The 60,948-nt window shown below is 46.3% G+C and overlaps 6 non-coding genes across 6 annotated transcripts; 1 reads left to right on the top strand and 5 right to left on the bottom strand.

Moving 5' to 3' along the window:
• Positions 1–8,105: 8,105 nt before the first annotated feature.
• On the bottom strand, positions 8,106–8,178 carry TRNAT-UGU (transfer RNA threonine (anticodon CGU)). Its single transcript has one exon. It is a non-coding gene; the product is annotated as a tRNA-Thr (tRNA).
• An 839-nt stretch (positions 8,179–9,017) lies between these two features.
• Positions 9,018–9,090, bottom strand: TRNAT-CGU (transfer RNA threonine (anticodon CGU)). The gene has a single exon. It is a non-coding gene; the product is annotated as a tRNA-Thr (tRNA).
• Positions 9,091–10,839: 1,749 nt separating this feature from the next.
• On the bottom strand, positions 10,840–10,912 carry TRNAT-CGU (transfer RNA threonine (anticodon CGU)). The gene has a single exon. It is a non-coding gene; the product is annotated as a tRNA-Thr (tRNA).
• A 2,661-nt stretch (positions 10,913–13,573) lies between these two features.
• Positions 13,574–13,646, bottom strand: TRNAT-CGU (transfer RNA threonine (anticodon CGU)). Its single transcript has one exon. It is a non-coding gene; the product is annotated as a tRNA-Thr (tRNA).
• Positions 13,647–14,028: 382 nt separating this feature from the next.
• TRNAT-CGU (transfer RNA threonine (anticodon CGU)) lies at positions 14,029–14,101 on the bottom strand. Its single transcript has one exon. It is a non-coding gene; the product is annotated as a tRNA-Thr (tRNA).
• A 938-nt stretch (positions 14,102–15,039) lies between these two features.
• TRNAT-CGU (transfer RNA threonine (anticodon CGU)) lies at positions 15,040–15,112 on the top strand. Its single transcript has one exon. It is a non-coding gene; the product is annotated as a tRNA-Thr (tRNA).
• The last annotated feature ends 45,836 nt before the right edge of the window (positions 15,113–60,948 follow it).

Genomic DNA, 60,948 nt, shown 5'->3' with positions numbered 1-60,948 from the left:
CTTCGCCGCAGACTACTAGACCTGACATACTGAGCAGCTCCATCGCCGACACGTTAACCGTTTCGCAACGTGCTCAGCTTCTACGACTTTTGAACAAGTTCCGTTCTTCCTTTGACTGCCAGCATATATAGTCCCCTCGGCCGCACGTCAGCTGTGTGTCACCGCACCGACACGGGTTCCAATGCACCACTGCGTCAAAGACCCTATCGCGTGCCCGCTACAGAGCTCCAGGTTATCGGTGACCATGTAGCTGATATGCTCAAGCGTGGCGTCATCCAGCCTTTGAATAGACCCTGGGCATCTTCAGTCGTTCTCGTTAAGAAGGACGGGTCAAGTCGCTTCTGTGTTGACTACCGTCGTCTTAACAAAATAACTCGAAAGGATGTTAACCCCTTACCGAGAATCGACGATGCCCTTGACTGCCTCCAACGTGCGGAGTCCTTCTCTTCTATTGACTTACGGAGCGGCTACTGGTAAGTCCCTATGGTGCCTGAAGATCAGCCTAAAATGGCCTTTGTCACTCCTGACGATCTTTACGAATTCTGCGTCATGCCTTTTGGTCTTTGCAACGCGCCCGCGACATTCGAGCAGATGATGGGCAATCTTTTGCGTGGCCTTAAGTGGAAAACATGCCTGTGCTATTTAGATGACGTGGTTATATTTTCGCCAGATTGTCCCGCGGATCTCCGCGGACTATATGAAGTACTACAGTGCCTAACGGACGCCGGCCTTCAGCTCAACCTGAAAAAAAAAATGCCGCTTAGGAGCAAGTCAGCTCACAATCCTCGGCCATGTTGTTTCTAAAGACGGTATTCTTCCTGACACCGCCAAGTTTCAGGCAATTGCAGAGTTCCCCAAACCTGCATCTCTGAAGGATCTGCGCAGCTCCCTTGGTCTCTGCTCGTATTTCCGCTGCTTTATTCGGAAATTTTCCTATGATCACCGCCACCTTGACTGAACTTTTACGGAATGACTCGAAAGTTACGCTTGGTCACCCGCCTGTGATGATGCCTTCAAAAAGTTGCGCCACATGTTAACCTCACCGCCAATCTTGCGTCACTTCGACTCGACTGCTCCGATTGAGGTACACATAGATGCCAGTGGTGTTGGACTCGGCGCCGTGCTCGCGCAGCGTATATCGGTATTCCAGGAGTACGTAGTCGCATACGCAAGCCGTACCCTCACCAAAGCGGAGAAGAATTATTCTGTGAAAGAGAAGTGTCTCGCAAATATTTGGGCTCTAGGTAAATTTACACCACACTTATATGATAACCCTTTCGACGTAGTCATCGACTACCATGCACTTTGATGGTTATGCACGTTGAAGGATCCTTCCGGCTGTTTAGCTCGCTGGGCTTTTGTCACAAAACGAGCGCTCAAAAAGGGCGCGCCGGCAAATTCTCGCGACGAAACGCCGGAGTGACGCCGCGTCTCGCATCGTCTCGCCCTTTCCCCCAGCCTTCGCTGCGCATCGCGCCAACGAAATGATTAGAACTTTCTGGAATCTCGCGCGGAAGGTATTTAATCGAGCAGCCGAGATGGGAGATCAGGAGAAGAAGGAAGTTAGCGCCAGAGTGCGTAGGGTATCCCGCCTTGTGGGCGAAGCCTTTTGTCTTCCGTGACAGAGGAGGAGAAGAGGATTTCCACCTGCGGGGTGAAGACTCGAGCTACAGGCAAGAGTGTGTGTCTACCGCTATCGAGCGAAGACGCGTGGCAACAGCTGCGTGTGGGAAGCCGACGTGTTTCCGGCGAAGAAGTTTGAAGCTTAGAGAGGCCAAGTGAAGACGCGAGGTTTCCTGGAAGAGAAACTTCGGGGGCAGCGGAACGACAACAACGCTGGGCTTTGAGTGAGTGATTCTCGGAAGAGTATCATTCAGACTTTTGTTCCAAGAACTTTGGACTAAATAGGTTTCCTAACTCTTCAGTCTTTAAGTGTCTTGGTTGTTCGATGCATACGACTACATTGTAGTGCGTATTGTTGTCTGTGTCCGTTGTTTCGAGGGTTGCTGTTTGTACTGTGTAGTACATTGCTTGATTGGTGACATATCGTATTCAACTATTGTCGAGTGTGCATACTTGTGTATCGTTTTGATCTGCCATAATTGAGAATATAATTTTGTTTGTTTATCAACTCTCGGCTCTGACTTGTTCTTTGGGCCACAGCCGGCGTCCGCTGTCGCGCCAAATAGGACCACTTCTAAATTGTCCACGCTTTCGTGGTGTGGTTCGGGGGGCCGATACTTCGGCCCTTGGAATTAGCCCGGCGATCGCCTCCCTAATTAATGGGACCTGTGACAATTAATCAGGTGTCCGCGACAGGACCTTTTGGTGCACAGTGTGTCCAAAGTAGTGAGAAAGAGCCTCGAGTTGTTGATACTGCTATCGGAACAATTTTGTGTGTTGTTCAGTGTTCTCGTTAACGAGTGCAGGGGAGTGTTCCGATAGACGGATTTTGGCAGATACTTTTTACACGTGGCAAGACTTTATTTGCGAGACACCATGGATCTCGAAAAGTTAGTTGCTCTTGGTGAGAAGATGGGTCTTTCTGGCGCCGAACTACGAAAGTGAGTAAGCCAGAAGGAGAAAGAGGTAGTGGAGAGAGAGAGGTTTGCAGCTGGAAGGGCCAAGGAAGAAAAGGAGCTGAGTTGGAGAGAGAGAAGCTGGCCGCTGAGAGGGCGAGAGAAGAAAGAGAGGCAAAGGAGCGACAGCTGAAAGAAGACAGAGAGGAAAGGGAACGGCAGCGGCAGCACGAGATGGAACTCAAGCGGCTCCGTTTGCAACAGCGAAGTGAAACTCCCGTCCAAGCGAGAGTTGAAAGCAGCGAACGGAAAGATCATAACTTCCGCTTGAACCCAAGCAAGCTGCTCGTAGCGTTTGATGAAAAGAAGGACGACCTTGACGCGTACCTTCACAGATTTGAGACGATTGCAAGGAGCCAGAATTGGCCGGAACATCAATGGGCAACTGCTTTGAGTACTTGCTTGAGTGGTGAAGCGCTCAGTGTGTATGGTAGGCTGACGCCGACCGATGCAGCCAACTATGCAAAGGTGAAAGCTGCTTTGCTGAAGCGATTTAAATTTACTGTGGAAGGTTTCCGGGACAGATTTCGGACAGGAAAGCCAGCTGACGGTGAGACGGCTACGCAGTATGCCGCCCGACTTTGCCATTATTTCGGCAGATGGATTGAACTTTCAGGGACAGTGCAGGAGTACGATGAGCTTAGAGAGCTCCTAATTAGAGAAGAATTTCTCACTAGTTGCCACCCAAGCCTGTTGCTGTACTTGAAAGAGAGGAGAGCTAAGTCATTTGAAGACATGCTTGAATTAGCTGATCAATTCTTGGAAGCGCAAGGTGGCACCAATTTGGCCAGAGTCAAGAAGGAGTGTCCCGAAGATTCGAAGAAATCGGCACCCGAACAAAAAAAGCGTGCACCGGAGAGTGTTCCGCGATGTTTTCTGTGTAACCGAGTGGGTCATCGCGCTAACAACTGTCGAACTAACTTTACGAGTCCCACGGTCGTAAAATGTTTCAAGTGTAGTCAGACTGGGCACAAAGCAGACGCTTGTCGTAACGGAGTGAGTCAAACTCACCAGGTATCCTGTGTGCTAGCAGCACCGAAATTCGATGGTGATGCCGTCACCGACGGATTCGTAGAGTTGAAAAATGGGGAGAAACTTCCTATTGTGAGTGCTGTAATGACAAAACAGCCAACCGGTGTTACGAAGGGAATGCCAACGCTGCCTGGAAAAGTTGCGGGCAAAAAGATTACGGTGTTAAGAGACACCGGTAGCTCCACGGTTATCGTGTGGAGAAATTTGGTGCGGGAAAGTGAGTTAACAGGCAAAACGAAACCGGTTTGCCTAATTGACAGTACGGTTCGGATGCTTCCCGAAGCAGAGATTGAGGTTCAAACCCCGTACTTCAGCGGGAAGGTTACCGCTCTATGCATGACGACCACCCTGTACGACCTCGTCATCGGAAACATCGACGGGGCGCGAGGGCCGAACGAACCAGAACGTTTGGGGGAAGACCCGAAGATGGAGCCCCCGCCGACACAGGGACCGCGAGAAACAGTGGAGAAAAAATCCCGTGAAGGATTTCACTCGAGCCCAAGGTGAAGCCTGGGCGCAAGAGACAGCGAATGAGAACATGATCGTATTGAATAAGTTTACGTGCTGGGCAGCTGGACTTACGTCGGCTCGACCTCAACTGACCGACAATGTAAAGATGACGGAGTCGGTCAGCCAGGCCCAATGCCGTGACATGAACAGACAGGACCCGTTGAACGTTATGACCCGTTAACGGTGTTGGAAGTGACAACGATGGCTGAGACGCCGCCTCAGATACCGTCGTTGGAAAGGGCTCGCCGAAAAAGAACGAGGAAAAACAAGAAGTCGAGCGAGCACCACAAGAAAGGGCGCAAGCGCTGCTCAAGGTACACAGGATAGGTGCTGAGGTGGAATCGGAATGGGTTGGGCAGGGCTGAGTGCCATATGTTGTGTTAATGTTCTTGTTATCCTGTGTCACAACTGTATGTCGAGCGAGTCAAAATGGTTGTTACGGTGATGTGATGTATAGTATTGTACAATTATTGTAAAGACAGAACTTTGTACACTTGTATTGTTTGGAATATGTGATGAAGTGTTGTAGTCATGTACCTGTGGCTATATTTTATGTGTTGTGAGATTGAATTGCAATGTACAATTGTATTGAGTGATATATTGTGAATGTGACGTGTCATGAGCGACGGACTATGTTACAGTCTCTGAGAGTGTGGGGACTGTTCGCGCTCGTTTGTGTGGTGTCGAATATTATGAGATAATATTCTTAAAGTGGGGGGCAGTGTCACAAAACGAGCGCTCAAAAAGGGCGCGCCGCCAAATTCTCGCGACGAAACGCCGAAGTGACGCCGCGAGGTCAACGATAAAAAAAGAAAACAAACATCCAAAGACTCCCCGGGCGCGCGTCTCTCTCCCTCGGAAGCGTAGGTTCGCCGACGAAACCACCTCACATCGGCGGCCGAGCAAGCCCTGGAAATGCCGGGTTGACTCGCGGATGTCCCCCGTATCGTCTCACCCTTTCCCCCAGCGTTCGCTGCGCATCACGCCGACGAAATGATGAGAACTTTGTGGTATCTCGCGCGGTAGGTATTTAATCGAGCAGCCGAGATGGGAGATCAGGAGAAGAAGGAAGTTAGCGCCAGAGTGCATAGGGTATCCCGCTGCGTCTGTAGGTGAAGGTTTTGTCCTTAGTGACAAAGCAGGAGAAGAAGAAAGTATGCGCCAGAGTGCGTAGGGTGTTCCGCCTTGTGGGCGAAGCCTTTTGTCTTCCGTTACAAAGGAGGAGAAGAAGAGGATTTCCACCTGAGGGGTGAAGACTCGAGCTACAGGCAAGAGTGTGTGTCTACCGCTATCGAGCGAAGACGCGTGGCAACAGCTGCGTGTGGGAAGCCGACGTGTTTCCGGCGAAGAAGTTTGAAGCTTAGAGAGGCCAAGTGAAGACGCGAGGTTTCCTGGAAGAGAAACTTCGGGGGCAGCGGAACGACAACAACGCTGGGCTTTGAGTGAGTGATTCTCGGAAGAGTATCATTCAGACTTTTGTTCCAAGAACTTTGGACTAAATAGGTTTCCTAACTCTTCAGTCTTTAAGTGTCTTGGTTGTTCGATGCATACGACTGCATTACAGTGCGTATTGTTGTCTGTGTCCGTTGTTTCGAGGGTTGCTGTTTGTACTGTGTAGTACATTGCTTGATTGGTGACATATTGTATTCAACTATTGTCGAGTGTGCATACTTGTGTATCATTTTGATCTGCCATAATTGAGAATATAATTTTGTTTGTTTATCAACTCTCGGCTCTGACTTGTTCTTTGGGCCACAGCCGGCGTCCGCTGTCGCGCCAAATAGGACCACTTCTAAATTGTCCACGCTTTCGTGGTGCGGTTCGGGGGGCCGATACTTCGACCCTTGAAATTAGCCCGGGGATCGCCTCCCTAATTAACGGGACCTGTGACAGCTTTGCGGTTGCAAGAGTTTGACATGCGTGTTGTCTACAGGTCTGGCCGACGTCACACTGATGACGATGCCCTATCGCGTTCACCTGTATCATCGGAGAGCTCTGCCTGCCTATCTTCCGTGGACGAAACGGTTGCGTTTCCAGCAAACTGCGACATGGCGTCTGAGCAACGTAGGGATGACTGGATCAGCGCTCTTCTGCTATTGCTTTCAGACCCGTCGACTTCTACATCTTCTCGAACATTGCGCCGTCAAGCGGTTCACTTTGAGATCCGCGATGGCTTCTTTTATCGCAGGAATTACAAGTCCGACGGCCGAAAATGGTTACTCGTCATACCTCGCCATCTTCGTGTTGCAATATGTTCAACTTTCCCCGCTGATCCTCAGTGCGCATATGCGGGCATCTTCAAAACATACGCTCGGCTTTCCTCCCGGTTTATTGAAGAGGCATGTGCACTTTTGTGCGCAAGTACATTTAGTCATGCCCGCAGTGCCAACGACAGAAAGCTCTGCCTCATCACACCTCTTGTCCGGTACAGCCAATCCCTTGCCCAGCTAGGCCTTTCGACCTCATTGGAATCGATCTGTACGGGCCTCCTCCATTCACGGCTTCCGGAAACCGTTGGATCGTTGTCGCTGTCTACTGCTTGACGCGATACGCAGCAACAGCCACTTTGCCCCCTGCCACCCACGCGGCGTATCATCTTTTCTCCCGCGGAACTTCATTCTCCGTCACAGTGCACCGCGTGAACTTCTCAGCGACAGAAGACGTGTGTTCCTCTCCGAAGTCGCCTACGCACTCCTTGCCGAGTGCCGTATCATTCACCGAACTGCCACCGCCTACCATCCCCAAACGAATGGCTTGACGGAAAGATTCAACCGTACCCTTGGCGACATGATATCTAAGTGTGTTACCTCAGATCACTCCGATTGGGACCTCATTCTGCCTTTTGTGACATACGCATACAATACTGCTCCACAGGTGACTACGGGCTTTTCGCCAATTTCTCTCTTATATGGCCGAGACCCTTCCATCATACTAGATACCGTTTGGCCCTACCACTCCGATTCCTCAGTGTCTACGGCAATCTCTGAAGCTGCCCGCCGCGCCGAGGAATGCCGTAAGCTCGCCCAGTCGTTCACAACCATCGACCAATGGAGACAAAAATCTCGGCGTGACGATAACCACCCGTACCCTAACTTTGTTCCGGACACCCTTGTGTGGCTTTGGGTTCCAGCTGTCCCTACAGGCCTTTTTTTCGAAACTTGTTTCAAAATACCGGGGACCCTACCGCGTTGTCTCGCAGACTTCACCTGTTAACACCCACTACGCCATCCGCGGACCAGCGCTTTCGGGGTCGTGAAACCGTTCATGTACAGTGGTTGAAACCATATTACGATCCGCTCGTACTCTGTTCTCCGTGAGTCGCCAGCATGGCTCCTTTTCCGATGGGGGACGAAAGTTAGGGAAGAGGAGTGCCCCTACTGCAGTGACATCGACACGTTGGTGCGAGGCGCGAGCTAGGACTGCCTGGTTGCTGCTACGACGACGCCCGTATACTCGGCCAGCTCTTGCTGCGTGCCGCTCTTGCTGCTCTTGCTGTGTCCCGACGCTGCTACCACCTTTCGCCTTGCATTTAATATATATATATATATATATATATATATATATATATATATATATATATATATATATATATATATATATATATATATATAAATATATATATATATTTCCTGCTCACGGCTGGATCCACTTTTCTTTCTTCTTATTTACATTCCATTGGTTCTAATAACTTCCCCTGTACATTCCTTGGCAATACTGTCTGTTAGATCTCATTAATATTGTGTTATCAACACGGAAAAACGAGCCCCTAGGTATACACTTCTTTCCCTTATATATATATATATATATATATATATATATATATATATAAGGGAAAGAAGTGTAGACCTAAGGGCTCGTTTTTCCGTGTTTTAACACAATATTAATGAGATATAACAGACAGTAATGCCAAGGAATGTACAGGGGAAGTTATTAAAATCAATGGAATGTAAATAGGAAGAAAGAAAAGTGGATGAAAAAATTACCAACTGTGAGCAGGAATCGAACCTACGACCTTCGAATTACACGTTCAATGTTCTAACCACTGAGCTATCACAGCGGCCCTCCCTCCGTCCACTTTTTTGAGTTTATCTGTGAATTTAGAAGTAGGAGCGACAGTCAGCGCCATCTATAAGCCAAACAACGAGTGTGAAAACACTCTTATGCGCATGTTTGGCATCACGTAGCACGTGAACTTATTATGAGCGGGCAGCTGATTAATTGTCCCTCTTATACAACCTAAACACACCAAGTCTGCCAGTACGAGACCCTCGTTCAATGAAATAAGGGAAAGAAGTGTATACCTAAGGGCTCGTTTTTCCGTGTTTTAACACAATATTAATGAGATATAACAGACAGTAATGCCAAGGAATGTACAGGGGAAATTATTAAAATCAATGAAATGTAAATAGGAAGAAAGAAATGTGGATGAAAAAAAATTACCAACTGTGAGCAAGAATCGAACCTACGACCTTCGAATTACGCGTTCGATGCTCTAACCACTGAGCTATCACAGCGGCCCTCCCTCCATCCCCTTTTTTGAGTTTATCTGTGAATTTAGAAGTAGGAGCGACAGTCAGCGCCATCTATAAGCCAAACAACGAGTGTGAAAACACTCTTATGCGCATGTTTGGCGTCACGTAGCACGTGAACTTATTATGAGCGGGCAGCTGATTAATTGTCCCTCTTATACAACCTAAACACACCAAGTCTGCCAGTACGAGACCCTCGTTCAATGAAATAAGGGAAAGAAATGTATACCTAAGGGCTCGTTTTTCCGTGTTTTAACACAATATTAATGAGATATAACAGACAGTAATGCCAAGGAATGTACAGGGCAAGTTATTAATATCAATGGAATGTAAATAGGAAGAAAGAAAAGTGGATGAAAAAATTACCAACTGTGAGCAGGAATCGAACCTACGACCTTCGAATTACGCGTTCGATGCTCTAACCACTGAGCTATCACAGCGGCCCTCCCTCCATCCACTTTTTTGAGTTTATCTGTGAATTTAGAAGTAGGAGCGACAGTCAGCGCCATCTATAAGCCAAACAACGAGTGTGAAAACACTCTTATGCGCATGTTTGGCGTCACGTAGCACGTGAACTTATTATGAGCGGGCAGCTGATTAATTGTCCCTCTTATACAACTTAAACACACCAAGTCTGCCAGTACGAGACCCTCGTTCAATGAAATAAGGGAAAGAAGTGTATACCTAAGGGCTCGTTTTTCCGTGTTTTAACACAATAATAATGAGATATAACAGACAGTAATGCCAAGGAATGTACAGGGGAAGTTATTAAAATCAATGGAATGTAAATAGGAAGAAAGAAAAGTGGATGAAAAAATTACCAACTGTGAGCAGGAATCGAACCTACGACCTTCGAATTACGCGTTCGATGCTCTAATTACTGAGCTATCACAGCGGCCCTCCCTCCATCCACTTTTGTGAGTTTATCTATGAATTTAGAAGTAGGAGCGACAGTCAGCGCCATCTATAAGCCAAACAACGAGTGTGAAAACACTCTTATGCGCATGTTTGGCGTCACGTAGCACGTGAACTTATTATGAGCGGGCAGCTGATTAATTGTCCCTCTTATACAACCTAAACACACCAAGTCTGCCAGTGCGAGACCCTCGTTCAATGAAATAAGGGAAAGAAGTGTATACCTAAGGGCTCGTTTTTCCGTGTTTTAACACAATATTAATGAGATATAACAGACAGTAATGCCAAGGAATGTACAGGGGAAGTTATTAAAATCAATGGAATGTAAATAGGAAGAAAGAAAAGTGGATGAAAAAATTACCAACTGTGAGCAGGAATCGAACCTACGACCTTCGAATTACGCGTTCGATGCTCTAATTACTGAGCTATCACAGCGGCCCTCCCTCCATCCACTTTTTTGAGTTTATCTATGAATTTAGAAGTAGGAGCGACAGTCAGCGCCATCTATAAGCCAAACAACGAGTGTGAAAACACTCTTATGCGCATGTTTGGCGTCACGTAGCACGTGAACTTATTATGAGCGGGCAGCTGATTAATTGTCCCTCTTATACAACCTAAACACACCAAGTCTGCCAGTACGAGACCCTCGTTCAATGAAATAAGGGAAAGAAGTGTATACCTAAGGGCTCGTTTTTCCGTGTTTTAACACAATATTAATGAGATATAACAGACAGTAATGCCAAGGAATGTACAGGGGAAATTATTAAAATCAATGGAATGTAAATAGGAAGAAAGAAAAGTGGATGAAAAAAAATTACCAACTGTGAGCAGGAATCGAACCTACGACCTTCAAATTACGCGTTCGATGCTCTAACCACTGAGCTATCACAGCGGCCCTCCCTCCATCCCCTTTTTTGAGTTTATCTGTGAATTTAGAAGTAGGAGCGACAGTCAGCGCCATCTATAAGCCAAACAACGAGTGTGAAAACACTCTTATGCGCATGTTTGGCGTCACGTAGCACGTGAACTTATTATGAGCGGGCAGCTGATTAATTGTCCCTCTTATACAACCTAAACACACCAAGTCTGCCAGTACGAGACCCTCGTTCAATGAAATAAGGGAAAGAAATGTATACCTAAGGGCTCGTTTTTCCGTGTTTTAACACAATATTAATGAGATATAACAGACAGTAATGCCAAGGAATGTACAGGGCAAGTTATTAATATCAATGGAATGTAAATAGGAAGAAAGAAAAGTGGATGAAAAAATTACCAACTGTGAGCAGGAATCGAACCTACGACCTTCGAATTACGCGTTCGATGCTCTAACCACTGAGCTATCACAGCGGCCCTCCCTCCATCCACTTTTTTGAGTTTATCTGTGAATTTAGAAGTAGGAGCGACAGTCAGCGCCATCTATAAGCCAAACAACGAGTGTGAAAACACTCTTATGCGCATGTTTGGCGTCACGTAGCACGTGAACTTATTATGAGCGGGCAGCTGATTAATTGTCCCTCTTATACAACTTAAACACACCAAGTCTGCCAGTACGAGACCCTCGTTCAATGAAATAAGGGAAAGAAGTGTATACCTAAGGGCTCGTTTTTCCGTGTTTTAACACAATAATAATGAGATATAACAGACAGTAATGCCAAGGAATGTACAGGGGAAGTTATTAAAATCAATGGAATGTAAATAGGAAGAAAGAAAAGTGGATGAAAAAATTACCAACTGTGAGCAGGAATCGAACCTACGACCTTCGAATTACGCGTTCGATGCTCTAATTACTGAGCTATCACAGCGGCCCTCCCTCCATCCACTTTTGTGAGTTTATCTATGAATTTAGAAGTAGGAGCGACAGTCAGCGCCATCTATAAGCCAAACAACGAGTGTGAAAACACTCTTATGCGCATGTTTGGCGTCACGTAGCACGTGAACTTATTATGAGCGGGCAGCTGATTAATTGTCCCTCTTATACAACCTAAACACACCAAGTCTGCCAGTACGAGACCCTCGTTCAATGAAATAAGGGAAAGAAGTGTATACCTAAGGGCTCGTTTTTCCGTGTTTTAACACAATATTAATGAGATATAACAGACAGTAATGCCAAGGAATGTACAGGGGAAGTTATTAAAATCAATGGAATGTAAATAGGAAGAAAGAAAAGTGGATGAAAAAATTACCAACTGTGAGCAGGAATCGAACCTACGACCTTCGAATTACGCGTTCGATGCTCTAATTACTGAGCTATCACAGCGGCCCTCCCTCCATCCACTTTTTTGAGTTTATCTATGAATTTAGAAGTAGGAGCGACAGTCAGCGCCATCTATAAGCCAAACAACGAGTGTGAAAACACTCTTATGCGCATGTTTGGCGTCACGTAGCACGTGAACTTATTATGAGCGGGCAGCTGATTAATTGTCCCTCTTATACAACCTAAACACACCAAGTCTGCCAGTACGAGACCCTCGTTCAATGAAATAAGGGAAAGAAGTGTATACCTAAGGGCTCGTTTTTCCGTGTTTTAACACAATATTAATGAGATATAACAGACAGTAATGCCAAGGAATGTACAGGGGAAATTATTAAAATCAATGGAATGTAAATAGGAAGAAAGAAAAGTGGATGAAAAAAAATTACCAACTGTGAGCAGGAATCGAACCTACGACCTTCAAATTACGCGTTCGATGCTCTAACCACTGAGCTATCACAGCGGCCCTCCCTCCATCCCCTTTTTTGAGTTTATCTGTGAATTTAGAAGTAGGAGCGACAGTCAGCGCCATCTATAAGCCAAACAACGAGTGTGAAAACACTCTTATGCGCATGTTTGGCGTCACGTAGCACGTGAACTTATTATGAGCGGGCAGCTGATTAATTGTCCCTCTTATACAACCTAAACACACCAAGTCTGCCAGTACGAGACCCTCGTTCAATGAAATAAGGGAAAGAAATGTATACCTAAGGGCTCGTTTTTCCGTGTTTTAACACAATATTAATGAGATATAACAGACAGTAATGCCAAGGAATGTACAGGGGAAATTATTAAAATCAATGGAATGTAAATAGGAAGAAAGAAAAGTGGATGAAAAAAAATTACCAACTGTGAGCAGGAATCGAACCTACGACCTTCAAATTACGCGTTCGATGCTCTAACCACTGAGCTATCACAGCGGCCCTCCCTCCATCCCCTTTTTTGAGTTTATCTGTGAATTTAGAAGTAGGAGCGACAGTCAGCGCCATCTATAAGCCAAACAACGAGTGTGAAAACACTCTTATGCGCATGTTTGGCGTCACGTAGCACGTGAACTTATTATGAGCGGGCAGCTGATTAATTGTCCCTCTTATACAACCTAAACACACCAAGTCTGCCAGTACGAGACCCTCGTTCAATGAAATAAGGGAAAGAAATGTATACCTAAGGGCTCGTTTTTCCGTGTTTTAACACAATATTAATGAGATATAACAGACAGTAATGCCAAGGAATGTACAGGGGAAGTTATTAAAATAAATGGAATGTAAATAGGAAGAAAGAAAAGTGGATGAAAAAATTACCAACTGTGAGCAGGAATCGAACCTACGACCTTCGAATTACGCGTTCGATGCTCTAACCATTGAGCTATCACAGCGGCCCTCCCTCCATCCACTTTTTTGAGTTTATCTGTGAATTTAGAAGTAGGAGCGACAGTCAGCGCCATCTATAAGCCAAACAACGAGTGTGAAAACACTCTTATGCGCATGTTTGGCGTCACGTAGCACGTGAACTTATTATGAGCGGGCAGCTGATTAATTGTCCCTCTTATACAACCTAAACACACCAAGTCTGCCAGTACGAGACCCTCGTTCAATGAAATAAGGGAAAGAAGTGTATACCTAAGGGCTCGTTTTTCCGTGTTTTAACACAATATTAATGAGATATAACAGACAGTAATGCCAAGGAATGTACAGGGGAAGTTATTAAAATCAATGGAATGTAAATAGGAAGAAAGAAAAGTGGATGAAAAAATTACCAACTGTGAGCAGGAATCGAACCTACGACCTTCGAATTACGCGTTCGATGCTCTAACCACTGAGCTATCACAGCGGCCCTCCCTCCATCCACTTTTTTGAGTTTATCTGTGAATTTAGAAGTAGGAGCGACAGTCAGCGCCATCTATAAGCCAAACAACGAGTGTGAAAACACTCTTATGCGCATGTTTGGCGTCACGTAGCACGTGAACTTATTATGAGCGGGCAGCTGATTAATTGTCCCTCTTATACAACCTAAACACACCAAGTCTGCCAGTACGAGACCCTCGTTCAATGAAATAAGGGAAAGAAGTGTATACCTAAGGGCTCGTTTTTCCGTGTTTTAACACAAAATTAATGAGATATAACAGACAGTAATGTCAAGGAATGTACAGGGGAAGTTATTAAAATCAATGGAATGTAAATAGGAAGAAAGAAAAGTGGATGAAAAAATTACCAACTGTGAGCAGGAATCGAACCTACGACCTTCGAATTACGCGTTCGATGCTCTAACCACTGAGCTATCACAGCGGCCATCCCTCCATCCACTTTTTTGAGTTTATCTGTGAATTTAGAAGTAGAGCATCGAACGCGTAATTCGAAGGTCGTAGTTTCGATTCCTGCTCACAGTTGGTAATTTTTTCATCCACTTTTCTTTCTTCTTATTTACATTCCATTGATTTTAATAACTTCCCCTGTACATTCCTTGGCATTACTGTCTGTTATATCTCATTAATATTGTGTTAAAACACGGAAAAACGAGCCCTTAGGTATACACTTCTTTCCCTTATTTCATTGAACGAGGGTCTCGTACTGGCAGACTTGGTGTGTTTAGGTTGTATAAGAGGGACAATTAATCAGCTGCCCGCTCATAATAAGTTCACGTGCTACGTGACGCCAAACATGCGCATAAGAGTGTTTTCACACTCGTTGTTTGGCTTATAGATGGCGCTGACTGTCGCTCCTACTTCTAAATTCACAGATAAACTCAAAAAAGTGGATGGAGGGAGGGCCGCTGTGATAACTCAGTGGTTAGAGCATCGAACGCGTAATTCGAAGGTCGTAGGTTCGATTCCTGCTCACAGTTGGTAATTTTTTCATCCACTTTTCTTTCTTCCTATTTACATTCCATTGATTTTAATAATTTCCCCTGTACATTCCTTGGCATTACTGTCTGTTATATCTCATTAATATTGTCTTAAAACACGGAAAAACGAGCCCTTAGGTATACACTTCTTTCCCTTATTTCATTGAACGAGGGTCTCGTACTGGCAGACTTGGTGTGTTTAGGTTGTATAAGAGGGACAATTAATCAGCTGCCCGCTTATAATAAGTTCACGTGCTACGTGACGCCAAACATGCGCATAAGAGTGTTTTCACACTCGTTGTTTGGCTTATAGATGGCGCTGACTGTCGCTCCTACTTCTAAATTCACAGATAAACTCAAAAAAGTGGATGGAGGGAGGGCTGCTGTGATAGCTCAGTGGTTAGAGCATCGAACGCGTAATTCGAAGGTCGTAGGTTCGATTCCTGCTCACAGTTGGTAATTTTTTCATCCACTTTTCTTTCTTATATATATATATATATATATATATAAGAAATATATATATATATATATATATATATATTATATATATATATATATATATTGTTCAGTACCTCCTTAGCTTTAATGCTTCGCCCTGGCCTTGTCACACAGCATCCGCGCTTCTAGTCACTGTCCCGATCCGTGTTGTACGGAAACACACACACACACACACAAATATATATATATATATATATATATATATATATATATATAGATATATATATTATGATGACTCCGTTGCAACAAGGTTTATTGGCCGTAAACTTGGGAGCGAACAAGCGCAACGAACCCGAAGATGAAGCGCACGTTCAAAGTTGGTACATCTCCTTCCCGACGACTAACATTCATGATAAATTAGTTCAACAAACTACTGTGGTATGTGTAGATGTTAACGGTCAGAGCATAATTAAAGAAAGGTGTGTGATATCAAGATGAGCGTCTTATACTAGCTGGATTCCGAAATTGGGCTGAGGGTGCCATGTTAAAGGGACACTAAAATCAAATAATTTACGTGAGAGTGAAAGCTCAATGTATGACAACGTCTAAAACGAAAATACTATAAAGAACATGCAGAGCCCTACTTACCGAGAAATTAAGGTAAGTGCATGTGAACACATGCGCTACTATAGGACATTCTCAAAATGGTCCCGATGATGTCAGAGGAACCGCCTACAATCATTCACTAGTAATCGAACTAGCTGCTCTAAATACAGAACCATCCGTGCATCAAGAGACGTAATAAAATGCTGCTTGTTCGTTTTTGTTTGATTCATAGAAAAAATAACCGGCAGCCGTTACTACAGAAAATGGTGCGAGTGGTTCGAAAATTCAATTTTCGCCTGGTTAAACTAGTGCCATCTAGCGGGGCCCAGTTGAACCAAAACACGTCTGCCCACTCGAAGCCAATGCAGGAAATTGATCAACGGCTGTTGTTTCTGCTGCGGCTCCCCCTGCTTTCGTTTTGTTCGGCCGCGCAGTAAAGCCGGGCAACGTTGTGCACGGCAACGGTGACGTCAGACGGTCCGGCGGGTAATTTTATGTGCGCTAGTCCAATGGGGACTACTAAAATGTGATGTTATTTCAAAATAAGCACTTTTTTGGCACAAAAGTAACACTACGAGGTTTCTGGACCGCTATTTCAACAATCAACGTCCACCTAATAGTTCACTTTAGTGTCTCTTTAATGGTATTGAACTTTGTGGTATTGTCACGGGGATGTGACACGGTCGAGTGGAGCAGGCTGGGTGTTCAGATTTAACTGTTTATTCCGCCGAACTTGTGGCCACAAGAAAGGAAAGCCCGATTACAGCAAGGTACTGGCACTGATTGCGGTGAACAGAGCGTCGGCCGTCGATCAACTGCTAAGCGGCGAAGCGCGTCAGTATTTACACAGTTGACATCGAATATTTTAGCGTTATCGCTAGTGGTGACGTAGGTTCCAAAGTTATCTGTAATATGTTCCCTAAGTAGCGTAATCTTAACAAAACGATCTACTGCAGTCCTGAAGCTTCTGGAATATTGTAGGCGTGGTTTGCGCTGAGAATTACTGACTAAAATGGAACAATAACAAAGCTTGAGGGGGGACTGTGACAGTATACATCTAGGAAAATGCTAACTGCGTTGTGTGATAGCTCAGTGGCTCACTGGCCGCTGTGATAGCTCAGTAGTTAGAGCATCGAACGCGTTATTCGAAGGTCGTAGGTTCAATTCCTGCTCACGGCTGGTTATTTTTTCACCCACTTTCCTTTCTTATTTACGTTACATTGGTTCTAATAACTTCTCCTATACATTCCTTGGCAGTATTGTCTGTTAGATCTCATTAATATTGTTACGGGGAAGATTTTTTCACCGAGAGCTGGTGTTGCTAACGGCTTAGAGAGCGCACAGTCAAGCAGGCCAACGGGAGAAACTTGAGAGTCCAACCCACAACAACCACGTTGTCGTCTTCTTCATTTGGGTGCCAATTCAGCTGTGTCGGGGCGACAGTTCCATACACGTATCATCACCCCGGCCCGTAAGGCACCATCTCGGTGCCTATTAAATGAGCGAGTCGGCGTTGTAGGGCTTGAGACGAGACACGTGGACTACTTCCGTTCTGGGTGCAGCAGCTGATGAGTTTGTGGTAGCGGCAATCTCGTAGGTCACAGGTGTGACCTGACGAATGACTCGGTGGGGCCCAGCGTATCGCGATAGTAGTTTCTCGCAGAGGCCAACACGTCGAGATGGGAGCCACAGTAGAACAAGAGATCCCGCAGAAAAAACGGCATCTCTATGTCGACGGTCATAAAGGGACTTCTGTGCTGTCTGCGACGACGATAACCAAGCGCGCGCTACCGCGCGTGCCGTAAGGGCCCGGGTGATCGCATCCTGAGCGTACGAAGTGGAGGATGGGTGGTCTGATGAAAGCAGTGTGTCGAAGGGCAGTAAGGGATGACGTCCGAAGAGTAGATAAAAAAGGGAGTAGCCCGCTGTTTCATGAAGCGGCGAGTTATAGGAGAAGGTTACAAACGGAAAGCTATGTCCCAATCAGTGTGATCGGTAGATACGTACATGGCAAGCATGTCTGTCAATGTGCGGTTTAGGCGCTCCGTAAGGCCGTTAGTCTGAGGGTGGTAAGATGTGGTGAAGTTGTGACGGGTAGCACAAGATCGGAGTAGATCATCAACCACACGAGATAGAAAGTAGCGACCACGGTCTGTGAGCAGGTAAGACGGAGCGCCATGCTGGAGAATAATGTCGTACAGCAGGAAGTCGGCAACGTCGGTTGCGCAGCTGGTTGGTAGCGCTCGAGTTATTGCATACCGAGTGGCATAGTCTGTGACCACTGCAATCCATTTATTTCCAGTTGCAGAAGTAGGAAAGGGACCTAGCAAGTCCAACCCCACTCGATAAAATGGCTCGGCTGGAACTTCAATAGGTTAAAGAAGACCGGCAGGGGGAGTCGTAGGCTTCTTTCAGCGCTTGCAGAGGTCGCATGATGCGACGTAACGGCGAACAGAGCGGTAGAGGCCCTTCCAGAATACTCGTCGTCGAATGCGGTCGTAAGTTCTGGAGACTCCTAGATGTCCAGAAGTTGGAGCATCGTGGAATTGTCGCAGAACATCCTTTCTCAGGTGATGCGGTACGACGAGTAAAAGTTCCGCGCCGTCGGGGTGTAAGTTGCGGCGGTACAAAACGTTGTCTTGAAGTACGTATCTGCTAAGAGAAGGGTCAGCATAACGCGATTGAAGGTGGTAAATGATGGTGAGCAGCGATGGATCTCGCCGCTGTTCGTCGGCCACGTTCAGAAAGTCAGTGATGGCTAAAACGCAGGCATTGGATTCCAAATCAGAGGAGCTAGGTGGATCAACGGGGTGCCGGGATAAGCAGTCAGCATCGCTGTGCAGCTTTCCAGATTTGTAAACTACCGAGAACGTGTACTCCTGTAATCAAAGTGCCCATCGGCCGAGTCTTCCTGTAGGGTCCTTGAGCGTTGACAACCAGCAAAGCGCATAATGGTCCGTGATGACTGCGAAAGGACGTCCGTATAAGTACGGACGGAATTTCGCAATAGCCCAAACGAGGGCTAAGCCTTCCCGCTCAGTGATGGAATAATTTTGTTCCGCTTGCGACAAAAGGCGGCTAGCGTAGGCTATCACATGGTTGGCGCCATTCTGTATCTGAGCGAGTACAGCACCAATGCCATGGCCGCTTGCATCGGTGCGAAGCTCTGTTCGAGCCGCTGGATCAAAATGAGCCAACACAGGTGGTGATGTGAGGGCGGTAATTAGCGACGCGAAGGAATGTTCTTGGTCTCTTCCCCAAGAAAGGGCCACATTATTTTTAAGGAGATCCGTGAGGGGCCTGGCAATATCCGCGAAGTTGTAGACAAAGCGGCGGAAGTATGAGCAGAGCCCAATAAAACTGCGAACTTCTTGTGTGGAACGCGGAACCAGGAATTCTTGGACTGCACGGACTTTGTCAGGGTCGGGTTGAACACCAGTGGCGTCAACAAGGTGGCCGAGTAGTTTAATCTGCCGGCGTCCAAATGAGTATTTCAACGAATTCAGTTGGAGGCTAGCGCAACGAAAAACGTCAAAAATTGCCGAGAGACGAGACAGGTGGCTTTCGAAGGAGGACGAGAAAATGATTACATTATCCAGATAGCAAAGGCAGGTCGACCATTTGAAACCGTGAAGAAGAGAGTCCATCATACGTTCAAAAGTAGCCGGGGCATTGCACAACCCAAAAGGCATGACCTTGAATTGGTAAAGGCCGTCGGGTGTGATGAATGCTGTCTTCTCGCGGTCGCGGTCGTCGACCGAAATTTGCCAGTATCCGCATCGAAGGTCGAGGGACGAGAAATAGTTAGCGCCGTGGAGGCAGTCGAGCGCATCATCGATTCGGGGTAATGGATAAACGTCCTTCTTGGTGATCCGATTCAGGTGGCGATAGTCGACGCAAAAGCGCCAGGCGTTGTCCTTCTTTTTAACTAAGACACAGGGGATGCCCAAGGACTCGATGAAGGCTACATGACGTCTTTACTCAGCATTTTCTCGACCTCCGTCTGTATAACTTGGCGCTCAGCATGTGACACGCGATAAGGGCGTTTGTGGAGTGGACTGGCGTCGCCGGTGTCGATGCGGTGGGTTACGGCACTTGTGCAGCCCAGGGGACGGTCGTCGACGTCAAAGATATCCAGGTAAGAAAATAGAAAACCCCGGAGTGCAGCAACTTGAGAAGGTAAGAGGTTGCTGGATATCATTTTGTCGAGGAACGTCTTATATTGCTACGTGATGACAGGTTTCGCCATGGTCTTAGTGTCAGGGGTAAAAGAACAAATTGAACATTCATCAAGGGTGGAAAGATTGGCTAAAGTGATGCCTTGGGGAAGAACTTGGGTCGACGTAGAGAAGTTCAGAACTGTAAGTAGCACCGTGTTGTTAGCAACAACCACTATAGTATGTGGTAGTGCGATGTTGTGCGTAAGGGTCAAATCAATGAGGGGATCCACCAGATAGTCTCCATCAGGAACGGACGGGAAGGGCGACAGAGGAATGAGCATAGCAGCCTGGGGTGGTAGCCGTAGAGACTCCACGGATCGTAGCCGAGTGCGACTTGGAGGAGTGAAATCGGTGCCCAAAGGCAATTCGAGTCGTAAGATACCGGTAGAACAATCGATGAGGGCGGAGTGGGCAGTTAAGAAGTAAATTCCAAGGATGACGTCGTGTGGGCAAGCATCGAGGACTGCGAAGAGAACGGAAGTGTGGTGGCCAGCAACAGCAACGCGGGCAGTGCACATACCCAGCACCTCCACCAAAAAAATGTTACGGGGAAGATTTATTCACCGAGAGGTGGTCTTGCTAACGGCTTAGAGAGCGCATAGTCAAGCAGGCCAACGGGAGAAGCTCGAGAGTCCGACCCACAACAACCACGTTGTCGTCTTCTTCATTTGGGTGCCAATTTAGCTGTGTCGGGGCGACAGTTCCATACACGTATCAATATTGTGTCAAGACACGGAAAAACGAGCCCTTAGGTATTATACACTTCTTTCCATTATATATATATATATATATATATATATATATATATATATATATATATATATATATATATATATATATATATATATATATATATATATGGCGAGTTTGTACATCAGTTAGAATGTGGGGCCGTTGCCCAGCTGACTCGGCACTTGTAGCAATGGATTGAGAGGTCGTCGGTTCCATGCCCGTTGAAGAAACTTTTTTTGTTGACATGTGATTGCTTATATTTTTTCGACGTCGTTTCCGTGATGGAAATACGTCGCTGAAGTCTTCGTGGAACCTAGTGTACTGCAATTTTGTGTTAACACGGGGCAGATCCCATGAACTGTGGGAATCGGTTTCATGCGAAGCATTCAGCAAGTACCCGTCAATGCCGCATTTCCTATGTTCTTTTAGATAGGTGTTACAAGGTTCGCTGACGTGTTTTTGTTGGCACGTTAACTATACTTGAATTTGAAGGACAATTTACGACCTGGAACAACGTCTGCATTAACGTCAGGGCACTGACGTAAGTTTTATGGAAACGAAGTGCGGGCTACAATGCGATGATGTGAAAATCATTCCTTAGGGCATTCCTCCGTTGGCGAGCAACGCTTCAACAATGTTTATGAGACTGTTATAAAAAAGTGGAGCCGACACTGAAGCCACAACTGATGTTAACCCGACATGACGTGGGTCAGTAAAGTAGGAGTACATATGCGATATTTATCACCTTGTTATAAATCTAGATAGAACTGTAACCATAATCGCTTTGCACCGACTAGATGTATGCGCAGTACCTTTTCCAAAGGAGATTCAATAAAGACCTTGCTTGATTCTGTGGTATGGAATACATGACCGCTACACGAAATGTTTGGGTTCAATTGCTGTTGGGATCCTGATTTTTATTCTTTGCGGACGTCGGATCAGCGCTGCCGATGCCGGATTTGCCAACGGATGTAGAATTCAAACTGCCGATGTCTGTTGTCGCAGTTCCTGGGTATCTTCATTGCCGCATAGCGCAGATGGTGGTATGGACATGACTGAAGGAAGAAGTTTCACGACCTACATGGCATGATTGTCACGTCATGTCACCACCAGACACTTATGTTCGTCATAACATACATTGCAATTGACTTAAATGTGTTCATGAGAAAAGTTGTGGGGTAATGCATAAGAAGCGTCGTATGTGATACTATTACCTGCATAGCGCGCATTGATCATTTATCAATGCGCGCTAAGAATGGCGACCTAAGAAGTTTCAGGCAGAGGCTCACGGTACAGTTTCAGGCGGGAAACATGGACGATGTCACGTGCACGCCGACACATGTCGTCATATCGGGAAAATGGCTCAGTTAGGAAATTAACCGGAGAGGTTTTCTCTGAAACGGTGTAAGGCCCCTCGTACCGGGGGACAAGTTTTGAGGAGAGTCCCGGAGTTCGACATGGGATGGCGAGCCACACAAGAGACCCTGGGGCATAGCTGGGATCTGGAAGGGCGGTTGCGAAAGCCTACGCACAACGTCTACATATGGGAGCGGCGCGGCTACAGGCCGCATCTCTTGCAAACAGGCGACCAGAGGAGCGACAGGCTGCGCTGCATACGTTAGGGGCACGGCCACAGGCTGCGCTGCATACGTTAGGGGCGCGGCCACAGGCTGCACGGCTGGTGGATAGGTGACAGGAGTGCCTATCGTCGGCGCGACATGCGGGCAGTGAACACGGCTAGATAGAGGTGGCTCGTGGCGCGCAAGGGGAACAGCTTGGACAACCTCTTTCTAAATAACAGTGCGAAGCGGGGCAGGTAGACTGGTCGTGGGATCGTGAGTAAAGGACACTAGGGAAAGTTGGCGGGCGACTTCTTCACGGATGAAGGCTCGGACTTGCTGAAGCAATGATGAATTGTCAGGCATGGTGTCGAAACTGAACAGTGACTCACCACCGCTCTGAGGCTGCCGAGTCAGAGTGCGTTGCTTCTTCAACTCATCGTAGCTATAACACAAGCTGACGACTTCGGAAACTGTGCTCGGTTTCCTAGCCAAGAGCATTTGAAATGCGCCATCGTCGAAGCCCTTCAGGATTTGCTTCACCTTGTCAGATTTGGGCATGGTGTCATTCGCACGTCGACAAAGGTCGACGACGTCCTCAATGTAGCTGGTAAAGTTTTCGCCAGTCTACTGAGAGTGGATGCGCAAGCTCTCTTCTACCCGCTGCTTGCGGATTGCCGGCCGACCGAACACTTCAGCACATGACGTCTTGAAGACGCTCCATGTGAAGATGTTGTGTTTGTGGTTGTTAAACCATGATTCGGCGACGACAGTTGGATAAAATATGACGTGGCCCAGCTTGTCAGCTTCACCCCACTTATTATTGGCGCTCACCAATTCGTAGTGCTCGAGCCAGTCTTCAACGTCGGTCTCATCCGCACCGCTGAAGACCTTCGGGTCCCGTAGCCTAGGATGGCTAGGGCAGTTGACGAACTGGGGAGAAGACGCCGATGGGTTGGCGTAGTCAGTCATAACGGGCGGTAGCGTGTGGCTTCACAGCTCCAGGGTGTAGCGATGGGGATGAACAGCACCCTCCACCAAATGTGACGAGGCTTGTTAGTCGTTAAAGACAGCGGCGAGACAGCGTGAAAAATCGTCCAGAGACCGGCACAGCAGCAAACCGAAGCACGAGCCGAGAGAGCCGGGCGTTAGCGATGCTGCTCGCTGCAGGCACATCATCTTGACAACACACACACACACACACACACACACACACACACACACACACACACACACACACACACACACACACACACACACACACACACACACACACACACACACACACACACACACACGCACACACACATGTATATATATATATATATATATATATATATATATATATATATATATATATATATATATATATATATATATATATATATATATAAACTTCACATAAGAACAAGAAGCCATCTGAAGCTACTTTTGAAATGCCACGTGACTAAAGAATCAAATTTCATGACATTAAGTTTCAATTTGATGAAAAGACTTGCTGGCATCATGAACCCAGAGCTAATAAGCTGTGCTTACAGTTACACTCCGTGCATACAGAATTTATAGAACGGGTAATCGGGAAGATGTACTTAAGTGAGGTACTGAAGAAGTCTTGCCAGTGGCTCATGAATGAAAGTTTCAGACAACAGGTTTCGAGGTTGAGCGATTCCAGTTACCCAAAGAGCCTCGTCGTGTCAGCCGCAGGAGGACTGCTCGGAAAAGCGCTAGAGAAAAGGTGGGTGGATGTGGATAGGGCAAGCTCAAGCAGGAGAAACTCTGCCGTCATCCCATACATACATAAGCCATCTCACTAGTTTAAGGAAGATCGCGGGAAAATGTGACACACATGTAAATTTTAAGCGCACAGTAAATTGGTGAGTCTATGCAGAAGCACAAGACTAGACTGGACAACAAAAACTGTATGCGAAAAGAAGCATAGAAACAAATCTGTTGAATGCAGCACGAGGGTTGTATACCGTATTCCACTTACTTGTAAAAAGTGCTATAGCGGACATATGGATAAATTATCAACTGCGTGAGCATAATAAGAAAGCAAACATTCTCCTGGTGGTTTTCTTTCCCTTCATTGTCATAGATGTAAATGCACACCCAGATTAAAAAAAAAACCGTTCACCATGAGTAGAAGTAGGTGCGATATGACGGGTTGATAATGGAGGCTGGCAGAATTTCACCGTTTGGTGGCGCTTGTGTAAGCAGTTCATCAGTGATTTTGACAAATACATGTATTCGCGATAACCGTTTTTTTTTGGTTACGCACTACAAAAAAGAAAATGCGTGCGATACAGCGTTGTGATGTGTTGATTTGTGCGCATTGATTACAATTTATCGTTGTGAGAGCTATGCACTTGTGACGTGTCGCGTTGAGGGCGTAGATATACTAGCGAGATCTGCATGTAATGAACTGTTGTTGAAAGTTAGCGTTGCGTCGTTTTGAATGTGCTTTCTTTTGTCCATGACCCTCGTCTGCACACCGTCATCCACTTTTTCTGTTCAGGGACCGTTCTTTCCGGCGCTTTTATAAATTCTTCCTTGTCTTCATTGTTTTCACAGCGCACCGGCGCTTCTTTTCAGTCTTTTTTTATTTTTCTGCCGACGATCCATGGTCATTAAAACCGTTATGTTATGGCTTACTGTAAGCCGATGTGGGATAAAATTGCCAGGTATTTATTCCATTCAAAGAAACAAAAAAAAAAAACAACGCGAGGTTTGCAGAGGCGCAGAACAGTCACAGCGAAAGTTAAAAGAGCGGCTTATCAGAGCATTTTCTAAACACTCATTGGGTGAATGCTGCAAGCAAACTTTCTGGGTGCCCACTACGATATTACTAATAATAATTTATCGGTAGTAGGCCGGCATTCACTCTACTATCCTTCGTCATTATTCTGAGAAGTGCGGTATCCGCGAAACACAGGCAAGGAATTTTGTGCCAATTATGCATGCAGTGGCTGAAGATGATGAGGAATTATGCCTGAAGTGGGTACGCGCCACAGTTAGTATGTGATCAAGAACGAGCTTTTGTAATGGGCTAGACCGTTGGAAGACCCCCTCGTTGCGATATTCACATTGTGCGACACCTGGTGGTCTTTTGCTGTTCTAAAACGCTTTATTACTAATATTAACGCGATTGCTTTCCCGATATCAAGTCTGCCTAAGGAAAGTTTGCTAACAAGCCCCGAGCACGAGTGTGGCTTGTAGTAAAAAAAAAAACCCGGCGTGCCTCAGTTGTAGAACACTGAGCTGGCATGCAATGCACCCGGGTTCGAGCCCCACTGTGTTCTTGGTACTAGGTTTTCTTCGTATTTCGCGCGATAGTGGTTACGGACACGGGCGGCGGCGGACAACTATGGCGCCCTGCGTGACCTGAGTTGTGATCTGGTAACAGCTTTCGCTGTCAAATGATGCTTGGGTTTCATTCTGCAGCTCGATACTAATCATCATCGACATTATAGACTTCCGGTGGAGGGCAAGCCAGGCGCGAGTTGCGCGTGCTGCTGGTGACCAGATCGTTCCACGGACCCAGTCGGAACGATCCTGTCAGAACCTGTGCTGCCGAAGCTTCATGTTCTTCACCATAGCCTGACTGGTGATGCCACCTTACGCTGCTCTCAAACGCGCCGAAAGGAAGAAGTCTAAAGCCAAGGCGAGGCGGTCTTTCGCTTCGACAAGCAGGGCTTTTAGAGAACAGCGATCCCGCAGGAAGGCGGACCTACCGGAGCAGTCCACCAGTCTTGAGGAGCAGCAAAAGAGTCAGCAACGTGTTTTGCGTGGCGGCAATTCTGATGACCGGACCAAAAGTGCAGCTTGTAAACTCTACTCAAGAGATTTGAAAGCAGAGGAAGCGGGGAGTGACATGCACACAGCTAAAGCATTCACTCGCAGCGTCGAGCCATTGAGTGGTAGTGAATGGGAAGACACCCCGAAAAAATCTGCCGTGGACTCGAGCAGTTTCAACTCTGAAGGTAGTCGTATCACTAGTGTGGAAGCCATGTCGGACGCTTTCTCCGACTGCAATGCGGCGAATATTTCGAGACTGCTGCAAAAATATCTGAAGAAGAACGGACCGTCGCTTGAAAAAGACCTTCTCAGCGCACTGAGACCATCGCAGGTTCAGTATGTGATCCATGCGTATGGGACCTTGACTGCCTTTATGGACTGCATGCCGGAATTCAGACGAGCCCAAGAAGGTCGGTGCACGCTTGTGTGCCACGAAGGACTAGACGGGGAAGAATGTGACTGCAGCGACTTGCCACATACCCAGGAGGAGCACGGCCACGGCCTCCATTCAAGTAAATCGAGCTATGACGGCCTCCAGCACGCGGACGACAGCGAACCGGAGTGCGAGCCTTGCAGCTCGACGAGCAGCAGCTGCTACGAGTCAGCCGTCGAAGAGCAACCCGAAGAAGCAAAACATCGAATCAAGGACGCCTCTTGTCAAACACCGCTATCTTGCTACTCGCGAGGTGTACAAGCTGTGCAAAACACATCACATGCTGACACACAGACAGATGAGTCACACGCTTGTCGGTGCGTGAAGGCGAAGTCGACACAGCAAAGTCGAGACGCAGAGGTCAAGAAGCTCAGAGAGCGGCTGAAAAATATCCGACAGAACCAGGGCCGCGAAATACAGCAGCTGCGTTTGAAGATCAAACAGCTTCTCGCAAAGCCTCAAGCAGCTACACCACAGCATGGGGCCAGCAACCGCACTGTGTCGAGGGAGCGGAAACCGGTCGAGAAGAACAGGCCCGATGACCATGTTAGCCCGCCACAGCCACGGCCACCACTGCGGCAGAAGAATCTACCAGCCCGTCCTACCCCGGAAAACAAGCTGATGACGCATCCGGTAGGACTAAAATCCCGGCCATCGAAACAGGCGGGCAGGCAGTGCTCGAGGTCGGAAACGCCGCTGCCTGCGCAAGAAGTTCACGAAGTGCCCGGCTGTAAGAAATCTGCTGAAGCATGCACAGACGTCGTATCGGTGAGGTCGAGCCAGGGGAATGCAGTGAAGAGCAGTACGGATATGCAAATATCTCGTATTGTCCGCATGGCAATGAAGCGACAGCCGGACCTCAGTGAGACCGAGATTCGAGAGGTTCTAAGTCATTTGCGCCTCACGAAAGGTGGATTTTCAGGCATGACCTTTAGCGCCATCGTGGATCTTGCGCTCGGGCAACTGACAGCTGGCAATTGAAAGCCGGTCAACTGAAAGACGGCAGAGTGAAGGCATGCGAAGGCGTACCACGGACAATGCGGCCCTCTACGAAAAACTAGCTCACCAAGTTGCATGCAGCTACATGAGGAAGTGCGATAGTGAAGCAATTTTCTTGCTTTCTTTTTATTTTGTGTCTATTTTTTTAACTTCATATAATAATGTGTGCTGTTAATCTTTACCACTTTCATTTTCTTAGGCAACGTCTCCTACATAAATTGTTTGTGCCTTCTACTCTTTGTGTAACATTGATTTGATGTATATATTACACCATTGCTGCTGGGTGGGGGGAGGGGGGGGGACTCGGCGTATATATGTACCGAAAATTCGGCGGGTTCCTCGCACATTGGAAATTGGTGTTATGAGAAGCATGCAAATGGAAGGTGACTGTGTGAAATGTTACGATGTGCCACTAAGCATATGTACAAACGCACGCACATACATAACGTTTAAAGGGGTATATGTTCTATATTACTAATTTCATTTGCGTAACTATGCCGACGGCAACATGGAAATTAGAAACATCTGAAACGGTAAACTAATATAAAGCGCTCTTGCTCGTGAGCGTGGTATATCACTGGACACCGCTATATTAATCAACTTCAACGGATGGTGCATAACTACAATCGACATTATTTCGACGCGAGGGTTATATCGTAGGAGTACAAATGTAAAGTTTATGAAATTGGGTAGCCAGAACTGCAACCACAAGTGATGTTTCGTTTACTTGAAAAGCAGTTCCAAGACCTAGCGTGGCTATGTAGTAAACACTTGATTGCCACGCATTACACTGGGGCTCGATTCCTGCTGGAACCCTGACATTGATTCTTCTTCTTCTCCTGTGCCGGCTCATACCCAATGCAGGGAATTGTCCGAGTGGTGCGGTATATTTTCAGTATATATACTGCACTCATAGCTCCGCCATGGTGGTCATAAGGTATAATCGGTTGCTGACACGCAGGTCGGGGGATCGAATACCGGCTGCGGCGGCTGCATTGTCAATGGAGGCGAAAGTTCTATAGGCCTGCGTGCTCAGATTTCGGTGCACGTTAAATAAATAAAGTTTTTTCATTCCAGTCGTTAAACAACCCCAGGTGGTCGAAATTTCCGGAGCCCTCCACTACGGCATCTCTCGTAATCGTATATGGTGGTTTTGAGATGTTAAAGCCCACATATCAATCAGCATACTGCTCAAATAACCTAGAAATAACTAATATAACAAAATTCAGTATGAGGTATTATTGAGATATTTAAAAGAGGAAGAATTTAACTAGATATTCTTCAAGACTGATTGATAAATTCTTAAATAGCGAAGAAAAAATGCCTGGCACTGTAGCCCTGAATAAAGGAGGCGAAAGAAATATACAACTGATTCTGATATTTCCAGACCAGATATCGAAGAGGGGATGCTATGAATTTTCTCCTCAATGACGAGAACCGGCAACAAGATAAAAAGTAAAGACTAATGGTCCCCTCCTCATTACAGAAGAGACACGGAGAGGAAATCACTCGACCTATGCTGGTAGAAATTGAGGCAGGTGAAGAGGCAGCGAAATTTGGCCATAGCCACTTCCATTACTCTCGACCTCGGAAAATCACTGCGCCAGAAAAATAAGAGATGCTTATATTCTTCGCATGGGCGGGTCAACGCTGTCGATGTCAGCTTTTTCTTTACGCTCACGCATTAAATTACCCACGTCTGTTCTCGACATTCCTGTCCAACACCTCTGGCGCATACCCGCATACCTGCGGCTTATACCCGCCAGCGGTTATGCGCCATATGCCATACACACATTACCATAATATTTTTGGGTGCGGAAGACAGTTTATAGATCTGCCCTTGAACTACTTGTAATTTAATCCGTACGCCATCACCAACAGCAAAGTTTGGCCCCTTGGCTCCGCGTTCTGACAAAGAAGCTTGTTGAAGCATTCGGTAACTTGCGCTTCATCGTAATAAACTATCATCATCATGAAAGGGCCCACCCCTTCCATCCTCTTTAATGGTGAACTGTTCGAGCTGTCAGTAACTACTGCCCAGTCGTGCAAAAACTCGTCAGCTATGGGGCAAACTCCACTACCGTGTCCAGCCAGTGCAAGTGCCAAACGAACGCGTGAAAAAAGATTGAATGAAACGAAAAGATAAAAAAAAAGCAGTGAGTAAGAAAGGGACATAAAGAAAAAGCTCGGAAAGAAAGACACCAGAAAAAAAAAACGCAGTGAAGTCAGCAATACATGAAAAGACAAAAAATACATAAAAAGATGAAGAAAACGATAAAAGGATACGAAAAGAGATAGAGAGGGCGAATCAGAAAGAAGAACGAAGAGATGTGAAGGAAAGTGAGAACTAGAGAAAGAAAAAGATATGGAGGGAGGAAGAGAGGGATGTTATATAGACAGAATCGAAAAACAGGTAGAAAGAACCAAAACCAAAACTGAAAGAGATGCAAGAAGCAGAGAGAAATAAAAATCAGAAATACAGGAAAGTAAAAAAAGGCTGTAAAGGTACGCTTTTTCTCCTCGCTTTGCACACATGGTGCGAAGTTGCCCCTTTTTTCTTTTCAGGCTTTTGTTTATCTAGCGGGCTCACAAAAGAACTGTTCCCGGTCTCAGTGTTAGCTAGAAGTGATTCCTTGATCGAGCCCATCGTTAACTCTTTTACAGGGACTACTGTGAGTGCAGTTGCAAGGTGCCTACTAAGTCGTAATCATCATCATTGTGCGAAATGGTGAGGTATACTCAATACGTTTGTAAGATAGAACGCACGCCTACGTTGTAGCTAATGTTGTAGCTAATGATCATGTAACATAGTGGCTGAGCCCTTGAAGATCAGTGGCAAGCTCTAAATAAATAAATAAATAAATAAATAAATAAATAAATAAATAAATAAATAAATAAATAAATAAATAAATAAATAAATAAACTATATGTCGAGATCTGGCATGTTTGTGGTCCATATAGTCCATTTTGTTTGATGAAGAATAATGATGGTGAAAAAAGGGACAAAGTATGATTAAACTTTTCTAAATGGGTGGAAAGCTTTAAATCACCTCCCGGTCGGGTACATGTGACGCATGGTTTGAAAAGTTCAGAGCACTGGCGTATATAGCTCTTTGGTATATAGTGTACCTGACTGTCACTCATATGATCCGGCACAACCCACGCGTTTCATTTAAATGTCAATTTTTTTATGTCTGACAGCTGCGCGGCGACGGTAAAAACTGTACCGAAATCGGCTGTTGTTTGGAGCTCACAACAGATTACGCTGTAAACATAATTAGTCTTCCTGATGACGTTTTATCCTACATGGACAAAAAAAAAAAAGCCCCAGAATGCGCTCAGATAAACAAGATAAATAAATTTACTGATTGGGAGTAAGCCTTAATAAGCAAGAAATGTGAATTTTTGTTCAGGACGCTAGAACATTCATTCAGAGGCCATACTGTAGTCGCCGTATTATATTTGGCTACAAAAAATCACTGCGAATACTAATATGTCTTCAGACACACAATTTTCAGTCATTACAAATCAAGGCCTTTTGAATGTGTACGGACAAACACGTCTTTACATGGCAAGCTCATTACCAAATTACCTCAACACTAAATGTTGACGAAATAGCGTTAAAGAGATTGTTTCCCAGGATTCCTGTTTTCAGCGTCAGCATCGCTGGTTGTGAGCTAATATCAGCGTCGTCCGTGACAGAAAGGCCGGAAAAGATGCAAATAAAATAAACAATAAACAACTTTGGTTCGTGTGACGATAGAGTCATGGAATACCGCGTGACAAGCAGGCATTCTGCAAAGAGCCACGCAATTTTTAGACCAATTCCGAAAACGCTGCACGAGTGTCATGCAGTGGAAGAAGCCTCCTTAATGCATGCAACATAGCGGGGCAGAAGCGTAAAAGCGCGCCAGGTAACACAACATGTGAATCGCGCGACGAGTATATGTTCTTATGGCCCACTCATTACAAAGCGCTCAGACATGCTTAATCATCATTATCAAACTGAACAGCTGCGAAGGTTCGCGTGGTGCCTTACGAACGCGTACACTGATTCGAAAAAGGAAGAGTTACAATGTAGCGAGTATATGTCGCATCAGTAATTGCTGTAAAAATTCCAGGATATCTTGAAACGCCCGGAGTTATATGCACAGTCGTTCGTTTCCTTGCAGCATGGTTATGCATGCATTGAAAAGCGAAGCCAGGCAAACGCTACTTCTCACCGTCATTAGCATTACAGGAGCTAAAGCTAAAACCTCTTTTGGTACCGTAGAATCCTTAAAATTTTTGCCCAACAGAATCAACCATTCCTATCACATTTCAAACTTTTTGTCACTTGCTCAGCCTTCCTCTGCCCGTAACTTCCACGAGCTCAATCTTGCTACCTATTTTGCACGCACAGATACATTCAAGTATAGTTTCTTTCCCCGAACAATAGAATAATGGAATTCCTTACCTGGTCACATTCGATCACTCCCCCTGAATGATTATGTTACTATTCTTGTTGAAATCGATGATGTAAAAAAACTTAATTCATTTATTGTTATAGAGCGTTTTATTGTTTTGTTGCTACTTCCTATGTATCTTTTGCCTTGCAATTTTATACGCACTGTTTATCCCCACTCCTGCAATAGCCCTTTTACAGGGCTGCAGTACATAAAATAAATAAGTGAAATAAATAGAGAAGGCAATGCACATGGGCCCGGTTACGCCATTGCGTTCTACTCCTGAAACGAAGGCATTGTTCAATTTTCTTTTTTACAATCCAGCACATGGACGAGACCTATATGGTACAAAGCTTCGCGTGAATGATATCGCGGAGAGTTTACTAGCCAAATCCAAGTACTCATCATGTGGTGCATGTGGCGCACCACAAGTGCTTGTGCAAGGGTCTTTTGAGTGCGAAGCATTCCTTCGCGAAGCCAACACACTTTCAGTGTTTCAAGTGAAATCAAATTAATCTTTATTTCCAACGTGTTTTTTTCCCTTGAAGTTGAGGGTCCCTTGGCCAAAAAGCGGTTATAAAACCACTTGAGAATGCCCGAAAGCATTGGTTGGTTGACTCACCGACCGACCGTCGTATAATGTTTTTAAAACAAGGATTCTGCCGTCCAACATTTCATGCGTTAAGAAGACTCGACCGGCAACACGACATTCTTATAGCGTTTTAGTGCAGCAGTTTCATGGAGGGGCGTGGCTGCGTAGTACAACACTTGCTTGTCATGCCGAAGGCCCGAGTTTGATCTTTACCCGGGAGGAAAATTTTGTTATTTATTCATTTGAACATATTTCGAACACCGGTTGTGTGCTAACAATCAACAACGCCGACACCATTGTCGACTCCGGAATTGGTGCGAAACGAGTTCTTGAACGCTATACCGCATTAAAATAAGCGCGTTAGTTCGTGAAGTTCGTGCACCCTCCGAGAAAATGGCAGGATCATACAAAATGATGAAAGAGAACACCAGATAACACTTACTGAAGAAAAAGGGGGTTCCCATCAGGTGAGGCCTTCCTTCCAAAGGCACTACTCGACGGGCCTGACCTAGAGTCGCCAATTGGTTTGCAGGGTCCGTTCAGCGAGGCGAGCCTCCTTTGTGCACAAGCCCTACGTTGGCTTGGATAGCGGTAGGTTATGCGTGCTAATGTAGTAATATCTCTTCACCAAGGGCATGCATTGGGGTATGTCTTTTGGTACACGAAGAGAAGCTTGTGCAAATTTGGAAAGGTATTTAGCAGCGCCAGCCACGTGCTCGGTGTCTGTCGATGGTGCTTGTAAAGTGGTGCTCCAATGCGGTGTTTAACTTTTGTTTGTGAAGGATTCCACGCCGTACCTTTGAGTACTAAAGCTTCTTTATTGCAATCCTGGCCCACAACCGACTATCCTTTGATCCAAGCGGAGTTCGCTCCAAAACAGGAAGATTGCCTTGTTGGTAATATATGCTCTTGACGTAGAAGCTACCTGAGAGTCTTAGACCACTTAAGCAAATATACGTTGTTGGCCTGCCATTCGAATGGCTAGAGTGATAACAGTTTCCTCGGCTGACGCAGAGGATGAGGATATGGTTCGGAGTTAAGCTTGCTCCGGTTGACTCCAGCTAGAGCAAAATTAACGCGAGAGCTTGCCCTTGTTCGCTTAGGTAAAAACTGACGTCTGCATAGAAAACATCAAGGTGGTATTTCAGTCGTTACAGCTCCTGCACTTGAACTTTTTGGTGTCCTCTATGGTGGTACGGTTGCATAGGGGCGCACTTCAAAAACTTGGTGTATGAAATCTCTTCAAACTTGCTATGCACCGAGCACGTGGCCTCAAGGGTGCGGTAACGTGTGTAACTTTTGTTGTGGTTGACTGGCTTTAAACTATGAAGTTAATTATGAAAATCCCATGTTATGACGCCCGGCTGCAATGTAAACTTGTACCACGCATTATGAGGGCAATATTTCATGTTGTACTGTGAAGCATGTACACAGGACGCGTGTGTTTGTAAAGCATGAAAGTTGCTTTCACTCATTTCCAAGTAGAGGGAGTTGTTTTCACTGTCTTCACAAGCAGAGGCGTGGCTGTAGGACAGAACACCCGCTTGCCACGAAAACGACCTGCGTTCGATCTCCACTTATACCCACATAGTTGTAGTGTTTCTTTTAAGTGCATCTTTCTCGATTATTTGGTCGTCACGCAAATATGATGATTTTTCGCTCACAACCAACGACACCGGCGCCGACGCCGTAATGTCCGTGAAACGAGCTCTTTAACGCTATCGCGTCAATATTGCGGTGAGATTCGGAATCCGAGCCTTTAAGAAGGATTTCCGTTGTGGTGTGCCGCAGAGCCGTTCTCTCTGGGAGATGGGCGTGGCAGCTGCCAACTCCTCGAAGATATTACAAACCAACAGGAAGATGGGCTAGTTGGTCATTCATAATTTTTCAGCGAACTGGGAGCACGGGAGGAACACACACGCGAAGCAAAAAGGAGGCACACAGCGCGAGCGCTCACCCCCATTTGCTAGCGTGTGCGACTAAGACAACCTTGGTCGCAAGTAGAATTAGCATGTCGGCTTGCTTTTGCACTGCTTTCCGGGTCGTATAGTAACAGAGGGAGTAGGTCGACCGGTTCTGAACCAGGGTTTGCACAAGGTTAAGCGTGTCGTGCTTAGTCGTGTTGTTATTCTCTTTGGTGATTCTTCTAAGGAGTCGTGACAAGCATTTAACTGTATACCTCAGCTTATGCAAGACTACCTTGACTGTCGTTGTTTCTTGAATGTACATGACGAGTATTTTAAGGGTGTAAACTTTTTTGAGTGGCGATCCTCGAAACCTAAATCTTAGCTCAGGTGATCAGTGAGATCGGGCTGAGATGATATGGGCGTACGAACGGACGGACGGATGGATGGAAAAACGCACGGACGGATGGAAGCATGAACGAGCGTATGGAGGCACGCACTGATGGACGAATGGACGGACGGAAGCAAGAACGAATGGATGGATGGAAGCGTGGACGCGCTAACGGACACTTCGCCTCACTCATCATCACTCACTCGGTTGATATGCTGGGATATTTTTTTTACTTGCTGACTTTATTTTTCTCATTTTATGTGGTCGTGGTTATGGACACTGTTGGCGGCGGCAGAGGTCGCGGACAACTACGGCGCCCACGTGACCCGTGCTGTGATCGTATAACAGCATTCACAGTAAAATAATGTTTACAAAGCTCGGTTTCATCTTCATTTATTTATTTTCCGATCACAGTGGCTTATCATTGTACAGCATTAAGAGGCAGCAAAAGCTAGTAAATTCGGACTTTAAGGGGGCTATAAACGTGTTCGAATTAAAGAGCATCCAAATCAGCGGCCGCCGGAAACGACGGCTCTCCGTCGCTCCTTTCTAGTTCCTCTCCTTCTTCTGCTTCTTGTTGTCTGTTGCTACCTCGTTCGCCCGCTTGTCTTTTTCTCTCTTTTTTTTTTTGGAGGGTCTTTAAACTGTGAGGGTGACCCTCTGCTACGGGAACTTGTATCATTTCACTTACATCCACCGAAAAAGGCTGGTCCACCAGCCGAAACTGTTAGGAATAAATAAATATTTTATTGTTTTGTTTCCTATACTGCACTATTCTCGAAGTTTATAACTTTTACTACGGTAGCCAGAAGAAACTCTGATCATATATATATATATATATATATATATATATATATATATATATATATATATATATATGAGATATAACAGACAGTAATGCCAAGGAATGTACAGGGGAAGTTATTAACATTAATGAAATGTAAATAAGAAGAAAGAAAAGTGGATGAAAAAATTACCAACTGTAAGCAGGAATCGAACCTACGACCTTCGAATTACGCGTTCGATGCTCTAACCACTGAGCTATTACAGCGGCCCTCCCTCCATCCACTTTTTTGGGTTTATCTGCGAATTTAGAAGTAGGAGCGACAGGCAGCGCCATCTATAAGCCAAACAACGAGTGTGAAAACACTCTTATGCGCATGTTTGGCGTCACGTCGCACGTGAACTTATTATGAGCGGGCATCTGATTAATTGTCCCTCTTATACAACCTAAACACACCAAGTCTGCCAGTACGAGACCCTCGTTCAATGAAATAAGGGAAAGAAGTGTATACCTAAGGGCTCGTTTTTCCGTGTTTTTAACACAATAATAATGAGATATAACAGACAGTAATGCCAATGAATGTACAGGGGAAGTTATTAACATTAATGAAATGTAAATAAGAAGAAAGAAAAGTGGATGAAAAAATTACCAACTGTAAGCAGGAATCGAACCTACGACCTTCGAATTACGCGTTCGATGCTCTAACCACTGAGCTATTACAGCGGCCCTCCCTCCATCCACTTTTTTGGGTTTATCTGCGAATTTAGAAGTAGGAGCGACAGGCAGCGCCATCTATAAGCCAAACAACGAGTGTGAAAACACTCTTATGCGCATGTTTGGCGTCACGTAGCACGTGAACTTATTATGAGCGGGCATCTGATTAATTGTCCCTCTTATACAACCTAAACACACCAAGTCTGCCAGTACGAGACCCTCGTTCAATGAAATAAGGGAAAGAAGTGTATACCTAAGGACTCGTTTTTCCGTGTTTTTAACACAATAATAATGAGATATAACAGACAGTAATGCCAAGGAATGTACAGGGGAAGTTATTAACATTAATGAAATGTAAATAAGAAGAAAGAAAAGTGGATGAAAAAATTACCAACTGTAAGCAGGAATCGAACCTACGACCTTCGAATTACGCGTTCGATGCTCTAACCACTGAGCTATTACAGCGGCCCTCCCTCCATCCACTTTTTTGGGTTTATCTGCGAATTTAGAAGTAGGAGCGACAGGCAGCGCCATCTATAAGCCAAACAACGAGTGTGAAAACACTCTTATGCGCATGTTTGGCGTCACGTAGCACGTGAACTTATTATGAGCGGGCATCTGATTAATTGTCCCTCTTATACAACCTAAACACACCAAGTCTGCCAGTACGAGACCCTCGTTCAATGAAATAAGGGAAAGAAGTGTATACCTAAGGACTCGTTTTTCCGTGTTTTTAACACAATAATAATGAGATATAACAGACAGTAATGCCAAGGAATGTACAGGGGAAGTTATTAACATTAATGGAATGTAAGTAAGAAGAAAGAAAAGTGGATGAAAAAATTACCAACTGTAAGCAGGAATCGAACCTACGACCTTCGAATTACGCGTATATATATATATATATATATATATATATATATATATATATATATATATATATATATATATATATATATATATATATATATATATATATATATATATATATATATATATATATACTACCGTGCCCCTCACAATCAAATGGTGCTTTTGGGATGTTAAACTCCGCATAAAAACAAGAAGCCATCTGAAGTGAGTTTTGAAATGCCATGTGACTAAAGAATCAAATTTCATAAGTTTCAATTAGATGAAAAGACTTGCTGGCATCATGAACCCACAGCTAATTTATTTTATTTTATTTTATTTACAAAATACTGTCAACCCTCCTTGAGGGTTATTACAGGAGTGGAAAAGATACAAACTTTTTACAAGCCAGGCAATGCAGTGGCAATACAAGAAGAGTATATAAGAAACGAACACAAGAGTAATGACATCATCACGTGCAAGCGTCGCGATCATTGTACTAACTAATGCATACATCATACAGGAATAGCAATACATTGCCTACAACCCAATTAATAAAGAAAATGAAATAAATTGTTAGATTGTGGATGCTTTCAGTCGTATGCGATTAGGTTAGCACATAGAACTTGGGGACACAGAAATGAGATTTTCAACTCTTTCTAAATATTTTTGGAGTGTTGGTTGTGCTACAGTCGCTGAATCAAGCGCATTCCACTTTCTTATTACGCAAGAAAAAAATGAAAACATAAAGGTATTGTTAGGCACAAATATTTTTCGAAGATCAAGTCGTGTTTTTGGCGCACTTTTCTTTTTGCTTTTATAGTAGCGAAGGCGGAGGCATTAGTTTTAAACTGGCCGTTCAGCAATTGATAAAAGAACTTCAACCGATGTATTTTTGCTCTATCGCAGAGCGTAGGTAGATCCGCTCGGAGCAGAAGCTCGGAAGGTGAATCCGTTCGCTTATAGCGGTTAAAGATAAATCTTACCGCCTTGCGCTGCATGCTCTCGAGCAAAGCTATGGTCGCATATTCTAGCATAGGTCTTTAAAGGTAATGTAGGATAAGCGCATCGTATCTGTCTTAGCGTAGCGTCAGGTCCGTTTTAGAAAAAACAACTTGTTCATTGCCTTTTTCGTCACTTGTTGTACATGCGCAGTCCATTTGAGGTGGCGCCATGCCCACTCTTAAGCTGTGGTTAATAAACTGTGGTTACAGTTTCACTCCGCGCATATTGAACTTGTAAAACGAGTAATGAAGAAGATGTACTTAGGTGAGGTACTGAAGAAGTATTACCAGTGGCTCATGAATGAAATTTTCAGACAACAGGCTTTGCGGTTGGGCGATGCCAGTTACCCAAAGAGCCTCGTCGTTTCAGCCACAGGAGGATTGCTCAGAAAAGTGCTAGAGAAAGGGTGGGTGGATGTGAATAGGGCAAGCTCAAGCAGGAGAAACTTTGCCGTCATCCCATACATACATAAGCCATCTCACTAGTTTAAGGAAGATCGCGGGAAAATGTGACACACATGTAGTTTCTTAAGTGCACAGTAAATTGGTGAGTCTATGCAGAAGCACAAGATCAGACTGGATTACAAAGACTGTATTCGAAAAGAAGCATAGAAAGAAATCTGTTGAATGCAGCACGAGTGTTGTATACAGTATACTGTATTTGACTTACTTGTGGAAAGTGCTATAGCGGACATATGGATAAATTATCAATTGCGTGAGCATAATAACAAAGTAAACATTTTCCTGGTGGTTTTCTTTCCCTTCATTGTCATAGATGTATATGCACACCAAGATTAAAAAAACACGTTCACCTTGAGTAGAAGTAGGTGCGATATTACGGGGTTGATAATGGAGGCTGGCGGAATTTCATCGTTTGGTGGCGCTTGTGTGAGCAGTTCATCAGTGATTTTGACAAAAACATGTGTTTGCGATAACCGTGTTTTTGTTACGCACTAGAAAAAAGAAAATGCGTGCGATACAGCGTTGTGATGTGTTGATACGTGCGCATTGATTACAATTTATCGCTGTGAGAGCTATACACATGTGACGTGTGGCGTTGAGGGAGTAGATATACTAGCGAGATCTGCATGCATTGAACCGTTGTTGAAAGTTAGCGCTGTGTCGTTCTGAATGTGCCTTCTTTTGTCCATGTCCTTCGTCTGCACACAATCATCCACTTTTTCTGTTTAGGGACCGTTCTTTCCAGCGCCATTATAAATTTCTTCCTTGTCTTCAATGTCTTCACATCGCACCGGTGCTTCTTTTCAGTCTTTTTTTTTATTTTTCTGCTAACGATCTATGGTCAATAAAACCGTTATGTTACGGGTTAGTGTAAGCCAATGTGGGATCAAATTGTCAGGTATTTATTCCATTCAAAGAAAAAAAATGCATGAAGTGGGTACGTGCCACAGTTAATATGTGATCAAGAACGAGCTTTTGTAATGGGCTAGAGCGTTGGAAGACCCCCTCGTTGCGATATTCGCATTGTGCGACACCTGGTGGTTCTTTTGCTGTTCTAAAACGCTTTATTACTAATATTAACGCGATTCCTTTCCCGATATCAACTCTGCCTAAGGAAAGTTTGCGAACAAGTCTCGAGCACCAGTGTGGCTTGTAGTAAAGACAAAAAAAAAAAACCGGCGTGGCTCAGTTGTGGAACACTGAGCTGGCATGCAATGCACCTTGGTTCGAGCCCCACTGTGTTCTTGGTACTAGGTTTTTTTTTTGGTATTTCGTGCGATAGCGGTTACGGACACCGGCGGCGGCGGACAACTACGGCGCCCTGCGTGACCTGAGTTGTGATCTGGTAACAGCTTTCGCTGTCAATTGTTGCTTGGGTTTCATTCTGCAGCTCGATACTAATCATCATCAACATTGTAGACTTCCGGTGGGGGGCAAGCCAGGCGCGAGTTGCGTGTTCTGCTCGTGGCCAGACCATTCCACGGACCCAGTTGGAACGATCCTGCCAGAACTTGTGCTGCCGAAGCTTCGTGTTCTCCACCAGAGCCTGACTGGAGATGCCACCTTACGCTGCTCTCAAACGCGCTGAAAGGAAGAAGTCTAAAGCCATGGCGAGGCGGTCTTTCGCTTCGACAAGCAGGGCTTTTAGAGACCAGCCATCCCGCAGGAAGGCGGACCTATCGGAGCAGTCCACCAGTCTTGAGGAGCAGCAAAAGAGTCAGCAACGTGTTCTGCGTGGCGGCAATTCTGATGGCCGGACCAAAAGTGCAGCTTGTAAACTCTACTCAAGAGATTTGAAAGCAGACAAAGCGGGGAGTGACATGCACACAGCTAAAGCATTCACTCGCAGCGTCGAGCCATTGAGTGGTAGTGAATGGGAAGACAGCCCGAAAAAATCTGCCGTGGACTCGAGCAGTTTCAACTCTGAAGGTAGTCGTATCACTAGTGTGGAAGCCATGTCGGACGATCTCTCCGACTGCGATGCCGCGAATATTTCGAGACTGCTGCGAAAATATCTGAAGAAGAATGGACCATCGCTTGAAAAAGACCTTCTCAGTGCACTGAGGCCATCGCAGGTTCAGTATGTGATTCATGCGTATGGGACCTTGACTGCATTTATGGACTGCATGCCGGGATTCGAACGAGTTCAAGAAGGTCAGTGCACGCTTGTGTGCCACGAAGGGCTAGACGGGGAAGAATGTGACTGCAGCGACTTGCCACATACCCAGGAGGAGCACGGCCACGGCCTCCATTCAAATGGATCGAGCTATGACGGCCTCCAGCACGCGGACGACAGCGAACCGGAGTGCGAGCCTTGCAGCTCTACGAGCAGCAGCTGCTCCGAGTCAGCCATCGAAGAGCAACCCGAAGAAGCAAAACATCGACTCAAGGACGCCTCTTGTCAAACACTGCTATCTTGCTACTCGCGAGGTGTACAAGCTGTGCAAAACACATCACATGCCGACTCACAGACAGATGAGTCGCACGCTTGTCGGTGCGTGAAGGCGAAGTCGACACAGCAAAGTCGAGACGCAGAGGTCAAGAAGCTCAGAGAGCGGCTGAAAAATATCCGACAGAACCAGGGCCGCGAAATACAGCAGCTGCGTTTGAAGATCAAACAGCTTCTCGCAAAGCCTCAAGCAGCTACACCACAGCATGGGGCCAGCAACCGCACTGTGTCGAGGGAGCGGAAGCCGGCCGACAAGAACAGGACCGATGACCGGGTTAGCCCGCCACAGCCACGGCCACCACTGCGGCAGAAGAATCTACCAGCCCGTCTTATAGCGGAAAACAAGCTGATGACGCATCCGGTAGAACCAATATCCCGGCCATTGAAACAGGCGGGCAGGCAGTGCTCGAGGTCGGAAACGCCGCTGCCTGCGCAAGAGGTGCACGAAGTGCCCGGCTGTAAAAAATCTGCTGAAGCATGCACAGACGTCGTATCGGTGAGGTCGAGCCAGGGGAATGCAGTGAAGAGCAGTACGGATATGCAAATATCTCGTATTGTCCGCATGGCAATGAAGCGACAGCCGGACCTCAGTGAGACCGAGATTCGAGAGGTTCTAAGTCATTTGCGCCTCACGAAAGGTGGATTTTCAGGCATGACCTTTAGCGCCATCGTGGATCTCGCGCTCGGGCAACTGAAAGCCGGCATGGATGACTGAGTGAAGGCATGTGAAGGCGTACCACGGACAATTCGGCCCTCTACGAAAAACTAGCTCAGCAAGTTGCATGCAGCGACGTGAAAAAGTGCGACAGTGAAGCAATTTTCTTGCTTTCTTTCCAATTTGCGTCTGTTTTTATAACTTCATATATTAATGTATGCTGTTAAGCTTTACCCCTTCCATTTTCTTAAGCAACTTCCCCTACATAAATTGTTTGTCTCTTCTACTCTTTGTGTAACATTGTTCTGATGTATATATTACACTACTGCTGCTGGGGGGGGGGGGGAGGAGGTTCGGCGTATATATGTACCCAAAATTCGGGGGGTTCCTCGTACATTAGGAAATTGGTGTCATGCGAAGCATGCGAATGGGAGGCGACTGTGTGAAATGTTACGATGTGCCTCTAGGAATATGTACAAACACACGCACAGACATACGTTGAAAGGCGTATATGTTTAAAGGCGTATTTACATTTCCGTAACTATGCCCATGACAACATGGAAATTAGAAACACCTGAAGCGGTAAGAGTATATAAAGCGCTTGTGCTCGTGAGTGTGGTATATCCCTGGACACCGCTACATTAATCAACTACAACGGATGGTTCCTAACTACAATCGACATTATCCCGACGCGAGGGCTATATCGTAGGAGTAGAAATGTAATGTTTATGAAATTGGGTAGCCAGAACTGCAGCCACAATTGATGTTTCGTTTACTTGAAAAGCAGTTCCAAGACCTAGCGTGTCTATGTGGTAAACACTTGATTGCCACGCATTACACTGGGGCTCGATTCCTGCTGGAACCCTGATATTGATTCTTCTTCTTCTCCTGTGACGGCTCATACCCAATGCAGGGAATTGGCCGAGTGGTGCTGGAATTTCTTCAGTATATATACTTAACTCATAGCCCCGCCATGGTGGTCATAAGGTATAATCGGCTGCTGACCCGCAGGTCGGGGGATCGAATACCGGCTGCGACGGCTGCATTGTCAATGGAGGCGAAAATTTTGTAGGCCTGCGTGCTCAGATTTCGGTGCACGTTAAATAATCCCAGGTGGTCGAAATTTCCTGAGCCCTTCACTACGGCATCTCTCTTAATCATATATGGTGGTTTTGAGACGTTAAAGCCCACATATCAATCAGCGTACTGCTCATATAACCTAGAAATATTTAATATAACAAATTTCAGTACGAGGTATTATTGAGATATTTAAGAAAGGAAGAATTTAGATAAATATTCTTCTAGACTGATTGATAAATTTTTCAATAGCGAAGAAAAAATCCCTGGTACTGTAGCCCCGAATAAAGGAGGCGAAAGAAATATACAAGTGATTCTGATATTTCCAGACCAGATATCGAAGAGGGGATGCTATGAAGTTTCTCCTCAATGACGAGAACCGGCAACAAGATAAAAAGTAAAGACTAATGGTCCCCTCCTCATTACAGGAGAGACACGGAGGGAAAACCACTTGACCTAAGCTGGCAGAAATTGAGGCAGGTGAAGCGGCAGCGAAATTTGGTCATAGCCACTTCCATTACTCTCGACCTCGAGAAATCACTGCGCCAGAAAAATAAGAGATGCTTACATTCTTCGCATCGGCGGGTCAACGCTGTCGATGTCAGCGTTTTCTTTACGTTCACGCATTGAGATTACCCCCGTCTGTTCTCGACATTCCTGTCAAACACCTCTGGTGCATACCCCCATACCACTGGCTTATACCCGCCCGTGGTTATGTGCCATACGTCTGGCAGAATGGTTTTGACGACGCACGCGGCGGAATCGTGGCATTATTCATGTCATGACGAGCGAGTCGTGTTCGTCAAACCATTCACTTTCCCATACTTATTTGGTTTATCCGAGGTAAAGGGGTGATCACGAGAGCACCCTCAAGTAGGTGACTTGTAGAGATAGATAGATAGATAGATAGATAGATATATAGATAGATAGATAGATAGATAGATAGATAGATAGATAGATAGATAGATAGATTGTCAAAGTGCCTGCAGTGCGCAAGGAAGCTTGCTTCACATATTATAATTCCAGTTTTAACAGCGGAGCTTTTGAAGCTTGAGGGCCGTGTTCGACAATCGCGAAAAACTGCGTCCATCTGTGACAAACAAAGTGGGAACATCGCGTAGCTATGTAAAGTATAGTACAACAACGGGGTGGAAAAGAAAAGTGTACATGAGGTACCTCCTTACGCGTTCTTCACACCTCGAGAAGTTCGGACTTGCAGCGAGCTTAAACGGCTTCCATGCACAGCCCCCCATCTTCCCTACGGGGCCCGTTCACACATTTCCACGATATTTTTGGGTGCGCAAGACAGTTTAGAGATCTGCCCATGAACTACTCGTAATTTAATCCGTACGCAATCACCAAAAGCAAAGTTTGGCTCCTTGGCTCCGCGTTCTGACAGAGAAGCTGGTTGAAGCATTCGGTAACTTGCGCTTCATCGTAATGAACTATCATCATCATGAAAGGGCCAACCCCTTCCATCCTATTTACTGGGAAACTGTTTGAGCTGTCAGTAACAACTGCCCAGTCGTGCAAAAACTCGTCAGCAGTGGGGCAAACTCCGCTACCGTGTCCAGCCGGTGCAAGTGCCAAACGAACGCGTGAAAAAAAAAACCGAATGAAACAAAACGATAGAAAAAAACAGTGAGTAAGAAAGGGACACAAAGAAAGAGCTCGGAAAGAAAGACACCAGAAAAAGAAACGCAGTGAAGTCAGCAATACATGAAAAGACAAAAAAATACATAAAAAGATGAAGAAAACGATAAAAGGATACGAAAAAGAGATATAGAGGGCAAAGCAGAAAGAAGGACAAAGAGATACGAAGGAAAGTGAGAATGAGAAATAGAGAGAGAAAGAGATATGAAGGAAGGGAGAGAGGGATGTTATATAGACAGAATCGAAAAACAGGTAGAAAGAACAAAAACCAAAACAGAAAGAGATGCAGGAAGCAGAGAGAAATAAAAAAAACAGAAATACAGGAAAGTAAAAAAGGCTGTCAAGATACCCTTTTTCTCCTTGCTTTGCGCACATAATGCGACGTTGCCACTTTTTTCTTTTCAGGCTTTTGTTCATCTAGCGGGCTCATAGAAGAACTGTTTACGGTCGCAGTGTTAGCTGGGAGTAATTCCTTCATCGAGCCCATCGTTAACTCTGTTATAGGGACTATTGTGAGTGCAGTTGCGAGGTGCCTACTAAGTCCTAATCATCATCATTGTGCAGAGTGGTGAGGTACACTCAATACGTTTGTAAGATAGAACGCACGCCTACGTTGTGCACTTTGTTGTAGCTAATGATCATGTAGAATAGTGGCTGGACCCTTTGAGATCAGTGGCAAGCTCTATATAAACAAACAAATAAATAAATAATTAAATAAACTTTATTACGATATCCGCCATGTTTGTGGTCCGGGCTAGACCACGCAGGCAGGTACCAGGAGATCCTGTCTCCACATAGCCTCTCTGGCCTGCTGGATAGCCCATTTTATTCTGAAGAAGAATGATTGTGAAAAAAAAGGGATAAATTATGACTAAACCTTTCGAAATAGGTGGAAAGCTTTAAATCATCCCCTGGTCGGGTATGTAAAATTCAAATTACGTGACACGTGGTTTGAGAAGTTCAGAGCACTGGCATAGCTTTGTCGTATATAGTGTAGTAAGACGGTGAGTTGGGCCAGTTGGTTAGGATTCATCGTGAACTTACTTACAGCGCAACACCAAAAAAAAAAAATACAGGAAAGGGAATTCTTTTCATGGACAAATTATTTTCATGGAGCTCTCACAGCGAACAAGGTTATTTTATCAGTCAGTAATACACCAGCAACAAGCATCGACATGCAGTCATGTGAGCAAGGAGCCTAAAATGTCGACACATATATGCGCTACTCATGCTCCCAAATATTCTTGTTTACACGACCGAGTTAACGAGATCAAAATAAAAATAATCAGTATTAAATGCGAAGCATTTCTTAGCGAGCTTCGGTGACTTTGAGGGTATCTATCTATCTATCTATCTATCTATCTATCTATCTATCTATCTATCTATCTATCTATCTATCTATCTATCTATCTATCTATCTATCTATCTATCTATCTATCTATCTATCTATCTATCTATCTATCTATCTATCTATCTATCTATCTATCTATCTATCTATCTATCTATCTATCTATCTATCTATCTAGCCGCCTACGACTTTTAGCTCTCATGGGCATTTCGTTAATGGTATCAATATCAAATTTGGTATGGCATAACATGACTTATGCGGCGATTGCGTAGTGGTTGGAGCATCCGCCTCGCATGCAAAAGGTCCGGGGTTCAAATCGCGGTGCCGCGCAGTTCTTAACCGGATTAAAAGAAAACACGCGTGGTGATGGAACTGCATTAAGAGGCCTGGGGTGCGGCCTCACCGGTAAAACACCGCCGGGAACGCACTCCCTCACCAGAGAAGGTTTGGCAAGCCTGGTGCAGTATCTGGCCACTACCTCCCACATGCATACATCAAATAACTCACGGCCCTCAGTCCCCAGCAGATGCGAAGCAACTGATCCCGGCGGCGGTCAGATCTGCAACGCAGCAGAGGGTGCTAAGAATCTCTGGATTCGGACAGGCCGCCATTGGAACCTGAACTTGGCAACGTTTAACGCTAGAGCCTTATCTAGTGAGGGAGGTCTAGCTGTGCTCTTCGAGGAGCTTGAGGGTGTTAAATGGGATATAATAGGGCTCAGTGAGGTTAGGAGGACAGATGAGACCTATACGGTGCTACAGAATGGGCACGTCCTTTGCTATCGGGGCTTGGCTGACAGAAGAGAACTGGGAGTAGGGTTCCTAGCTCACAGAAACATAGCTGGCAGCATAGAGGAATACTATAGCATTATTGAAAGAGTTGTAGGTATCGTAATTAAACTGAATAAAAGATACAAGATGAAAGTGGTACAGGCTTACGCGCCTACATCCAGCCATGATGACGCTTCAGTTGAAAGCTTCTATGAAGACGTGGAATCGGCAATGAGTAAGGTAAAAACATAGTGTACAATACTGATGGGAGACTTTGATGCAAATGTAGGGAAGAAGCAGGCTGGAGACCAGGCAGTAGGAGATTATGGCATCGGTACTAGAAACGCCAGAGCTACTAGTAGAATTCGCACAACGCATTAATTTACGGATTTTGAATACATTCTACTGAAAACGAGCAAACTGCAAGTGGATATGGAGGAGCCCTAATGGCGAAAATAAGAACGCAATAGACTTTATAATGAGTGCACACCCAGGCTTAGTGCAGGATGTGGAAGTGGTTGGCAAGGTACAATGCAGCGACCATAGAATGGTACGGTCTAGAATTCGCCTAGACTTGAAGAAGGAACGACAGAAAGTGATACGCAAGAAGCCAATCAATGAGCTAGCACTGAGAGGGAAGTACAGGAATTCAGAGTCTCGCTTCAGAACAGGTACTCGGCTCTTAGTGAGGAAACCAAACTTAGCGTAGATACAATGAATAATAATCTGACGAGTATCATTACAGAGTGTGCAGTGGAAGTACAGGGTAGTTAGACAGGACACTGGCAAGCTTTCCCGAGAAACGAAGAATCTCGTTAACAATCGTCAAATCAAGAAAGTCTCAAGTACAAAAGACAAAATAGAACTGGCAGAGCTTTCGAAGTTGATTAATAGGCGTAAGGTATGCGATGTAAGAAGGTATAACATGGAGAGCATTGAACACGCTCTGAAAAACGGAGGAAGCTTTAAAGCAGTGAAGAGGAAACTTGGGATAGGCAAAAATCAGACGTATGTACTAAGGGACAAAGAAGGCAAAATAACTACCAATATGGATAGGATAGTTAACATAGCGGAGGAGTTTTACAGAGATCTGTACAGTAGCCGGGGCATACACGACATTAATGCTATAAGAACTAGCAGTAACCCAGATGACACCCCACCAGTAATGATAGAAGTCAGAAAAGCTTTGGAGAGCATGCAAAGAGGCAGAGCTGCTGGTGAGGATCAGGTAACATCAGATCTGCTGAAAGATGGAGGACAGATTATTTTAGAAAAAACTAGCCACCCTGTTTACGAGGTGTCTCCTTACGGGAAGAGTACCAGAGTCTTGGAAGAATGCTAACATCATCCTAATACATAAGAAAGGAGATGACAAGGACTTGAAGAATTACAGGCCGATCAGCTTGCTCTCTGTAGTATACAAGCTATTTACAAAGGTAATTGCTAACAGAGTAAAGAAAACATTAGATTTCAATCAACCAAAGGAACAAGCATTTCGAACAGGCTACTCAACAATCGACCACATTCATACTATCAATCAGGTAATAGAGAAATGCTCAGAATATAACTAACCACTATACATAGCCTTCATAGATTACGAGAAGGCGTTTGATTCAGTAGAAATAACGGCCGTCATGCAGACACTGAGGAATCAGGGCGTCGATGAAGTATATATAAACATCCTTGAAGAAATCTAAAGTGGATCAACTGCTACCATAGTGCTTTATAAAGAAAGCAACAGAATACCAATCAAGAAGGGTGTAAGGCAGAGGGACACAATCTCCCCAATGCTATTTACCGCATGCTTACAGGTGGTTTTCAGACGCCTAGAAAGGGAACAGTCATGAATAAGAGTCAATGGAGAGTACCTTAGTAACCTGCGCTTCGCAGGTTACTAAGGCAAGCACTCTCAAATTATGACAGGTAGATTGCGACCATCCTTCAAGAGGAAGTTATATAACAGCTGTATCTATGGGTACTTAGCTACGGAGCAGAAACCTGGAGACTTACAAAGGAGGTTCAGGTTAAATTGAGGACGGCGCAGTGAGCAATGGAAAGAAAAATGGTAGGTGTATCCTTAAGAGACAAGAAGAGAGCAGAGTGGATTATGGTGCATTCAGACGACGGACCGAATCCGGATGTGGTGGGACGGACGGCACGTCACGTGACCTCACATCAGCGATTCCCCTCGTCCGCGACTCGTCTGCGCGGCTCGCGGACGGATGACCGCAACCTGTTTCTCACATCGGGATTCTGGCGGGGGAAAGCCGATACTTCAGCGGATTAGCTCGAGGTTTCTGGCAACCAGTACACTTTTCATCTGCTCGCGGCATTTCCTCCACGGCTCGCGAATAGCTGCATGACTGGTCGGTATCATCTACGCTTGAGCATAGTTTGCTTAGTTTCCGGGGGCTTTGTTCTCAGGTGATTAAATACGCAGAAATCACTTTTGGTGGTTCGGGAAATGTCGCCGCGGTCTTTTGACACGCGAGATTCTTAGCCGTCGTGACAGTGAAATATTCTAACTTCTGCAACCGGCGACGTGCCGCTTCTAAAAAAAGGATGGGAGACGCGTTCAGAAGTTCTACAAGTGGGGAACAATGTATTTGAAAGAACATTCTGCCAGCAACTCCCTTTTCTCCTGAAAGAATAACCCTTCTCGTTCATTTGTCACAACGCGACAGACATCGCAGTAAAGCGTCGCTTCTTGCGGGCATCCATGTTGAATACTCTCAAACCCGTCTGCTTTCAGCGCGCGCAGGTGAGCGCTGAACCTGCTGTCGAGGGTAATCCGGCTATTTTCCCCTAGGACACCGTCCGTCATGTGGATGCGCCTGCAGGTGGATCATCCGCGGATTACCCGTCCGCGTCCACGAGAAATCCGGATTCGGTCCATCGTCTGAATGCACCATTAGGGAACAAACGGGGGTTAAGGATATAGTTGAAATCAAGAAGAGGAAATGGACATGGGCCGGGCATGTAGCGCGTAGACAGGATAACCGCTGGTCATTAAGGGTAACTAACTGGATTCCCAGAGAAGGCAAGCGGGTTAGGGGGAGACAGAAGATTAGGTGGGCGGATGAGATTAAGAAGTTTGCGGGTATAAACTGTCAGCAGCAAGCACAGGACCGGGTTAACTGGCGGAACATGGGAGAGGCCTTTGTCCTGCAGTGGACGTAGTGAGGCTGATGATGATAATGATGATGATGATGAACATGACTTATGACGAGCATAATTCACTAGTCATGACATGACTATCGTGACATGTATGTAATAACTGTCATGATTGATATTTCAAGTGTTGCTGCTCTTGTGGTTTCGTTCCCATGACATGTTGCAAAATTTGCATGGTATGATATGACTTCATGGCGAACACAAGTGACAGACCCTAACGTGGAAATCATGACATGCATGTCATGTAAGTCATGATTCATGACTACGAGCCACGCTCATGGTACGCTGGCAGTCGTTTCGCTAGCTTCACATATACCACATTTAGTGTTACGGGATATGAATGGATGACGAAGGTATGTGACTGGTTCAAACATGATAATCATGAGATGCGTGTCATGTAACAACATGACTACATGCCGCACTCATGATGCGCTCGTGGCCGTTTCGCTAGCTTCACATACACCAAATTTGGTATTAGGTGACGTGAATGGATGACGGAGGTATGTGGCTGTTGCAAACATGATAACCATGTGATCCGTGTCATGCAAAAACATGACTACCTGCCACACCCATGATGAACTCGCGTCTGTTTCACTAGCTTCACTTGTACCAAATTCGGTATTACGTGACGCGAACAGTTGACATATGTAAATAACAAGTCCAAGCATGATAATCATGACATGCGTGTCATGAAACAATAAGACTACATACCACACTCATCATGCGCTCGGGCCCGTTTCGCTAGCTTCACATAGGCCAAATTTGGTATTACGTCACGTGAATGGATGACAAAGGTATTTTACTGGTGCAAAAATGGTAATGATAGAATGCGTGTCACGTAAGAACATGACTACGTGCCACACTCAAGGTGCCAAAACACTTCGACATGACGCGGCGCACATGCGCGCCAGCGTTCATTTCGTCGCGTCACGCTGGCGATGCCACGCCAGGCACCGATCTGCCTGGCATATATTTGCAGGCGCAAGCCGTGCTGCATTGCTTTGACGCATGCGCGTGTGAGCGCACCTGGCGTCCTTCTGTCTCGAAACTAAGCAGACGCTGCGCTGTCTAGGCAACGTCGTTGGTGCGAAATGCAGCATGTCGAATTTCGAGCCGGTTACCGCCGGGCCTCACCGACAGACGCTGGTCGCACCTGGCGAAGGTCACTTCGCTCTTTGAACAAGTCCCATTTGTGAAAATGGCGCGCTTTTCATACACAGCGATGCATAACAACTGGGAGATTTGTTAGTTTGCCCTCACCTGTACTTGTGAATACGTTTCGTGCGTCATTAGAGAGTTATAGTATACCGGGCTTACCGGGTTACCAGGTGTACCGTGATACCAGAATCGAAGTGCAAATGCGCAGAGACGTACGTCACCCGTATCGCTTCCCGTACGTGCGGTATTTTTCAGACTTCGCGTTACCGTGGTAACGTAGGTGTACGCAGTGTACGTAAACATGGCGGCATTCTCGGACGCCCGCTTCGAAGTCATTTTGGCGTAGTTGTTGAAAGATTGACCTTGATCGCAGCAAACGACTATTCAAAATGGCTTTACTTGCCTTCAGTTAGCTTAGATGACCGAGTATTACGGGTAAGTTGGCGTACTTTTTGAGATAGCTTCCCATTTCGAACGCGTCTAGGCCTAACTACAAGATCGATGTAAACAAATCGCCAACATAAATGTTTTCGCGTTTGGCGCGTGGTACATAATTATTTACTTTTATTATCACTAAAATAAGTTTCTAACAATGCTTCGCGCGGTGGTATAGGCAAACTTTTTCGTTTTCTTTTCATTTTCACTGTTTAACTTATTAACAATATAATAGGTGGCGCCACCATCCCAGCTAGGGCACGTAAACCACGTAAACGCTATCCCGCTAAACTATAAGGCGCTCCCAACAACGAACATTTGCTGCATAGTAACGCCATTCCCTTAACCTACGTTATCATGCTAACGCTAAACGCTAAGTACTCGTGTTTTGCTAGCGCAGCGTGGCTGTGCCCGGCTTGGGCGTGCGTCGACGTTACGTGCGCTCGCCGCCGTTTCGCTAGCTTCACATATACCAAGTTTGGTATTACGGGACGTGAGTGGACGACGAAGGTATCTGGCACGTCCAAACGTCATAATTATCATATTCTTGTCATGTAAAACATTACTACATGCTACGCTCATAGCGTGCTCGTGGTCGTTTCGCTAGCTGCACATATACCAAATTCGTTATCATGTGACGTGAATAGATGACGAAGATAAAACGACACGTCCAAACGTGATAATCATGACATGAAAGTCACGTACGCCGTCATTTACCTGCGCCCCGTATTTTCGTGCTGATTTTAAAGTAGCATATTGCCACCCACACGTAGTGGGTCGACTGCAAGAGCGGCTCTACCATCTGGAGGAAAGGAAGAAGAATTGCGTGTCTCTTCTCGGCTCGAGAGCCAGCCACGACTGACGCATCGTCCTAGAGCTAGCTACCCGGTTGTTCAATATATCTCCCAGTACTTGTGACTCATCGTGACAAACTGGTGGAAGGTGCTGGGTAGTCTCACGGATGCTGCAGACCCCCCCAGGAAGCCGTAATACGAGTCCAGTGCCAGTCAATACTCCCGTGCATCGGACGAGCCGCCGAATCAGGGGATTGCCTCCGGAAGTCAACGATACTGCTACCACCACGTCAACAAACATGACCAGCACTTCGGTACAAACCTTGCCAACCGGCACGGGAAGCACGTCGTCGAACCGATATACGTTGGAAAGCCCACGGGCACCGACGACGTTCCATGGTACGGAGAGCGAAGACGTTGAGGACTGGTTGGCGGACTTCGAGCGCGTAGCCAACTTGAATCAGTGGGACAACGCGGCGAAACTGGGTCGTGTCTACTTCTATCTCGAAGACGGGGCTCGCACGTGGTATCAAAATCGAGAGGAGCAGCTGACGACGTGGCCAGAATTCTCTCGTAGACTTCTGCAGACATATGCCAGTGCTGACCGCCAAGAAAGAGCTGAACGAGCTATTCTTGCCCGCGTCCAGTCGCCAAACGAAACTGTGACCGCGTACGTCGAAGACATGACGCGTCTCTTCCGACGGGCAGATTCAAGAATGACGGAGGACAAGAAGTTGCGTCACTTGATGCGTGGTGTCAAGGACCAGCTTTTCGCCGGCCTCGTGCGAAGCCCTCCGAAGACGGTCGCGGAGTTCTTGTCTGAAGCCGTGACAATGGAAAAAATGCTACAGCAGCGATCAAACCAATACGACAGGCAAGTCAGAGGCATGTCCTCTGCTGACATTTTCGCCGCCGCTGGGACCAGCAATGACTCCTTACGTGAACTCATCCGTAATATCGTACGTGAGGAGTTGCAAAAGGCTGGTGTAACACCTAATCCTACGGTTAGCTCTATTGCAACCGTCATCAAAGATGAGCTGCACCAGGCCCTCCGGGACACCTTGCCTCCTGACACAGCTGCGCCAGCTCCTGCTGAATACCACCGTAAGACAACCTACGCGGAAGCCCTGAAACGCCCTGCTGCATCGCCGCCCTTGTTCGTTCATCCTGTCCCTGCAGTTTCACTCGAGTCAGCGCAGCACATGCCATACTACGAAGGCACGTACACGCCACCGCCCCTGCCCTTTGGCCGTGGTGCTTCTGTTGCCCATCGTTCGGTACAACCGGTCCAGTACATCGACGATCGGCACTCGTATCCTCGGAAGTCTGATGTCTGGCGCACACCCGATCACCGGCCTCTATGCTTTCATTGCGGAGAAGCTGATCACTTGTACCGCCAGTGTCCTTATCGCCGTCTTGGGCTTCGCGGCTTCTCTGCGTACTCGCCGCCCCCCCGTTACGGTCAGAGACCACGCGACATCCAAAACTACCTCTCCCAGCAGCATGAACCACCGTCTGCCGGGCGCCAGTCGCGCTCGCCATCACCGAGGCGATTTTCATCAATGCCCCAGCGGTATTCTACCGCACGATCTCCCAGCCCCCGCCGGGAAAACTAGCCGAAGCGACCTCTGGGGGCGGGGTCGCTGAACGTCGAAGCGCTGAAGACCTCCTATTGACGCAGAACCGTACAGAAACTGGTCCGACATCACCTGCTGCTGCAAAGGATAGCCGGCTTTCACTCGACATAGCAGTAACAATTGATGGTTGTGTAGTTAATGCGTTAGTGGACACCGGCGCAGACTATTCCATACTGAGCGGGAAACTGACAACGCAGCTGAAGAAAGTAATCACGCCGTGGCATAACTCGCAGATTCGGACAGCTGGTGGCCATGTCGTAACTCCACTGGGTGCCTGCACAATTAGAGTACAGATTCAAGGGTACACATTCGTAGCAAGCTGCCTTGTTCTACGTGAATGCTCCCGTGACGTCATTCTGGGAGTTGATTTTCTACAGGAAAATGGAGCTATCATTGATCTGCAAGAGCGCCGCGTCACGTTCTCAGCCCAGCGAGCAATCAACGTGCAGGATGACGGAATGCGTGTCGACGTACTCCGTATTTCTGAACAGAGCGTGACGCTTCCTCCCCGAGCCAGTGTTCTAGTCGACGTAAGATGCTGTGGTTTGAGCGATGGCGATGTGGTGGCCGAGACAAATTTAGAACACCTCCTGCAGCAAGGCATATGTGTAGCGAGAAGTGTAATTCACGTTCGCGACGGCCGATCTGAATTGCTCGTTACCAACTTTAGCAACGAGCATCGACACCTTTTCCGTGGCACTTCGATAGCGTTTGCCCACGAAGTAGCAAACGTAACCAACTGTCCCACGTCAGAAATAGTGGATAACGCAGACACATCAATGAGCAACATTGACATCAATCCTGATCTGTCCACCGATAACCAGACTGCGCTGCGAGCGCTCTTGTTCGAGTACAGGTCTTGCTTCGCAAGTTGCTCAAAGATCCGCCAGACGTCCATCACTCAGCACAGGATCATCACGTACGAGGACGCACGCCCAATACACCAGCACCCCTACCGCGTGTCGGCTAAAGAACGTGAAGCGATACGTACGCAAGTTCGCGAGATGCTTGACGATGGCGTTATCGAACCATCCAACAGCCCGTGGTCATCTCCAGTCGTGCTTGTTAAAAAGAAAGACGGATCGCTACGCTTCTGCGTCGATTACCGAAAGCTCAACAACGTGACCAAAAAGGATGTGTACCCGCTACCGCGTATCGACGATTCGCTGGATAGACTTCGTCGTGCCCATTATTTCACTTCTCTCGACCTCAAAAGCGGGTACTGGCAAATCGAGGTAGATCAGCGAGACCGCGAAAAGACAGCCTTCGTGACTCCAGACGGCCTATACCAATTTCGAGTACTCCCTTTCGGCTTGTGTTCAGCGCCGGCAACTTTCCAGCGAATGATGGACACTGTCCTCACAGGGCTCAAGTGGCAGACTTGTCTTGTCTACCTTGATGATGTGGTGGTCTTCTCTGCCACGTTCGAGCAGCACCTACAGCGCCTGCGCAGCGTGCTGGAGGCTATCCGATCGGCGGACCTCACTCTAAAGCCACAGAAGTGCCACTTCGGCTATGAAGAACTGAAATTTCTTGGACATGTAGTTAGCGCTGAAGGAGTCCGGCCCGATCCAGACAAGCTTGCCGCTGTTGCCGAATTACCAGCTCCTGTCGATAAGAAAGCCGTCCAGCGCTTCCTTGGTTTGTGCGCCTACTATCGCCGGTTCATTCATGGCTTTTCACAGATAGCAGAACCTCTGACTCGTCTCACAAGGGACGACACGCCGTTTGTCTGGGAAAACGAGCAACAAGCAGCTTTTGATGAACTGCGACAACGCATGCAATCAGCACCCGTTCTCGCTCATTTCGACGATGATGCTGACACGGAGGTCCATACTGACGCTAGTAACGTTGGGCTTGGTGCAGTGCTCGTTCAGCGTCAAGACGACATCGAAAGGGTGATAGCCTACGCCAGCCGCTCTCTATCCCGTGCCGAGGCGAATTATTCCACTACGGAGAAAGAGTGCCTCGCAGTCGTGTGGGCAATCACCAAGTTTCGCCCGTACCTTTATGGTCGTCCCTTCAAGGTAGTGACGGACCACCATGCCCTCTGCTGGTTGGCAAGCCTGCGCGACCCTTCAGGACGGCTAGCACGGTGGAGCTTGCGGCTGCAGGAATTTGACGTCACCATCGTCCATAAGTCCGGCCGTAAGCATGAAGACGCTGACACACTGTCACGCGCACCACTTCATGTCGTCAGTCAGGAAGCAGAGGAAGACGAAGGCTTCCTGGGCGCCATTAGCTCATCAGACTTGAGTAAACTGCAGCGGGATGACGCAGAGATTCGTCCGATCATCGATCATTTAGAGGGCCAGGACACAATCATACCACGTCATTTATCCCGCTCGTTGCCGTCATTCTGCCTTCGAGAGGGTGTGCTGTATAAGAAGAACGCTCGTTCGAACAACCGTACCTACCTCCTGGTGGTTCCTCGAGACATGCGAGACGACGTCCTTTTCGCTTGCCATGACGAACCCACATCCGGTCACCTGGGCTACTCACGGACACTTGCCAGAGTGAGTGAGAGGTATTATTGGCCAGGACTTTCGGCAAGCGTCAAGAAGTACGTCAAGAGCTGTCGGGAATGTCAGCGTCGAAAGCAGCCATCTGTTAAGCCAGCTGGTTTGCTTCAGCCGATTGAAGCACCCTGCACGCCGTTCGACCAAGTCGGCATGGACATTCTCGGGCCATTCCCCCTATCTGTGGACAGCAACAAATGGGTGATCGTCGCGACCGACTATCTGACACGCTACGCTGAGACGCAGGCGATCCCACGAGCCACGGCTTCTGAGGTAGCACAATTTTTCATGCGCCACATCGTGTTACGACACGGTGCTCCTTCCACTATAATAACGGACAGAGGGACGGCATTCACGGCGCAGCTTATGGACGAGGTTTTCAAACTGAGCAACACCAGACACCGAAAGACAACTGCGTACCACCCGCAAACCAACGGACTTACCGAGCGACTGAATAAGACCATTGCAGACATGATCTCAATGTACATCGACGTACAGCACAAAACATGGGACCGGATCTTACCTTACGTGACCTTCGCGTATAATACCGCCGTGCAAGAGACCACGCGATTCACGCCATTTCGGCTTCTCTACGGCCGCGAAGTGCAGACCATGCTGGACTCTATGCTACCGTGTCAAGACGAAGACGAGTTGACAACTGACGCCGATGAATTCGCAGAGCGTGCTGAGGAAGCCCGGCAGCTCGCGCGACTATACATCGGCCAGCAACAGCAGGCAGACGCACGGCGCTATAACATCCGCCACAGTGAAGTATTTTACAACCCCGGAGACCAAGTTTGGGTGTGGACGCCCGTCCGCCGCCGTGGCCTTAGTGAAAAGTTACTGAGCCGGTACTTTGGCCCTTATAAAGTGTTACGTCGCGTCAGTGACGTGAACTATGAAGTGGTTCCGGACTCAACATCGCAGGCACGGAGTAGGACACGACCGAGGTCGGATGTCGTTCATGTGTTGCGCATGAAACCATTTATTGCACGTTGTTCATAACTTTTTTCTTGCCGTACAGCGTTCTTTGTGTTATTTATTTATTTTTGTGAACTTGCTTCTTCGTTCACTGATTTTTCCTATATTGGCACGCTCGTTCATTTCTATTTTTACTTTATCCGAATTTCCAATTTCTTTTTTTCCACGTGCCTATGTCGTAACATCGTGGTGGTGCTATGTACTTTTCTTTCCCCCTTTTGGGACTTTTTTTTTTCTTTTCGAAAGGGGGGATAATGCCACCCACACGTAGTGGGTCGACTGCAAGAGCGGCTCTACCATCTGGAGGAAAGGAAGAAGAATTGCGTGTCTCTTCTCGGCTCGAGAGCCAGCCACGACTGACGCATCGTCCTAGAGCTAGCTACCCGGTTGTTCAATATATCTCCCAGTACTTGTGACTCATCGTGACAATATTAAGCTTTCTCATTTGTGCTTCGCATATCAGCGATTCCCACTGTACGTGGGATCAGCTTTTTTTCCCACTTGCTTTCTTTTCCTGTCGCGACTCTACATGAGCATAATTTGCAGCTCGCTGAAGAGCTCCAGTGCCACGTCCGGATTCTCATCTGCTGAGAAACAGTGCCGCTTCTTCGTTGTTTTTGATCTCCAGCAGATTTAGTTTTGTTTAGTTTTGTTATAAGTCATAGCAGACGTTAGAGAGTAGAGTTGAAAAACGGGGGGCTGAAAAGAGGGTTTGAATTACCGGGATTTTAATTAACCAGGGTCTGAATTAACCGTTGTGGATACCAGTGCGTTCAAATTATCGGGAGTTTTCCCCTGTGTAAATACATAAGGCCGTCCCGCGACTGTACTAAGGTCTAATTAGGTGCCAATTTGACTGAACCGATTTTGAACTAGCGCGCACTTGCTGTATTTATTTTTTTATTACACTTATGCTATCTGTAATCACTACTCAATGATGTTGTCTTTCAAACGTGACACGCCGTGTCTTTAATGTCGGGGCCGTTGTATCGTCGTCGCCGTGCTCTTATAGTAATGGCATGATTGTTAGTGGTGGCATTGAAAATGATGCACGTACACGTACTGCGCAGGCTCCTCGCGTTCAAAACTTTTCAAGCGCATGTTGTCTCTAAGCTACTCATTTGAAGTAACCTCAAGTTGGGAGGTTATACTTTTTTGGAGTCGTCCGTGCCTGTGGCCGTCTCTTGTCTGAAAGTTTTTACGCTTAGTATTATAAATCTGGCGGGCTCTAACCGCCACGCTCTCATTTAATATTGTGCAGGTTTTCCTGAATAAAAAGGTATAACTCTGCGAAATATCTTTCTACGCTTGCGCCGATACCCTGAACCACAAGCTTACCTGAACAAACCGCGCTACAACGTTCAGTGTCAATCACGTATACAAATCTGAATAGTCGATGACTGCAGCTGTTACGCATAAGAGCTGCAACCACGGCATTCACGGTAAGTTCCGCCTATTTGAGTGTGATGGGAAGATCATACTTTACAGTGACGATGTATAGGAGTTTTGACGGATCGCGTCTCTAGACAAGGGGTGCGTAGAACAATTTTCGCCGAACCGGTTAACGTCAACAATTCAGCATTTTAGAAAAAACAAAACAAAACAAAAAATAGACATGGCGTGAAAGTAAACATATGGGTGCATGGCGGCGTCGTCATGGCAGATTGACATGAAATATTTTTCCTCAAAGAACAGACCACTTCCATGTGAAACGAATGTCATGTCATTTTTGTACAGATTAGTAAAAAATGGTATATTGAAGGAAGCGAGCAGACATTGCATTATTTTATTTTATGTGATTTTCGCACACGCTTCTTGAAACACCTCGTGTACAGGGTATACGCTCATGCCATCGACACATTCGCCAAAGTTGAGAACAGAGAGACGCAAGAGGAGACAAGCAGAGAGCAGAGAAGTTATAAATTCATAACAGAGAGGCGCACTTGCCATAAATGACTTAGTTTCGTCGGTCACAGTCGAAATTATTGCAGTGCTAATTCCCTAACGACGGCTGTTGGGACCAGCTAATTATTTCCGAGAAATTCCTCCATCCGCTCAATGATATTCAGATAAAAGCAGAAGGGTACTCGAAGCACATTACCACACAAATAAATTGGATGACACCTTCCACTATTTTCATAATTTATTAATAACATCCGGGGTATTACGTCCGAAAACCACGATATGGTTATGAGGGGCCCCGTAGTATAGGGCTCCCAAAATTTGATGCAATACACTGGCCTGTAGCATTTCGCTTCCGTTGAAATGCGACCGCCATGTTCGGGATCGAACATGCGACCTGCGGGTCAGAAGCCGTGCACCGAGACGGACGATAATTATGATAATAGGCCCCGTTTGTCAGTACCTAATAATCCAAAATCAACCTAACTATATATAGATGCGAAAGCTTTCCAGGAAAGAGGCAGTAACAAAAACAAACAAGCAATAACTTCCAGTTGGTTTTTAATTAAGTTAAATAGCTTATTCGCAGCCGAAGTATCACAAATTTCGAATATTGTTCATATTCGAAACTGTCGGAATTCAGCGTCCGCCATGACTTTTTAGTCTAGTCTGTGATTTTAGCAGTGTTTTTTCGCTAGATTCATGTCAACGAGCGAAGGTTTTTGTAACGGAACATTTGTCCATGCCAGTTATAAACTTCGTCATTGTCTTCTTTCAATCGGTACAACTACACACCAGCGCTTTTTTAGTTTTTCATTTTATAATTCTGCCTACGGTTTAAAGTCAATCAAGTTGGAGCTAGTGCAAACCATTGCCTGCGGGTACCGCCAGAGTTTTGTACCATAAGAATAAAAAACACTATTAGGTTCAAACTATTAAGAACTGTTCTATTTCACTAGAGTTCTATTTTGCAGCTCGATACCCGCCATCATCATCACCATTATAGCCCCCCAGTGGCCAATCTCAGGTGCAAGTTGCACGTGCTACTCGTGGCAAAATCGTTCCACGGCAACCGTCAGAACGTGCCTTCCAGCATGAGCTCTGCCAAAGCTCGATCTTTCCAACCAATGCCTGGCCAGTGACTGGAGATCGATGCCGACCTACGCTGCTCTCAAACGCGCCGAGAGGAGGAAGATCAAGGCGAGGCTGTCTTTCGGTTCCACAAGCAAGGCTCCCAGCACCCAGCCATCCCGCCGGAAGGTGGACCTACCGCGCCAGTTCACTCGTCCCGAGGTGCAGCAGAGAGGTGAGGGACGTCTTCGTTGCGACGATTCTGAATATCGTGCCAAAGGTTCAGCTTCCAATCTCTGCCCAAATGATGAGAAAGCAGAAAAAGCGTTGAGCAATGTGCGCGCAGCTGAATCGTCCTCTGACACCATCGGGCCTATTGACGGGAATGAATGGCAAAGCAGCACAAAGAAATCTACCACAGACGCAAGCCGTTTTAACGCCGAGGGTAATCGCATCACGCGGGAGAAAGCACAGTCGGACGCTCTTGTCGACTCAGATTCAGTGGTTATTTCAAGACTGCCGCGAAAGTCTCTGAACAACAACGGACCATCTCTTGTAGAAGACCTGCAGAACGCACTCAGCCCATCGCAGGTTCAGCACGTGGTCCATGCGTCCGGGGCTTTCGCTGCCTGTATGAACCATGGCCCGGAATTCAAATTATCCCAAGAAGGTCGGCACACGCTTGTGTATGACAAACCCCTGCACGGTGGAGAATGTGACTGCAGAGGCTCGCCTCGAGCC

This window comes from Rhipicephalus microplus, unplaced genomic scaffold (genome assembly GCF_043290135.1).
Source record: "Rhipicephalus microplus isolate Deutch F79 unplaced genomic scaffold, USDA_Rmic scaffold_18, whole genome shotgun sequence".
Lineage (NCBI taxonomy): Eukaryota > Metazoa > Arthropoda > Arachnida > Ixodida > Ixodidae > Rhipicephalus > Rhipicephalus microplus.
This window is presented reverse-complemented; position numbering and strand designations above follow the sequence as displayed.